Raw genomic sequence first — 72,089 nt, 5'->3', positions numbered from 1 at the left:
GCCCCTTTAAGCCTGAGATCCCCTTCTGTTTTATTTTTTAGGCTAGTGCTCTGGATTCACTTAGATAACATATCGTTTAAGCATATTCTCAATGTATATATGCTGTTCACTTATTCAACAAATACTTATAGAATGAACGCTAACTCAGTACCAGGCATGTGCTAGGTGCTGGGAATACAATGCTGAGCAAAACACATATGATTGTTGTCCCCATGGAGACTACATTCTACTGGGGGAAAGAAATATTAATAAAATAACAAAATACAAAGTACAGCGGCAAGCCTCCAGCGTGCTTGGGCCTGGGGTGGCCCTGTGCATTCCTACAGTGCTTGCTAGGACATTCTGGAACGGTTTGAGGCCTTGCCCTGCTGCATCTGGAGCAAGGTTATAGAAATTTCAGACAGTCGCAAAAAAAAAAAAAATAAGTACAGACTGAAAATTCTTGAAAAGTAAGTGTGCAGCTCATGTGAGAGGATCAGACATTGGGTGGGGTTTGCTAAACAAAGCCTCATTATGCTGACATTTTACCTTAAGGTTACATGTAATTTCTGTCATTACCCTGAATAATCAGCAAGGTAGATGATTTTCAATCACAACTGGAGTCTAAGCTTTTTTTTATGAATGTAGCACAAAATTTCTTATCATCACATTAATAAAATTCCAGTGTGTAGAAGGTATCCCACAAGCCTACCTGTTGTGGGATAGGATGGCCTTTGCTTCAAGTATCACTCCATTTAGTGGCACAGGTGAGTGGTGAAGGGATAGAGAAAAGGCAAGTTCTTTGTTATATAGTACTAAGTAAATTTAGATATCCAGTGCATTATTTTAAAGAGTTCAGTTATGCAAGTTGGTGCTGATAGTTGGAAAAAAGGGAATATTAGCACTAATATTTTTCAGGGAGCCTATATGCAAAAATTATGAAAGTTGAATACCTCAGAAGAGAATACCTGCCAAACACAATTGTCACTTGAAATGCCACTAATTTTGTTCTTGCTGCTTAGCCAAGGGAACAGAGGCATGAATGTGTACAGTATTCCTGGGGAATGGCACGCACAATAGTGAGTACAGGCAGAGGCAGAATGGAGTCTGAAAAATAGGTTGTGCCCAGATCATGACTTCAGGGGCATCTTGCTAAGAACTGGTAGGTACTGAGGGAGCCACTGAAATGGGTGTATGTGTGTCAGGGAGAAGAGCTGTTATTTGGTGAGGCTGCTCTGAGAAACCAGAGAAACAGGATTAGAAACAGGAGAGCTCTGGAGTGTGAGACTCAAGTGTTTTCGAAATATCATGTCTAATTAAAGCTCATCTTTTTATTGTTTTACTTTTGGAAAATGCTCAACAACGGGGGAGTTTTAATGAATCTGATAGGATTGAGAGATACCGGTTAAAAACACCACACCTTTTGAACAATTGACCTGTTTTTAATAATTTGGAATTCTTTAGGTGATTTTCCCATTTGGTTTTTGACTCCCTCAAACCATGCTGCCCCCAAATGTAAGGATATAATAATGTAAATTTGTAAGAAACCCTTATCTTTCCTGGGAAGTTCCAATGGAAACCATTGTAGAAGCCTCCTCAGCTAAAATGGAAACCCATTGTGTCAGTTTGTCTGAAGGAGCTAGAGTAATGCATATTTGAATGTTTGTTTGAATATAGCTTGTAGGCTATTGACAGAAATTTGAGACAGAGGCCAAGCTCAGCAGCATGGACCCGGAGAGAGACCAAAGCCAGGCATGAATATTTACTGACAGGCGATAAGCAAAGCAGCCACGCTGCTGTTTACCTTTTCACTGCCCTGGATATTTGCTTCTTATTAATCTTTTAGGATGTATTCTTCCTTTGCTGGATCCATTATTAAACAGGGAACAGAAATTGTGCTAGCATTGTTTGTTCTTGCTCAGGTTGATGGAGAAAAACCCACCTGTTAGATATAGTTAAAAGAAGTTGTGTTCTTTTTCTAATCATGTATATTTATAAATAGAACAGGATGAATAAGGTACCCTCTATTTCCAGTTGTTTTAGGTGAGAAAAAAAAAAGTCTATCTTAACAACAGATTGTAAAGAATAATCTCAGGTTTTCTAAAATCTGGCCCCTGCTCCCTGGTGAGTTTTAGTAGAATTATAAAAGTAGTTATGTTAGTGGTTTTTTGTGATGTAAAATCAAAACAAAACACTATTTCATAGGGGAGCCTAGAATTACTGTTTTAGGATAATTTTGCCATATTATGTAAAGTTTTAATTATTGCCTTATTAGAATTAAAAATAACATTATTTTGTTTAATTGATATTAAGTATCTATGTAACTGCAATTCTTCCTTTAAACAAGCTTTTAGAGATCAAGTGAATGAGGCCCAGAGCTTTTAAGTAACTTGCACAATATCAGCTACCTATAAATAAAGACATTGATATTCAAATTTGTCTGTCTTCAAATATCCTATTTTTTAAAAATATACCCTGTTACTTCTTTATAGAGATAAATGTCATGCCAAATTATTATTTTTCTCCTACTAAAAGGAGGAGGAGGCAGCAAGGAGGCATTGTCTTGACAACATGAAGCAATAAATCTCATTGTAATAAAAAATGGCAGCCAATCTTCTGGTTACCTGCTCATTAGTGTCTCCAAATAAAGACTTCAGTTCTGGTGATGGCAAATTCTTGGCTACTAACAACACACAAACACTTTGAAATGGGCTTCAACTGTTACTTCTATAGGAGAGATTTATTCTTTTGTAATTTTTCCCCCCAAAGTTGTTAGTTTCAGAAAAACCAAATGTCCACTTCCTTTTGACCTGGATGGGTTGGGTGAAATCTGTAACTCACTGCCCGCTAACGGATGTCATGGTGAGTGGCATGTACAAGGATGGAGTCGGTGACCCCAGACTTTCCCATGCTTGATTTGTATTTTAAGAATGTCTTTTCTGGCCAAAGGAAAGATACATTCAGTGGCAAGGAAGCAAATTTTGGCACTTTAAAAGTCCATGCCGTTAAATTGTGCAGTTGGAATTATATCAAGGATTAACAAACTATAGGAACTTGCACCAAATCTCCATCATCTTAGGTTTTTTTTTATGACCTCCAAGTTAAGAGTGGTCTTTATATTTTTAAAGAATTGCAAATAAAACAAACAAAAACAAGCAATGATGAATATGTGCGAGGCCATATGTGGTTCTGAAAGCCCAAAGTATCTACTATCTGCCCATTTACAGAAAAAGTTTGCCTGTCCCTGAACTAAACAATGGATGTTTAGACATCTAAACATATACCAATTCTATTCCATGCAGCTTGCCTTAAAGAATCAGTAGATTTGGGCTCGGATTCTATTTACTGCTGATGTGCACTTGGGCAGAACACAGAATGCCCTTGAGGTCCCTTTATTCACTCTTGACATATAATATTATCTATGGCACGTTTAGTTGGAATGATTCTGTATGTAAAGTTTTAAGTTCAAAGCAGATTGCAAATTAGCATGCAGTCTATAATCTCGCCTTTGTAAGACTGTGTTTATTTTATTTTAAAAAATTTACCCTTACCTGAGAATGTTTATTGATCTTAGAGAGAGAGAGGGAAGGAGAGAGGCAAGGAAAGAGGGGGAGAGAGAAACATCCATGTTAGAGAGAACCACCCATCCCATACACACCCTGAACGGATATTGAACCCACGACCTAGGTATGCCCCCTGGCCTGGAATTGAACCTGCAGTCTTTTGATGTGCGGGATGATGGTCCAACCAAGTGAGTCACCTGACCAGGCAAACTATGTTAATTTTTATGACGGTATACACATGAAAAATGCCTGGAAACATAACCACTGAATTGTTAATAGTGACACATCCTGAAGAGTGAGGATAAAATAAAGATGTTTACTCTTTATTTTATATATTTCTGTATTAAAAATTTAATTAGGCACAACTTGTTAATCACAGACTAGAAATAATTTAAAAGTTTTCGGTGAACACTAGGAATAGGCTGTGTTGGCCCTTCCTTGCTCCTCAGGCCAGTGAAAGATCCTCCCATGGCTGATTCTGTTTTGTGGTCTGGAGCAGCATTTTGGAAAAGTCTTAAATAGAAACCCGGGGTAGCAGAACTGACATTTTTTAGGAGAATAAATATGCAATTTTTTAAAAAGTAGTTTATGGTTTAACAACTTATAATGTCTTGACCCTTGAACAACATAGGTTTGGACTGCTTACACACGGATATTTTTCAATGCATGCCTGTACTGTTTTTGACCTGTGGTTGAGAGTCTACAGATGTAGAGGCTCAACTGTCTGTATTGATCTACACCGCTTTATATGTGGGCTTGAGCATCTTTGAATTTGGGTATCTGTGTGGAGTCCTGGAACTAATCCTGCACAGATACTGAGGAACAATTTAATTTGGGGGGGAGTCAAAAGTCATATAAAGATTTTCCACTGCATGGGAGTCAGCCTCCTTAATCCCCACCCTGTTCAAGGGTCAGCTGTACTTCATTTCAGGTTTTGGCCTCTAACTATGTGGCAGAGGGAGCATTCTCACAATAGGATGCCATTTCTCCAGGTCTCACTCGGAGGGATATTCCATCATGTCTGGGTCTTTCGGGACTGTCTTTGTCCCTGAAGTCAAATCCATGGATACCTCAGCCTAGCCTCACTAGCTCCAACACTTGTTATTGTAGAATGTTACTGTGACTGAAATTATTTCTGTGATTAATTAGACATAAGAGAAATAATTAGCCACCTGATCCTGCTATGGCTCCACTAGGCCTGAAAACTTTCAGGACTCCCTTAGGCTGCTCATCAGTGCTGTTTGTCATGGTGTAGCTGGTAAGCCTTCATCCAGGTATGTAACTTGAAAGAGCCCAATTTCACTTGACATTGAGAAACATGTCCATTAGTATTATTCCTAAATTCTGTGGCTTCTAACTAATACTGCTTTGAATGCTAAAGTTCCAAGACTTTAAACATGCCCTCATTAAATATCTCAGAATAACCCAAATGTCCTGTAGGCCCCGCAATCTGTGGAATTCAAGGTGAAGTTACTTCAGCAGCTCCTCACTGAAACTAATGGCTACCCTTACCCTCTGTAGCTGCCATGTTCTTTCATTCTCTGCACAGGGCACAGGCCCCACATATCATTGCCTATAACTCCCACTCCTCTAGGACTGGTTGCCTGCCTCAGATTGCTCTCACACCTAAGATTCTGACTTCACTATCTCCCTGAGGTAGGACTCATCTGTTTCATTAGCACCCTTGCCAGCACTCTCTCCTCTATCCCTAAGATCACCATGATCCTTTTAAGCTGTCGGGACAAGCCCTTCCCTTTTTCGTAGAGATACTTCTTTAACAGGATGTGATGCAGGTGATCTAATTTTATTACTCAGCTCTCTTGAATAGGATTATCTCAGTGGAGTGATCTTTCCTGCAAAAGCAGGCTGCAGTGGAGGAAGGAGGATTGGTTAGTTTAAGTTCAAGTGCAGGTTTACTTTGCGAAAACAGTGCTGAGGCTGCCGAATCTCATCCCTTACCTCTCAGTGCCTGTCCCTTAGAGTGTTGTGTTATTTCCCTAAATCTGACCAACCACCATTGCTATTCTTTCTCAGCCAAATCTTCGGTCATATCTTTCCCATAAGAAATTTGATTCTCAGGAAAACTTTGGGAGATATCTAGTTGTCTGATTAAGTTTCTCTCTGCATTCTGTAATTCTTTTTAAAAAAATAATTAAAAGCCTTTTATTTTAGAATAGTTGCAACAGATAGTATAATAAGTTCTCATATACTCCTTGCCCAATTGCCCCTTGTTAACATCTGACATTATGGTAGTACATTTGTCATAACCAAGGAACCAATGGTGTCTCACTATTAATAAAACTCAACAATTTATTTGGATTTTGTAAGTTCTGTGATTCTTAAGGAGATATTTTTGCCAAGACCACAACGCATGTATAGGAGAATGTTGCCTGTTGTATTTTAGACTCAGCTCTGCTTCTTTCAAAAGAACTGTGACAATTAGTTTACTTGGTTGGCAATTAATTACATGATTTTCTAGGTGAGTTAATTACTGGGGATACTGAATAAAGAAGAGTCTGTTCTTGACCTCAAGAAGCTTTTGGCCTGGGTGGTGGTGATCTTTGTTTTTTTCTTCCTCCAATTTATACTCTATTTTACCCAGCATGGCAGGAGTTATTCAGCTTTGACTATTGTCATAAGTTTGTCATTTTCTGTGAAGAGAGAAATATAAACACAAATTAAGTATCTCCTTCATGAACTAATACTAAGTTTTTGCTCTTTGTAGCACATTAGTCAGCCATTAGGCAAATAAAAACAATATAAGATATATCCTACCCCTTTTTTTAGCTTATTACCCAGGGCATTGTCTTAATAAAGAAAAACAATGATATAAGGTAGCCAAAGTTTGTTCCAAAAAATGCTGGGGACCTAAATTCTCAGGAGACTAAAAAAGGAGGCAATCACTCCTAGCTGAAGCTGGCAGGTGAGGTTTCATGGAGGAAAACTTCAAATTATGCCATAAATAAAGCTCTACATGCATACAGGGTTTTCAAGGGTTGAACTAGATCAGCTAGATTTACTAAATGCCTTTTCCCCATCCTTTCTTAGTGTTGCACATTTTCTCTTTCTCTCTCTTTTTTTTTTTTGGCCTTCTGTGTGCCAAGATGACTGACTCCATTATGGTGAGCCATTGTTCATCTGTCATTAGCTGAATTAGGAGAAATGGTTAAGATGGATTGAGATGGGCTGCAGCAGTCCATGCCACCCTGAGAGTAATTAAATGTAACAAACATGTATGGAAGTTATTCTGGTTGTTGCTTCACTTCTCAGAATTCAAATTCAGGCCTTGAAATCCCCCTATACCATTGATTGACTGGTTATCTGGATATTGTGCCACAATATACATCCTGGCCTGGAGTCTAGTTCATGGTAGAAATTAACACGCATCCTGTATACTTCCTTTGTATCCTTAAACGTTGTTTTACTCATAGAATATAAATGGAGAATTTCTGTCAAAGTTCTGTCATAATATTCCAAGTTTAGTTTTCTAATAACTGTTCTCACATGCATTTTCATTTTAAAAATATAAATAGCATGTGATTTATTATATTATAGTCCTATCTATCTATCTATCTATCTATCATCTATCTATCTAAATTTTCACCCCCTAAAGAGGTGAACACTTTAAAGAAAATGAAACAAAATTTTTATAGGGTATAGGACAAAGAAAATGCTCATCACAGACTCATCTGACAAGTCTCTTTCAAGAGCCTGTCCACAGATTGAAGATTCACTCTTTGCTCAGTTTTCATCCTTGGCCCAATAAATGTTTTATGACCTCCTTCTATGAGCACTCAAAGCCAGAAGGAGGTAATACAAAATTGATCTGTATATTAAAACTGCTGAGCCAAGCGGGCTTGCTCCTGGAATTACACTGATTATGTATATGTGTGATTCAACAGGCCCTATTGAAACGCTATATACTTGAAAAGACACCCATCAGCTGCATTTTTTATACACACAGTTTCTTATTTTCCTCCTCCTCTAACCCTGTGGACCAACTTCTGTATTCACATTTTAACTCCTCTTTGAGTTCATGAATAGTAATAAATGTTTTCAGAAAAGAAGATGCATCACCGTGTGTTCCGTGGTCTAATATTTCTAGAATACAAGGAAGAACATGGATGGACCTTGGACTCAAGCACACGGGCTTTGGAATCCCGGCTTCACCATTCATTTGCTATGTGAACTTGGGCAAATTATTATATCTATCTGGGCCTCATATGGTATTTTACGATGGAGCTAATAATATTCCCCTGCCCCAATTGTTGCCAGGCTTTGACTGTCTGTGAATATAAAATTAGGTCAATTTCCTTTAATATCCATGTTATGATGGTGAGTTAATACTGGAATGATGAATACCCTTAACACGTGCCTTCTTGTCCTAGCTGGTTTGGCTCACTGGATAGAGAGTCAGTCTGGGGACTGAAGGGTTTGGGTTTGATTCAGGTCAAGGGCACATGCTTGGGGCGAGGGCTTGATCCCCAGTGTGGTGTGTGCAGGAGGCAGCCGATCAGTGATTCTCTCATCATTGATGTTTCCATCTCTCTCTCCCTCTTCCTTCCTCTCTGAAATAAATAAAAATATTTTTAAAACCCCCCACAAAACATGCCTTCTTTACTTATGGAAATAACACCAGGTTTTCTTACACATGGGCTCAGAACAGATTCATTCACTTTATTCATTCTGTCCTTCTTTTGACAATCTCCCAAGATACTCATTTATATAACAACTATTTTTACTGAGTACCTATTTTGTGCTGGAAACTTTTCTAGCACATGGGCTGTGTGGTGATCAGGAGAGACAAGGTTTTTGTTTTCATGAAACTTACAGATGATGGCAGGTGGGATTTGAGGGAATCAGACAAAATAGATAAAAATATAGATAAGAATAAATACTTCAAAAGAAATAAAACAGATCTTGAGGAAGTTGACTGGCAAGCTGGTATAAGGGAGCAACATTAGAGATGGTAGTGAGGACAGTCTTCTCTGAGGAGTTGACATTTGAGCCAAGACCTTGATAGTGAGATGGAACCCACTAAGTGAAGATCAGGGGCAGGGGAAGAATGTTCCAGATTGAAGGAACAATAAATACAACATTCTGAGAAAGGACCACTGAGTTAGATCAACCAGTACAAGAGGAGTATGGTCCTGGTCATCAATTCCAACATGTGGGTTTCTTCCCCACACCACCAAGCAATTCTGTGACACCAGCTGAGCAGCCTACAGTTCAGTTCAACTCAATTCCGACCCTGTCTATTCAGAGACAGCACCAGATTCCATAGGCTAAGGGTTCAAACCCACAGGACTGCCCCCTGCCCTCCCCTCCCCTTGACACACACACACACACTTCAGATGCTAGATTGTTATCTGTGCTTCTGACCAACTGAATAATGAGAGGTTCCCTCCTTGGGTTTGATTAATTTGCTAAAATGGATTACAGAATTTAGGAAACCAGTTTACTCACTAGATTACCAGTTTATTACAAAGAATAACAAAAGATACAAATTAACAGCCAGATGAAGAGATGCATAGGGCATGGTATAAAGAGAGGGTGAGAAGAGATAAACCAAATAGCCTATATACTTTAATGCATAGCCCATGAACACAGGCAATAGGATAGTGAAGATCTGGGAGTGTGGGTAGGGACTAGGAGGAGGGGAGTAAAGGGAGTATCTGTAATATTATCAACACTAAAAATATATTTAAAAAATCATGTTATAGGAAAGGAAGCAGCTCTATAAAGAGAATAAAGTAAAAAAAAAAATAAAAATAAAAGGGTGAGGAGCTTCCTTCCGTGCCCTCTCCAAGCATGCTACCCTCCCAGCATCTCCACAGGTTCACAGTCTGGAAGCTCTCTGAATTGAGTCCTGTTCTTTCGTGTTTTTATGGAGGCTTCATTTCATTGGCATTCATTTATGGAAGCTTAAATCGTTGGCCATTGGCAATTGTTTTAAGCTCCACCCCTCTCCCCTACCCCAAAGGCCAGAGTTGCAGGAAGGCAGTTCCAACCCTCTGGTCAGAGGCTGGCTCCTCTGGTGACCAGCCCCCATCCTTAGGTGACTTAAGGGCTTGCCAGAGTTCACCTCATTAACATAACAAAGACCCTTTGTCATTATCATCACATGAAGTTCCAAGGTTATAGAGCTTTGTGCCAGAAACAGGGACTAAGACCAAATGTATAATTCTTATTATAAATCACAATATCACAGGGAATGCAGCTGAAACAATGAGAAAAGGATGAAGTGGTACAAGGTGAATTTGAGAGTTGTACAGGGACCTGATCATGTATGACTTTGCAGGTTATTGGAGGACAATTAGAATGATCAGTAGATATTGACAAATTTTAAGCAGGTAAACCATATAATTTAATTTGTTTTCCAAAAAAGATAATTATGTATGGCTAGTAGGTGAGTAAAATTATGGGCACAATGGTGAAAACAGGGAAAATATTTTGACTATTATTATAGTCCATGTGAGAGAAGATGTTGGCTGGCTTTGGAGGTAGAAGTGGGGAGAGAGAGAGAGAGAGAGAGAGAGAGAGAGAGAGAGAGAGAGAGGTGAAGGATTTGAGTTCAGCTTTGTTTGATGTAGCACCAGCATGACTTGTTGATGGATTAGGTGGAGTGACAAAGAGGATTCAGATTTGATTCAGGTTTAGTTATTATTTCTTGACATGGAGAAGGTATAAAATAATTGTTTGGTTGGTGCCTGTGTAGTGCAGTACAAAGCACAAATTCTATTTTTTTTATAAGCTATTCTTATGTGTACTATTGAAGATGTTAATCTGAAATTCAGGGTTGAGAGAATGGTGGAGATTTAAATTTGAGAGTTTTTAAAATACATATGTTATTTAAAGCAATGGGTCTGGAGGAGTTATTGGGGAATATGAACACTAGGTGAAAGAAGTAGTTACAGGATTAATCTTTAGGATACTCTAAAGTTTAGATGTTGGCTAGAGAAGAGGAGAAAGAAGATTGAAAGTCATTGAAGTTGGGGAAAATGAGATAAGCATAATGTTCTGAAATTTTTAAAAAAACTGTTTCAATAAGTCAAGAGTATTTGACATAGTGCTGAGAAGGAAGGCAAAACGAGACAGAGAAAGGACTATAAAATTTGGCAACATGGAAGTCATTGACAAGATCTTGACAAGAGCTATTTCACATGAGTATAGAGAATAAAAACCCAGTGAGTTGTTTTCCAAATGGCAGACCTAGAGCCTATATATTTGCCAATGTTAACAACCCTTACAGAAAAATAAATTGATGGTTCATTCCCAAAGTGAAATCTTTGACAGGGCTAGACATGATATCTATAGATCATAGGAGCTTTGCATGGCATTTGCTAGATAGTGACTGGTCTTCAGTTGAAGGAAAAGAGAAAGCAGAGGGTATAGATACCTTCAGGTGCAGGGGTGCAGAACGTCTGGCCTAAGGGCCATTTAAGACCCACGAAATCATTTGGTCTGACCCTGCCAAGGCATTAGGGGTGAGTTAGTTAAATGTTGGACCAAATGCAGCAGGCTGAGTTGATAATTTTGTAAGGCCTGTGAATGATGTTATAAATATTCAAATGGCCCTTGGTAGAAAAATGTTTCCTTATCCCTGATAGAGGAACATTGAAGACATTTCCATCTGATTACTTTCATCAGATCAGTGGAGTACAAGGTAAAGCTATAATTGAAGAGTGAGCAGGGAGGAAGAGGGTTTTGAAGGATTTAAGGAGAGAAGAGAAGATGTGAAATAGTTACTGAGGAGTGAGGGAATGCCCACTTATAAGGAAATGTTCTAGTCTTGCCAGGTAAGTTTGAGTACCCTATGAAAGGAAATGCATTTAAAGTGTGACCTCTTAGTAAGGTGGGCTGCTTGTGCCTCTGTTGAGGCCAAGCCTGAAAATGCGCTCTCCACACAGAGCTCCCCTGGTCACAGCTGCTGCTGCCCCTGCCCTGAGAGACACTATGATAGAACCATTCCCTTTGCTGCTTCTTTCCAAGCATAAAATGAGCACCCACAGAACAAGATCAGGCTACAACCTTTAACAAATTTTATTGAAATTTTAGACCTGGTAGAAGGAAGCGACGGTGATGTCATTGTGTTATTTGATATACTGGTACTACTCTTGGAACTCTCTAAAGCATTCCTAAGAAAGGCCTGATGAGTACAAAGTTTTGAAGTCTATAAATCAGTTGGCTGTCATGTAGGTAGCAAGGATCAGTTTACCTTCCCCAAAGAGAATGCCCTTGAGAGTTATTGCTCTGTGACTGAAAACCAAGTACTTCAAGGCTCAGTGAGGTGAAGATACTCCATTCTCATCCCAGCCTAAGATCTATCATCCAATGCCCCATTTCCTGTCCTCAGAAGCTTCCTTCTCCCAGCTTGGCTGACAGTAGTAATACCAATTCACTTTAGAGGAAAGTTGATCTTAAACAAAATAGATATAGTCTTGCTCAAGGGCCTGAATGAGATAATATGAATGCATTTGGATTATTCTCTCCAACTGACATCACCTATAGAACATCAATGGTGTATCACATACTTTTAGAGTCAGCTAAAAGTAGCTCAAGGGGAAAACCATATTTGTATGTTCTTTCTATAGTTTTCTCCATCGCAGCTCCTTACATTTTATTCAGCTGCTCAAAAACACACACAGTTCCAATGAGCAATAGTATTTTCTTACCTCACACACAGTCCAGAAATCGAGTTTGCAGGAACACAATTTTTATGCAGGGCAATTTACATTGCCAAATAGAATTCATGGCAGTGAATATTTTACATTTTTCCCTACAGAAATTATATGTGTCCTGGCTTTCCATTTGCACAATCATAGCTCATTTAAGAGTCCTCCCAGCCCTGCCCACCAAATGGTTTTCATTCTCTTCCAAAAGGTGAATTGAGATTTCCTATAATGATGGCTAACCACTGTAAGTTTTAAGTAGCAGTTTTCATAGGTCTCAAAGAAAGCTTAGGGCTGAGTTGCAGTCGGGTCTTTGCTAAGTAAAATTTAAAAATTACATATTTATTGTCCCTGGAATATACCTGCAATATAATAGGATCTCTATCTTATAGATTTTTTTTATGTTATATTATTTTAAAATATATATATTTATTGATTTTAGAGAGGGAGGGAAAGGGAGAGAGAGATAGAAACATCAATGATGACAGAGAATCATTGATTGACTGCCTCCTGCATGCCACCTACTGGGGATTGAGCCCACAACCTGGGCATGTGCCTTTTACTGGAATCTAACCCGGGACCCTTCAGTTTGTAGGCCGACGCTCTATCTACTGAGCCAAATCAGCTAGGGCCCACCTTACAGATTTTCCAAGGAGACATAGACTTATTATGTTAGTCATATAGTGTTATGATACCTAGATCATAGGTACATGCCTAGAGAACATGTAGGTTCATCTACCTATAATAATAATTACTATTTTCAAAATATAAAAGTGAATTATTATGATGCATATTACTATTTGTACAGAGGCCTAAATCTGCATTATATGCTGCATTTCTGCTATTTGATTGGCTCCTCTTCAGAAGCTTCTTACTCCACTTTATTAAAAATTGGCATTTGGTATAAGATGGATTCATCTTGAAATTTTCCCAAAGGATTTCTTTACCAATTTGGCATCTAGTGTATACTAAAATAATTAATTATAACAGTAAATTTTTATTATACTACTTTATTAAAAATATATTGTTTGCCACAATGAGAATCCAATTTAGTTAAATGTTTCCACTGGTGGGGTGATTACAGTAGGGCCAGGGAAAGAGAGAGTGAGAAAAAAAAAGAGATTACAATAAATGGCAGCAAGAAAATAAAACACTAGGGTGTGGCCATGTGGGTTAACAACTATAATCACAGAAAAAAGAAAAGAAAGATGTCTTAATGATTCAAAAAATGCACCAAAAACTCAAGAATGCTGCATAAAAAATGTTTATTGTGAAACAGAAAATGTGACATGTTATAAAACATGAGTCTTTCTTCATTCATTCATTCATTCATTCATCCATCCATCCATCAATCCTTTCATCCTGTTTAGATAAGAACATGAAGAAAAAATTGATGTTTAAATTCTGAAAAAAAGTGGTGAAATGAACATATAATATTTGGTTATCTTTTCTTTCTAAGTTATCTCCATACTTGAATAGTAGTCACAATTAATTCTACCACCATAAAAAAAGGTCAGGGCTGCAAAAATATAAAACTCCTAGAAGAGAACATAGATGAAAACCTAGATGACCTTGGATATGGCGATGCCTTTTCAGATATAACACCAAAGACATTATCCTTAAAAAAAAAATATTTGATAAGCTAGACTTCATTAAAATTACAAATGTCTGCTCTGTGAAAGAGAATTTGAACATAAGCCAAAGATTGGGATCAGATATTTGCAAAAGACACACCTGATAAAGGACTATTATATAAAATATACCAAAAACTCTTATAACTCAACAATTAGGAAACAAATAACCTAGTTTAAAAGTGGGCCAAAGACTTTAACACAATCTTGCCAAAGAAGATATGCAGTGATGGCAAATAAATATATGAAAAGGGGCTCAACATCATTATGTCATTAAGGAAATGCAAATTAAAATAACATTGAGATCCCACTACAAACCTATTAAATGGCCAAAATCCAGAACGCTGAAGCACCAAATGCTGATGAGGATGTGGAGCAATAGGAACTCTCGTCCATTGCTGGTAGGAACGCAAAATATTTGGAGGCAGTTTGTCAGGTTCTTACAAAACTTCTTATCATGTGATCCAACAATTGCACCCCTTAGTATTTACCCAAAGGAGTTGAAAACAATATTTGTGCAAAAACCTGCACACAGCTGTTTAAGGCAACTTTATTCATAATTGACACATCTTGGCAAAAACCCAACTGCCCTTTAGTAGGCGAATGCATAAATAAACTGTGGTACATTCAGACAATGAAATATTACTCAGTACTAAAAATAAATGAGCTATCAAGCCATGAAAAGACATAAGGTAAACTTCAATGCATATTATTAAGTGAAATTAGTCAATCTGAAAAGGTTACATACTGTATGATTCCAACTATATGACATTTTGGAAAAGGCAAAACTATGGAGACAATAAAGAGATTAGTGGTTGCCAGGAGTTTGGGGGTAGAGGGAGAAAGGTATGTAGAGCACAGAAGATTTTTAGGGCAGTGAAAATTATCTGTATGATCTATACTAATAAAAGAGAAAAATGGTAATTGGCGTACGACAATACCCTTTTCATTGGCTAATCAGGGCTATATGCAAATTAACTGCCAACTAAGATTGGCAGTTAACTGTCAACAAGATGGCGGTTAATTTGCATATGTAGGCCCAATGCAGGGAGGTGAAAGGGAAAGCAGGAAGAAGCCCCCTGCCACTGACAGTGATTGGAAACCCAGGGGGGAGCTAAGAGCTGGAGGGCAGGGCAAAGGCGGCCCCAGGGCCGCCTTTGCCCTGCCCCCCAGCCATGATCGGAGAATCAGGTGCCTTTTCTGCCCTGGCCAGTGATAGCAGGAAGTAGGGGTGGAGCCAGCGATGGGAGCTGGGCACGGTCGAAGCTGGCAGTCCCAGGAGCTAGGGGTCCCTTGCCTGGGCCTAAAGTGAAGCCCACGATCGCGGGGCCGCTGCCACTGCAGGTCCCCGCTGCCCGGGCAGGACGCCTAGGCCAGAGGCGTCAGGCCTGGGCAAGGGGCCGATCCTGCGATTGGAGGGTGATGGGGGTCAACGCCTGAGGGCTCCCAGTATGTGAGAGGGGGCAGGCTGGGCTGAGGGACACTCCCCCCGCCCCACACACACACATACCCAGTGCACGAATTTTGTGCACCGGGCCCCTAGTATTATAATAATGGACATGCCATTATACTGGTGTCCAAACCAACTGAGTGTACAACACCAAGAGTGAACCCTGAGGTAAACTATGGGGTTTGGGTGGTTATGAATGTGTCAATGTAGGTCTCTCCTTGGTAAAAGATATACAGTTCTGTTGAGTGATGTTGATAATAGAGAAGACTATTCATATGTAAGTCAGGATAATAAAAAAATCTCTATACCACCTTCTCAATTTTGCTGTAAACCTAAAATTCATATAAACAAAAAAATCAGGGTCTTGACAGCAAAATTTTTTTAAAAATATATTTTATTGATTCCCCACAGAGTGGAAGGGAGAGGGACAGAGAGTCAGAAACATCGATGAGAGAGAAACATAGACCAGCTGCCTCCTGCACACCTCCCACTGGGGTTGTGCCCGCAACCAAGGTACATGCCCTTGACCGGAATCAAACCCGGGACCCCCCAGTCCGCAGGCTGACGCTCTATCCACTGAGCCAAACCGGTTTGGCTTGACAGCAAAATTTTATACTATCTTTGTTCTACTTGATCTATGGCTAATATGGCTTCTGTGAAATTGATATGTGCTGATTGTAAGAGAAAATCAGACACTTGATTTTGAAATCCTAATAATAAAAAGGAATATAAAATATCTCATTAATAATATTTATGTTGATTATATATTGAAATAATATTATTTTGGATATATTGGGTTAAATAAAATACATTGTTAAAATTAATTTCATTGGTTTCTTTTGCTTTCTTTCATTGTGGCTATCAGAAATTAAAAATTATAAGTGCAGCTTAAATTATGTTCCCATTGGACAATGCTGCTCTAGACCATTTTGCCCCCAAATAATGATACTTCTTTGAAATTAAAACACACATGCATAGATATTTAAGAGAGGTTATATGACTTTTAAAGTGCAATCCACACTTCTCAGAATGGAAGTGTGGATTTATTCTGATTTTGACCTAGAATCTTATTCCTTACAGATTTTTTTTCATCCTGATTTTGTTGATTTTTTCCTAGTAAATTAATTGATCTTGTAGAATTTTTCTTTGATTTTCAGTGCACCTCTCTTTCTTTTCATTTTATTTTCTATTAGTGTCCCAGTGCACAAATTTGTGCACCTTGAAAGGAACTGTGGGCTGTGGTGGACACAGAGCCGGATCTCGGCCCATCCTCTGGTGCCCCCACCTGGAGCCCTCCCTCTACAGCCCCTGGTTCCCTGTCTGCCTGCAGCCCTGCTCCCACTGCTGCAGCTCCCACATGCTGACGGCACCAGCCCCGCTGGTACCTGCTGACAGTGAGGAGCAATTGGGGCCGGTGCCAGCAGTGGGTGCGAGTGGCGGCTACTGCCCCAATTGCTCCTCAGGAGCAGGGAGAGGTGGAGAAACCCTCAGGGGTGATCAGGCTGGCAGCCACTGCTCGCACCAGCTGATGGCGCCAAGCAATTGGGACCGATGCTGAGCGCTGGCAGAGGGTGCAAGTGGGGCCGATGCTGGCAGTGGTGCAAGCACCAGGCGGTGCACGGGAGCAAAGAATTTTCAGTAACCATCAGAGGCTCGCCCTGATGACAGCAGCTGGCGCCCCGCCTTGGTCTAGCACCCCTGTTTACCTGCTCCAACATCCCGCTGCAGCTGATGCCTGCCATGTTCCGTGTACGCCCCCTGTTGGTCAGCGCCTGTCATAGCAACCGGTTGTTCGGTTGTTCCACCGTTTGGTCTATTTGCATATTAGGGTTTTATATAGAGAGATTCTCTGACCTGTTTAAGGGTTTGAAAATGACCCCCTATGTGACACTCCACATGGTAAATTCTGAGGATCCATTGAGAATCTATGATTCTAGAGTTGGAGCTTGGCTTCCCACTGCTGAGTTGCTTATAGCGTCCCACTCAGCAATGTCCTGAGTACTGAAGTTCTGTTTCTTTCATCACTTGACTCCTCTCTCCTTCCCTTCACCCTCTGTACTGCATGTGCGTTTGTACTTTGGGGCTTGTGGATTTCCAGAATGTATGATGTTTATGTACAGACACTAATCTATGTTTTTTGTTTTTTTTAAAAAAGCTTTAAAAAGGCACAAGTTATCAGGCAAATAATGTAGAGAATTTTGTTGAATATAGTCCTGAACAATGTTATGTTTGCAATGAAGTAGTATCCAGCAGTATTGACATGAATGAAGCTGACACTTGGATACAGAAAATTCAATAAATATAAATTTAAATATTAAAAAATAATGAGGTTATAAGTACCTGAAAAATTGCTTTTGCTCATGCCCAGTAGGAACTGTCATGAGAGTGGAATTATGGCACTGTTTCTGTGTCTCTGAGACATTACAAAGTTTAATTGACAGTTGTATAATAGGCTGGAATTTTTTTGATGGTTCATTTACTTTTCCTATAGACTGAAGTCTTCACTTATTATTAAAAAACTAGAGGCCTGGGACACGAAATTCATGCACTCAAGGGGTCCCTCAACCTGGCTTGCACCCTCTCGCAGTTCGGGAGCCCTCAGGGGATGTCCGACTGACGGCTTAGGCCGGCTCCCTGTTGGACATCTGGCAGTCGCACATCCTTAGCACTGCTGCAGAGGTGGGAGAGGCTCCTGCCACCACCGCTGTGCTCACCAGCCATGAGCCCGGCTCAGGGCCTCTGGCTGAGCAGTGCTCCCCCTGTGGGAGCGCACTGACTACCAGGGGGCAACTCCTGTCTTAAGCGTCTGCCCCCTAGTGGTCAGTGCACATCATAACGACTGGTCATTCCACTGTTTGGTTGATTTGCATATTAGCCTTTTATTATATAGGATGTTTTCATATATTTGTATAAAATACATTCAAAATGAAAATATTACTAATCCCCCCAAATGTAAGAGGGTAGTCAAACTATAAATGTGGAAGGGTTTGTTAAATTTCCAGGAATGTTAAGGTTCTTACTTTCTACCAATTTATTTTAGACACAAATACAGTCACAATTTATGATTACTTGTATTTAGAATACCGTATACTATATGTATATAATGATCCATAAAATAAATGGCAACATGTTATATCACTATTGCCATACCTTCATTTCTACCTCTTTATAGTTACAAAATTAGAAGTTAATTTGGTGGTTTAATGAATAAACATTTACATGGAAATTAGTTTTATAGGATTCCATTTATATATATTCCTGTGTCAATGGAACAAGTCTTTGTGAGATATTTTTTTCTCTTTGTTCTTAGGATAATCACTCATTATACCTAGCAATAGATATATTTACATTTTATCTCTATTTTGTTCAATGGAATTTGGAAATATTAACTGAATGTCTGTTATATACAGGTGCTTCTTTCCATTTGCCTAATGGAGCCACTGTTCTTGATGGTTATGGTTTAGTTATGTATGAAAATAAAAATGTCCTTGTTTTAAGGAATTTATAAGTGATGGGACATCAGGTCAGCAACTCTCAATAGTTCAGGAAGAAGATAGCTTTTTGTACTATACTAATATTTTTTCTTTAAGTTTGAATGTCTTCTTGTTGTTGTTTTTTTTTGTTGTTGTTTTTAAGTAGAAGAAGAAAAAAACACTGTCAGTTGGTAGCCATTTGAGTTTGGAAAGTCACTTAAACATTTTGAATTCAAATTTCCCATGTGTAAAATGGAGACACTAATGTCTTTGAAAGTTGTTTTAAGGCTTAAGAGCATGAGTCAATTATAGACTTACGTTTTCCCATTTTATTCAATGATCTATAATTTTTCCTGTCATTATTTACTCTGACATTATTTGCCATAATTGTCCCATATTAGCTGATGAGAACCCTTCTAATAAAAAGCCCATTTACTTGGCATCCTTGCAACAACACCATTTCGTGAGTTAAAAAGCTTTCCATTGTATCCGTAGATCATGGCAAAGAGAAGTGTACATTGGATAAGGATATTTTCAGACCTCGCAAGACAGAGATCCTGACAGTGGTCTGCAATAGCACAAAACTGTTTTAAAATCCCTTAAGAACTCCCTCATTGCAGAGGATGCAGCCCTTGCATGAAGTGTCTTGGATAGCAAGCATGGGAGCAATAATCTAAAGTATTATTTGCTCTATTCAGAGGTGCCAGGCAGGGGTAACCCTCTGATTTGAAAAGAAAAAGTTTCCTTACTTGTTTCAAAAAATATTACTCCCAGGAAGAAGGACGTTCATAAATAGGAAAATAGAATTCTAATATTTTTGTTCAGATTTGCAGGAAGTGAAATTACCAGAAGGAAACATGGGCATGGGGTGGGTTTTAATTTGCTTCTTCATGAATGGGACTCATGCCCTTATAAAAGAGACCCCCAAAGAACTCCCTTGCCCCTTCCACCATGTGAGGACACAGCAAAAGGATGGGCATCTATGAACCAGGAATTGGACACTCGCCAGACACTGATCTGCCAGTGCCTTGATCTTGTACTTCCCAGCCTCCAAAAATGTAAGAAATAAATTTCTGTTGTTTATAAGCTACCCAGACTGTAGTATTTTTGTTATAGCAGCTTGAACGAAATGAGACATTGAGTTAAGAAAATTGCCCTTCCCAATGTGGATGGACCTTATCCAATTCGTTGAAGACCTGAATAGAATGACAGCTGAGTAAGAAAGAATTCCCCCCTGCCTGTCTTTAAACTGGGACATCAGTCTTCTCCTGCCTTCAGACTCAGACTATTGTGTGGGCTGCACTTTTCAGTTTTATAATTGTGTGAGTCAATTCCTTATAACTATCTATCTATCTATCATCTATCTATCTATCTATCTATCTATCTATCTATCTATCTATCTATCTATCTATCTATCATCTCCTGTTGGTTTTGTTTTTTTCCTGGGGAGGACCCTCCACAGCCAGAAGCAGAGCTTGGAGCCCAGGCGGTCTTCCTCCAGCATCCTTGCTCTTAACTAATACACGGAGCTGTCCCTGATTTGATAAGCACTGTGTAATCTTCACAACTCAGCACAATTGTTGGGGCTTTTTTTTTTCTTTTCCATTTTACAGACGAGGAACCCAAGACTTAGAGAGGTTAAGCCATTTATTTGTGACTAAACAGCCAAGCTAGTAAGTGGCAGATATGAATTCAAAATTCAGATAAACATGGGTCCAAAACCAGTAATATTTTATCATCTAAATTAATTACATGCAGTTGTTTGGGAGAACGTGACCTACAACAAGGGGCCTGCTCAGAAAGAATCAGAATCGTTAGTGTGGCCGGACAAGAATGGCCTTTGTCAAGTATATTCCATATGAGGGCCCCAAATTAGATTTATGAAAGACTGCCAAGGTGAGAGACTTTTAGCTCCCTTCTGAAAAAAAAAAAAAAAGAAAGAAAGAAAAGAAAAGGAAAAGATAATCGCTTCTCGGCCTTTTGGTTAAGATTGAGTATATATAAAAAATATAGTAATTGCTTCTTATCAAGGGCCCATTATGTGCTCAGCACGATTCCTAGGTGCCATAATGTATCATGTAATCCCCAACACAAACCTTTAAGGTAGTTTATTGTCTTAGGCTGGGTTTCCCAGAGCAGACCCTAATATAAGGACTGGAATGCAAATGATATTTTGGTATCACGCCCAGGAGAAACCAGCAAGGGAATGGGGAAAGCCGGATAGAGCAGGGGAAGAAGTGAAGCAAAGATGCAAATTTGGGCATGAAGGTGTTACAGTAGGTAGTTAGTTATTAACAAAGGAAGGGAGCACATGGAATCAGACATAAAACTGGATTAACGTTGAAGGGGCAGCTTCACAGACACATAAAGGGGCAGTTGCATCTTACGTCAAATGTACGTTCATCCTGGAGCAGGCAGTCACCCCCGGGAAACACAGGCCCATTTGCCCAGATTACAGTGGGAGGGATTAAAGCAGCAAACAGGAAAGTCTTCTGTTGGGGCATGCGCAGAAGCCAGGTGACCACGAAGCAGAACTTTGAGGCATGTTCAGTAGGAGCCAAAGTGGCTACCATAAAGGGGAGGAGTCAAGCCTGGGAAAGTCTGGGAAAAGGATCAGATAGGATGAGGGCATGAAACCCCAGAAGATCCAAGAAAGGGATTGGATAGAGGGAGGACCCAGCACATCCCCAGGAAAACCCAGGCAACAGATTGCATAGTTTGAAAGAAGGTCTGCTTGTTCCAAAAAAAACCACACAAAAAAACCAAGAAAATATATGGAGGATTTAGCAAGGGCCTCCGGGCAGCTGCCTCCAGAGCCCACCCAATCTCTAATCAGGGCATCTTATTTCTTTTGCCCCAATAAATCTTGCCGCTACCCTTAAACTTCTCCCACACATAAGTCCTTGAGATTCTTTTCTAGCAACTCCACAAGGACCCAATTCCTCTGGCAACAAACTCACCGAATGGGATTTCAGCTGATCTCACAGGGGCGCCTGCAGTGTAAGGCAGCCCTGGGGTTATCTCACCTGAAGAAGGAAGCTGAGCTCTCCTTGCCACCCATTCTCCACCCTTGGTAGGGCTGTCCCCAGGTTTGGGAAAGGGCACTTTATACGGCCCCTTATGTGCCTGAGGGCAGCCTGAGGAAGAAGAGTCTCATGTGTGGAGAGCGAGGCCATGATGGTATGAAAGGCAGACTTTGGATAGAGCTCCTCTGGTACCAACACGTGTACTTTCCCACTGCCCCATTTTGCCTCTTGTTTCCCTTGCACTAACCAGTCTCTCATTATTTATGGCTCCATTAGCAGCCATGGACCTAGGGGCTGAGTTACCCAGCAGCTGGGGAACCAATCACACCTAAGGCGGTGAGTGGATCAAGAAACCCAGTTCTATTTCCTGGAAGGTTTAGTAGCCTCCTAGGCTTAAAAACCAGAGCTAGGGGTTTAGGAAAGTGATTTCACATGCTATTATTTATAAAGTTTAAATATTTTTATTTTATTAAAAAAAGTAATCATTCAAAATAAACAGACTCTTTCAAGCTGGCCAGATCTCTGTCCCTCAGGGCAGCAATGCCCTTTATGTGCACTCAGAGGGACCTCCCTTTCCTGGAACTCACTGCAAAGCAGCTCCTACTTGGGTTATTTGTGCTCCTGGTGGGAACAGGTTCAGGGCAAGGAGAAGTCACCTACCTGCCATAGGGACCAGGTACCATGTGGATTTCTGACATATGAATATACAGCACACAACAGATGGAATCCTGAATTTTGGATTTCTTTCTGAAAGTCTCCTTTAATTTTCTCTGACAAATCAGATTTATACATCTGGAGACTTGAATTATATAAAACTTTGTGGTCTTGTTCAGGCTGCAACTTGACAAACAGAGAAAATAGCACTAAGTAAAGGTGTGAAGAACAACTTTACATTTTTACAGCCCTTTTCACAACCATTGTATGCTGAGGCCCTTTGCAGGAAGTAGCAACTTTTCCTATAGATCCTATTGGGGTGTGAATACTGAAACCTAATTCTGACCTGCTAAAGTTCATTTGATGGTATGGGAGACTAAAAATGGTCCTCTAGCTTTTTTTTCTTTTTTTATATTCCTTTGCATTTTTTTTCTTTAATGTTTTATACATCTCTCCTTTAAACAAACATTTTTTCAACATTTAGCAATGTATGAAGCAATAGGGGATAGCATGGCAAACAAAAGATAATTTTGAACTCCACATTTGACACTTTATAGCTTTGGGTCTAGGTTTCATAGTGAAACAGGAATTTTGGGGGGTGAAAAAGATAGATCTTAGGAACTTTTAGAAATTTTAGAAATTAAGGGGACCATAGAAGAAGCACAGGGCTGCAGAGCAGCAGAGGGTATATTTCCATAGAATGGGGGAGCTGAAAAGTTGCAACAGGTACATCTCCATAGAATGAGGGAGCTGGGAACAACAAAAAAATCTATGTTTACAAAATAAAGGGAAGGAAGCCCCACATCCAGAAGGAGAAGAAGAAAGCCCAAAGGGAATAGAAAAACAATAAGGAAGTAAGGGGCAGGGGAGAGAAGCTCAGGAGTTACTATAGTAACCAGTCTAAGGGAATAGTGACCAATCAGAGGCACCAAGATCTGTAGCCTTTATAAACCTTAGGGCTTAGGAACTCAGTGGGACCCTTCCCCACCCCCCCACTGTGTTGGGACTCCTTCCCCTCCCCACATGGGTGCCTGTACTTTTATTCAGCATCTACCAAATACCAAGTCTTGTTCTAAGTGACATACATGCATTAAATCATTTGCTTAATACTCATACCAACCCTACAAGATAAGAAATGTTATTATACCAATGTTGCCAATGGGGAATGGAGAAACAGGGAAAAGTTAAAATTACTTGCTTAATTCCATATCTCGTCAATGAAAGAGTAGGAATTTGAATCTAGGTAATTTGGCCCCAGTTTCCAGGCATTAGAGAAAAAGAAAAAGAGAGAACAGGATTCAGTTCTAATGTAATTTAACATTTTGAGGTCAAATCAGAGAAGCTGGAGTCTGCAGGGGAAGAGAGAAGGGGAAGTCATTGAAGAGGGAGGGAGTCTAATTGAGGATGAGTTGTGGATGCCTAGATAAGTAAGTTAAATAAGAGCTCAATGCATCACATGTTACAAGAGCGCCTACTTTGGCACTACTATATATATATATATTAAAATTGGACCAATCAAAAAGAAATGAGCCCTTATCTCTGAGCAAAGATGTTATACAAGGTTGTGAAGTATATTTGGGGGACCCATATCTTACACTCTTCAGAAATATAAAATTTATGTGGGTTAAAGATGTAAGTCTGAAATCCAAACTTTAAATCTTTTTAAATATATAAGAGAATATATTATGACCTGAGAGTAAAAAACAATTTCTTAAATAAAATTAGCCAATTCTTATTAGGTACTTAAAATGTTACATGCAGTTTAAATGAGTTAAATATATTAACACAATTAATAGTCATAATAATCTTATGAAATTATCCCTACTTTTCTGATTGGGCAACAGGAGCATGTAAGGCTAAGTACCCGAAGTTGTACAGCTGGTAGGATGTGGAGTCAGGACCCACCCTAAGCAGACCAGGTCTAGAAACTACGCTCTTCACCATAATGCTATTACTTAGTCTATGACACGATGCAAATGCATTTCCATAAACTAAAATTTTAATAAACTTGAGTACAATTAATTAAACTTTTTTTCATTAATAGTTACAATAGAGAAAAGAAAAAGATCAACCACAAACTGGGAGGATGCATCTATAGCACATGTAACCAACAAATGATTCATATCCAGAATATATGGAATTCTTTAAAAGATCAATAAGAAAAAGAAAGAATTTCACAGAAAAAAGGAGCCAAAGACCCGAATAGGCATATTTGACAGAGAGACAGCATGTCTTCTCTAAACTTACTAAAACTTAATGTCCTTAACCATTATAGAAATACCAATTAAACCATAATACGTAATCATTTGATATTCAGGAAATAGCCAAACATAAAAAAATCTGGCAATAATAAGCTTTGGTGAGAACATAACAATTTAAATTGTTCATGGAGTGTAAACCTATACAATTAATTAGGAAAACAATTTGGTGCTATCTAGTAAGATTGATGATGTGCACGATCTAGGCCCCAGTAATATCACTATTAAGTATTTGTTCCAGAAAAACTCTTATGCATGTTTACCAGAAGACGTGTTTTAAATGTTTATAGTAGCAGATTTAACAAACAAAAGAATAATCAGACAAAGAAACAAAATCTGGGAATAACCAAAATAGTCATTGATATAGGAAAGATGAAATGAATTGTAATATATATACAATGGAAGGTTTCTCACTATCACTGTTGGCACTATTGTTGCATTGTTCATGTGTGCAAGTTGGACTTAGGTGCACACAGATGGGAAACAGGTGGGTGAATGCCCCTACAAGTTGTGAATCAGATGGTATGTGTGGGGGTGAGGTATGTAGATCTAAATTGGAATGCTCTAGTAGCGAAGGAATATTATGCCTCTGGGAAGGGATAGTAGTAGCTGGTACAAAATTCTTGACTAACAGAGAGGGAGTGGTATCTAGTGCTCAAATAAAGAGGTTATGCAGAAATAGTTTATATGAAAACAGGAAGCGAGAAGGAACAGGTGCAGGTACAGGTCTGGATATGTTTGTGGATGTGGTGGTGAGTGCTGGTTGTTCTTTGTGATTGCCTCCTTTCTCTCAATGAAATAGAAAGGAAGTTCCACAGCTGAGAGTGAGAAGGGGATGCAGGTTTGGAAATTGTGATAATTGGGTGCAGGTATTTAGTTGAGAAGAAACAATTTCAAAGGAAAAAATATACCAGCACATAATATCTCCTATGAAATAAATTTCTGTACAACTCAAAAGTCTGTTTTTTGTGTCTTTGTGCCAACCTCCTCAACAATGAAATATTTTATCAAAATCTTATAGTAATTAAAATAATTCTACTTTATCCCATGTAGAGAGTAGGGAACAAGCATTGAAAAGTTTAATGGAGGCATTGGAAACACACACACACACACACACACACACACACACACACACACACACACACACACACACACCTGGCCAACCCACAGAGATCACTCTTCTGGATAGTTTACTTTCAGACAGAAATGACTTTGTACTCTGAAAATGGACTATGGGACTTGATAAATGTTCAGCTGTTTTTTTTGTGTGTTTTTTTTTTAAAGAAAAGGGAGCTCAAGCATTTTGTCTTGTACTTTCCATTTTTCTCTGAAGTAGGGACATGGTCTCACGTTTATCTATGTGCAAACACTACTCTTGTAATCCTAGAGGGTTATGGAGACCTTGGTTTATCCGTCATACACCTTTCATTTACCCATGGGTGGCTTTACCTTATGTGTACTCAACATTTCTAAGGATCCCTGCTACTTCCAGATGGATAATAACCTATTTTTATTGATCTTCAACCTTGACCCACGTAGTACCTGTCTTTCTGACAAAAGGCTGTGCCAGTATACAATAAAGTATTCATGTTGAAGCACATTATTCTGGGTTTTGACATTTTAAAACACTCAAACTTTAACTTCCATGGTGCTCGGGGATGGGGAGAATATATGGGTGCTGAGTCATAACTAGGTAGAAACAAGTAGGTGTGGATAAATCGAGGTGGAGAAATCAAGCCACCCACCGGGATTGCCCAAAATAGATTGGGGAGGTTTTGTCTTCCCATCCACTTCTGCCTTTCTCCCAGCTTTGTCTACAGGATTAAGCTTTGAAATTTGAGCAGGAAGAGCTATTGGCTATGGTTTCACTGTGAGTTTTGCTCACTCAGGAGAATCTTCTAATCCAAAATAAACTTTCTCGCTTTATTAATTTTTAGCTGCATCATTCTTAAAGTCAAGCATGCCATCTTATTGTTGAGAGACAAAGCTAATTTGAAAAGTACTTCTCCATAAGTAGATTTTGTTGCAATGATGTGTTCATTGATTTTTTTAAAAACCCTTTTTTTTCAGGTGTGTGTGTGTGTGTGTGTGTGTGTGTGTGTGTGTTTGTACGTTTGCACACGTGTGTATGTGTATGATTAGTATTTGTAGGGTTAATTTTGGTTTATCTTGGGGAACTGAGATGTTTATTGCATATGTTACTGTTTATGTTTTGTGGCACATTTATGTATAGAACGAGACATATAAATACCACCCAGGAAATCAGTGGCAAAGCAACTCAGAATTCTCTGTTGTCATTGATGTTTAATTTTATTTTGCATCTATATGGTTTATAAATCTTTATAAATCTTGCCAAAACATATTTTAGCAGAATTGGAAAAGGTATCACAAGAAAAAAATTGCTTGGTGTGGATCAACAGGCTTTGTGTCCTATTTTATAAGGCTGTTTTGTTGTTTACATTATAAATTATGTATATAGAAAAAAAGAAAGCAGAGTGATATATTAAATGTTTATGAGAAACTCTAGTATGCCCTGTGCAAGGAACAATTAGTTCGGGGATTTGTCATTCAGGGTATTGATCACAATGGGAGTCCAAGTGGAGGGAAAGCGTGAATTTCTCCTTAAGTCAACAGTCAATAAAGACATGAAATAACCCTAACTTTGAATTCCCTTTTCTTCTCCAAAGTTTATTATCACGCAGCTTGCAGCACTGAGACCTTTAGCCTTTGCCTGAAGGAGATAAAAATTACTGAAGTGGGCTGTATTTATCCTCTTTTATCAGTTTCCTTAAGGAAGGAAGACATATTTTGGTCTCTTTTCTTACTTAAGAAAAGGCAGGCATAGCATTATAGATCTTGTTTGCTGAGAAAGGAGAATAACTATATCAATTTGATTGAAGGCGTCAGAAATGTTTTGGGAAACAGCAGAAGCAGAGTTTGTGGTGGGAAAAGTTTGACGTATAGCAACAGCTGTGCCTGCTTTGTTTGTGTTTTGATTTAATGCACCCAGCGGGTTTTTGAGCATATTTTGCTAGGAGAGCACATTGCTATTTGCAAATCTGATGAAAGTGTGTTTTGTGGACATTTGCCCATGTTTACCTCCACATTCAAAGACATAATGTAATTCTTAAATTTTTGTGAAGGGTCTGGCAGACTTTCCCCCATGGTTGAAAATTGTATGTGCTTCTCAATTGGATGAAAAGGAAGGGAAGGGGTGTTTTAGGTAACAGATTGTTTTAATGAAAGGTGCCCCTTGCCCACAGAGATGCTCTGTGAGATACATGACTGCTACTGGAAGTATCTGGGTTGTAATAGAGACCAAAGAAAGTGAATCCCTCCCATAATGATCCTTGTATTCCTAATTTTTGTTATTTGTTTACTTTTGTGCACTTGATGAGGCACTTCACTTCCCAGTGCCTTCGTTTTCATCGTCACATAGTGGGGTCCATAGTGTGCTCTTCTAACCCTGCTGAGAGGATCAATGTGGTCCCTGTACATGAAGGGGCTTAATAAATAGCGTGTGATTTGAGCTTTCTGGATGAAAAGTTGCTACGTGAGTACAAAATAGAGCAGCCTCCCACAGGTAATGCCTTTGCCTGGATAACTCTGATTACAGGCTTTCTTTCTCTCTTCAAAGCAGAGATTTTCCTCCTTGATTCCTCCCTGTGTCTGAGTTGCAGAAGCTGAGATGCCTATTAACTCGGTACCACTTCCTTTTGAGCACACAGGCACCAATCAGGGAACACACTTGCAGAAACATTTGTTTACTTGGTGCACACATGGTCAATCACAGAAATGCAAATAGGAAAGAGGAACAGTATGAAAGGAGTGTTCTCGGCACATCAAGCCCCCAGAGGGCTCTCAGAACCTCTGCCATCTCCTGGGAACCAGATTTTAGAATATGTATTTTCTTTCTTTCTTTCTTTTTTTTTTTATTAGTTAAGGTATTACAAATGTGTCCTCATCCCCCCCCATTAACCCCCAACCTCCCCCCCACACACAAACTCATGCTCCCATCCCCCTGTTGTCCATGTCCATTGGTTTGGCTTATATACATGTATACAAGTCCTTCGGTTGATCTCTTCCCCTTACTCCCGCCCTCCCCTACTTTCCTTCTGGGGATTGATAGCCTGATCGCTGTTTCTCAGTCTTTGGGTCTGTCCCTTTTCATCAGTCTATGTTGTTCTCTATAATCCACAAATGAGTGAGATCATGTGGTATTTATCTTTCTCTGACTGGCTTATTTCACTTAGCATAATGCTCTCCAGTTCCATCCATGCTGTTGCAAAAGGCAAGAGTTCCTTTTTTTTTTTTTACCGCAGCATAGTATTCCATTGTGTATATGTACCACAGTTTTCTAATCCACTCATCTGCTGATGGGCACTTAGGCTGTTGTGAATATGTATTTTCAAGTGAAGCGATTGTATCCGAGAATATTGACTAAACTTTTCAAGTTTAGCCACTACAGTAGTTGTTAGGATTTATTTAAATCTGACTTCATTATTTTCCAATTTCCTATGCAACTCTAGGTAAACGTAATAACAAGAAATAACTTTATACAATATTTTTAAGTGTTTACAAAACATTTTTACAAATATTACTTAATTTGTTCCATACAGCAACCAAATGAGACAGGAAGGACCTGTGGGTTCAGAAAGGTTATGCAATGTAACTTGTCAAAAAATACCCTGCTCTTAAGTGGCAAAATGTAATTTAGGACAAACATCTTCAGTGCTTTCCACGTTTTCAGGGATGGATGGTGAGTTCCACCACACATCTCACCTCTGATTAATAAGCAGTGGCTGTCAATAGTGCTGTGCTCAGGACCATTCGGCTAACACCCAGTATCTGCGGGCAAGAGCGCCGTGACTGATTAGCAATTCCCGTTCTGGGTCATGAGTGATGCATGTCTGTCAGCCCAGAAATGCACTATCATGTGGGAGTCGGGCACTGAAAGTTTGGGTGTGTTCTCTACCCCCAAATTCATGTATTGAAATCCAACTCTTAAGGTGAAGGTATTTGCAGGTGGGGACTTTGGAATTAGGATTAGTGCCCTTAGAAGAAGAAACCAGTGAACTAGCTCACTGTTCCCACCAGGTGAGGACAGAGCAAGGTGGTCTTCTGTAAAAGGGAGGAAGTTATTCACCAGAACCTGACCACCCTGGCACCTGGACTTCCAGCCTCCAGAACTCTGAGAAATACATTTCTGTTGTCTATAAGCCACCCAGTCTGGTACTTTGCTACAGCAGTCTGAATTGACAAGGATGGTGTGTTTTTTTGTTCGTTTTTATTTTTATTTTATTTTATTTATTTATTTATTTATTTTTGCATTGTTTTTTTTTGTTTGTTTGTTTGTGGTTTTTTTTTTTTTTTTTTTTTAGTTTTCTCTTGTGTTGTTGGATTTGATTTACTAATGTTTCATTTAGAATATCCATGTCTCATTTCATGAATGAAAGTAGCCAGTAATTTTCCTTTTCTGTACTTCCCTTTTCTGGTTTTGGTTCTCAAGGTCACATTCATCTGATTAAATATTATTCTATGGAATGGTACATCTAGAAACTGTATCAGCTCTTGATTCACCCAAATAATAGAATAGGAAATTAAGTTATACTACATAGCTCCAAGCATGCATTCCATCCACTTCCATTAATATACTTAAAAACTGTTCAGGGTGCCATTTATCTATAGAAGAGGAATATATAAATTTGTAGATAAAACTGTTATTCCTCTGTAAATGGACATTTCTGAATTATGTCATAAATAAACCAGTTAAAGAGGCAGATATATTGAAAGTAAATGCTTTGACGTACACTATCATTCTTCATTGTTGGGGTCCAACCCCAGCAGGTCCAGGGGTCCCCAAAGGTGTGGACGGAGTCGGCGAAGAAGGAATGACACGGAGACAGCGTTCAGTTGATCAGCAGCCTAGCCAGGATCTCTAGCCAAGTTCTGGTCAGGATCTCCAGCCAAGTTCTGGGCTCTCCAGCCAGGTTCTGTAGCCAGGTTCTGTCCAGGATCTCCAGCCAGGTTCTGTCCAGGTTCTCTTGCCATGTTCTCTCACTAGGTTCTGCAGCCAGCCAGGTTCTCCAGGTTCTCCAGCCAGGTTCGGTCGCCAGGTTCTATCTGTTCGTTTGTTTTTAATAAGTGGTTTTCTGACTAATGATTTTGTCTCTGTAGCACGCAAGTAAAATAGGTATCTCTGAACCCTTTGTAAGGGATAAGGACTGAAGTTGTGTACAGACATATCTGCTTGATCTAAAATAATTTAATCCAAGTACTCCTTTACGTAAATTTCTCATTTTGAAATGTGGCAGATGATTATGATATAGATTTCCTTGGTGTTTCTCTCAGAATTTATTTTTTTATTTAAACTCAAGCAGTGCTTGAGTTAGGTGATATCTGTTTGGAAAAGCTGACACATGAAAATGAGAATGTAAAGACAGTGAAGTGAGTAACAAACTTCTTTCTAAATATCTACTGGTAAAATGAAGGTGAAAGAAGGGGAGGTAATCTGAAATAGAAGTAATATGGCAGGGAGATGTCTCAGTTTCTTGACATCACATCAGGTAGGTGACAGTTTGTCCTTAGTATTGGTGAGGATATCATTGATTGCTGAGGTAAGTTATTTTGGGAGGGCATTAACGTTATGGTAAATAATTCAGTCCTATTAACCACAGGAAGTATCCTATCTTAAAAGACACATCAGAAGACATGTCTTTTGGCTTTCAAGAAAATGATATAAGACTCATACAGTTAAAATTATTTTTGAAGCTGACTATCCCTGGGTGCATAACTGTTCTGATATTTTCCCATCAGTTTGCAGACAATTGGCCCACTTTGGGGATGAGTCATTCAGTTCTACTTTCAATCTTGGCATTGAAAAATACATAGATATCTCTAGCGTGAAAAAAGACATTTCCATATTCTTGCCTTAAAATTAGATTTAGAACTATTTGACCTGTTATTTCACCAGAAGGTTTTTTGCAATAATTTTTTTATAAAAATTGCTCTAGTACATTTTTATAGTTGGAAAGGACCATTTTAAAATATGAATTGAAATTTTTCACTGTGTGATCGGCTTCCACATTTGTATCTTCTGCTCAGTATCTCTTTTGAGTTTCAGATCATATATACTAGTTCAAAAGATCTGAAACTAATGTAATATTGTATGTCAACTGTAATTGAAAAATAAAAAATGATTAAAAGTAAATAATTAAATAAAAAAGATTTGGAGTGAAACAAGAAATATGGATGTAATCTCTGATACCAGCTTCTCTGTGACACTCCTATAATAACCCATCACTATATTCCATGATTTTATTCCCTAATTATCTTAAAATCAGACCATATCACTCTGGCTCTGTAGTTAGCAACCTTAGGCTTAACCTTAGGCCAAGCTCCCAATCTCTCCCTGTGCTTTTAATGATGACATAACTGATTTTCATATAGTTATCCTTTCCCCTGCCCTATTCATTCTCCAGAATGAGCTCTTCAATGGAGGTAGTATAGATTCTTTTTCACACCCCTGAAGTGTGAGAGCACTTTTATTTCTATAACCAAATTGAATCTGGATCCAGCTACCTTGGGTGTTGGGAAACCCAGTCTTAAACAGTACAATGGATTTAGGTCAGAAAGGACAGAATCAGACTATCTGATCTCAAATACTAAATTTATAAGTCATGTGATTTTGATCAAATTATCTCTTAAAGCCTCATCCTCTTTTCTCATGTGTAAAATAGGGATAGCAATAGTCTTTCACTTAAAGTAGTTGTCAGCATCAAATGAGACAACCCCAGTAAAGCTTTCAGCACAGAAAGCTTTTAGGACATGGGGTAGTGAAGGTCAGCCTTCAAGCCGCATGGGCAGCCCTCACTGCCTACTCTGCCCTCATAGCCTCAGTGCTTGGGCACAGACACAGGAACTCTCACCAATGTCCTCCTGGTCAACATATAAGGCATCCTACACTGAAAACTCAAGACATGGGACTCTTCTACAATACAAATCCCTCACCTCCACACCTAACCTCATAGCTTCTTTCACTCTAACACCGCATAATTGACCTGATGGTGGCTGGGGAAAGTTGGGGAAGGGCAAGGAGATGAAGATAAAATGACTACTGAGCCATTGGATAAATAATCCTGTTCTCTCTTTTCTTATGTCAGAATGGGAAAGGAGAAGCTACATTTTATTTTTTGTCCTTAATAACCTCTCTTGTTATCCCAAGCTCACTTCTTTTTTAAAAAATATATTTTATTGATTTTTTACAGAGAGGAAGGGAGAGGGATAGTTACAAACATCGACCAGCTGCCTCCTGCACACCCCCTACTAGGGATGTGCCCTCCCCGTAACCAAGATACATGCCCTTGACCAGGATTGAACCTGGGACCTTTCAGTCTGTAGGCCAACACTCTATCCACTGAGCCAAACCAGTTAGGGCTCAAACTGAATTCTTATTATGCCCATATATTGACTGAGGATTCTTGAAGGCCAAGTTCCCTTCAGGCACAGGACCTTTGCCTATATTGTTCCTCTCTTTCTTTGCCTGATTAATTACTACTGGTTCTTCATATCTCAGATCAAACTTACTCGGAGAAGCCTTCTCTCATCTGCCAGGTGAAGACAACCTGTTACATATTTTGCAATTCTGTCTGTTCCTCCATCCAGTATCCATCACAATCTTCTTAATGTATATATGGTATTTTCACCCACCAGACTGAAATCTCTAAATGGGTAGGGACCATGTGTATAAAGGCAGAATGTTGTGGAATCAACAGAGTACTTGGCATGTAGTAACGATAAATATTTGTTGGCTGACCGAATAGGTAATTTTTTCACAGGTACTGAGAATTCATGTTGTTTGAAGTACTCTATTGCTTTTTAACATTTATTTTTACATTTAAAGATTTTAAATTTGCAAAGGACAGCAAATATGCAGTAATCTATTCTTAATTATGTTATAACTGAACAATTTTCATGTTTGGATTTTCCTGTTGCCTTCATCGACCAAACGTAGAAATTAGTCACTATTGCTTTCTGCTGTCTACATTGTTTATTGCAAACTACTGGTATTTAGAATTAATCTGTTGATAAAACATTATAAGGTTGCATATGGATTTACAAACACACACACAAAGATACAATAAGAACATCTTTTATTTTTTTGGATATTAAATATGGATTCTCTAAATCTTCCTTCTGTACTTTTCCTTCTCTTCTCTATTGTTCAATAGAAAACCTGGGGCCCAAAAATGGCATGGCTCCTGCTAAAAGCCCCTGCTACCAACCTAGATTTAATACTTGATCTAATTACAGTTTCAACCTCTCCCAGAAATACAATTTTAACTAACCAGTCTGGGATGATTTGGTCAAGCAAAAGTAAGGTAATCTGTTACATGGGCTCTCTTCATCCCCCAACTAGAAAGAAGAGGCAATCTGCATGATTAAAAAAACAACAACTTGCTATTCCCTTACCCCCAAAATAAGAAGTCCTGGCCTAAAAATAATCTGCTATTTTCTTTTGTTGATAGCTCCTTTGCACCACTCTTCTTCCTATAAAAACCTTGCATTTTTATACAACCTTTTGAAGCAAGACTTCTGGTTGCTAGATGGTATGTGATTCAAAAGTATTAATAAAGCCAATTAGATTTTTAAATTTTCTCAGTTGCAGTTTGTTTTTAACACTCTCCTCCTTCCTCCCCCTCTCTCTTTTTCCCTGACCCCTCCCCTTTCCCTTCTCTTCCTGTCTTTATGTCTTTGTCTATGTCTCTCTGTCTCTTTCTTTTGCAACTACCTGCAGGTTCATATGCACAACACGCATACCCTGATCTGAACATACAACTGTAAGAAACAATGGAAGAATCCATCCATAAGCACTTGAACTTGATACATGCAATATTGAAACATTCTCTTTCGACTTAGAGCTCTTAATTGTGATTCAAAAATTCTCATTATCATTTTAACGTATTAATTTTATTTGGCAGTCCTTACAGGAGTCTACTTTAAAATCTCTTTGGGAATTAACAAGTGCATTTAGTTTCCAAATCTGCTCAGCTCTGTATCTTCAGGTCCAAAGTGCTTGGAGCATGTTTTTCTCTCTCTCTCCTTTCCACCCCAGTTAACTCTGAAGAAAAATAAGTCCTCAGAAGACTATAAAAAGGCTGCTTAGAGATCTCTCCTTTGCTCTTTTGAGGAGAGAATTTCATTTGACAAATTTGGCATGACTGTTATCAGTCAATTAATAATTAATAAAATGTGAACCAGAATAAAATTAATCTTCAGAGTACTGGCAAATCAGTTGCACTTCTGCTAATAAGGATTCAGGGTGCATGAGAATCTTATTGGAGACTGAATACATCTGTTCATTGTGTAGCTAACCTGATTGTTTCCAACTCATTCTGCTCACTGACATTAGTATAATCCACAGAGCTAAATCTGAGTAATATGAAAGTCTTATCTTCCTTCCATAGATGCTAAGAAGGAAATCACAAAAACTATGGCTGAAGTGATGTGCAAGAAAATTACCATTCTTAGCCTCTCAAATGTTCAAAAGATTCCTTAGTCCGCTTATAGGTGTGAAACTTTAATGTCAGGACCGTGATGTACAGGTGCTAATTTTTAGTATCAATTTTAATGCCTTAAATGTAGAAGTACCAGAGATATTAAGTAATGGCAAAAAAGGAAGAAAATTGAAATTATATTATACTACTGCTCTAACACATCTGGTATCATTTTGATGTGGACTCTTCTAAATTATCTTTTACATATATTTTATTTTTATTTAATTTTTGTTAAAAATTTTTTACTTTTTATTATTTTTTAAAATCTTTATTGTTGAAAGTATTACATAGGTTCTTCTTTTCTTAAATACTTGTATTCATAATTGTGTACAATGCTTTTTTCTTGATACCATTTCAGAAACACTACCACATTACAATTTAGAGTTTTCAAAGTATTAATAGTATCTAGCTCATAAGTATGGCATAATTTCCTTAAACATGTCCTATTGGGTTTTTGGGCTGCTTGCAACTCCTCAGCATTTTAAATAACAATGAACTGAATACTTTGTGCATAGATATTTTGATTTATTTACTTAAAAGAGACTCACAAAATGGTATTATCACCTCTTGACTTTTGAAGGGTTGAGGCTAATAACATCAGTCTTCTTGAATTGCCATGGGGTCTCAGAAGGAGAGAACTAGTTTACATGATAATTGTATTAAGAGCTTTATTCAATTAGGTAGTTCCAAATACCCTTTCACCCTTTCAATTGTCTTTTGTATTTATTTTTAATCCTCATAGGAGGATATTTTTCCATTGATTTTTAGAGAGAGTGGAAGAGAGAGGGAAAGACAGAGAGAAATATCAATGTGAGAGAAACACATCGATTGGTTGCCTCCTGCATGTGCCCTGACCAGGGCCAGGGCCGGGCAGGAGTCTGCTACTGAGGTACATGCCCTTGACCGGAATCCAACCTGGGACTCTTTGGTCTGCAGGCTGACGCTCTGTCCACTGAGCCAAACCAGCTAGGAACTAGGTGAATCAACTTCATCTGTAGAAATAGCAACAGCAGCAGCAACTCTGTACTGAGTATTTCTGCAAATAGGCTAAGCCTTCATTTACATTATGCTAGTTGTTCTCTACTTTGCAGACGAAGAAAGGAAAGTTTAGGATGGTTTAGGTACTCTGCCTGAGTCACACCAGGTAAATCCCAGAACTGGGATTTCAGTCCTACTCTGGTGATGTACTTCATAGCATGATTATATGGACACTGAAATTATGGACACATTTTTTTCACCATGTTCCTAAGAAGAACCAAGGCTTCATGTTCTGCACATTTTAAATATCACTTCCACTGTTTGTTGAAGCTAATAACTGCTATTTCATCAGGTGAGTAAGAACTCTGCAGAAACAGTAATCACTTAAGAAGGAACATTGAATGCAATTAAGTAATGGATCATATATTTCTGGGTATTTAAATGGCTAGATGGAAAACTTCATGACCATAAAACTATGTCATTGTGCTCACTGCTACATATCTAATCTCAAATATAGAGTTCAGACAGAATGAGCACTCACTGTGTGTTGCATTAATGAATACTCAACTCCAAAAGCTTCTCACAGCAAAAGAAACCATGGACAAAATGAAGAAGGTACCCACTATATGGGAGAAAATATTTGGCAATGATATATCTGATAAGGTGTTAATTTCCAAAATATATAAAGAGCTTATACCATTTAATACCAGAAACAAACAAACAATTTAATTAAAATGTGGGCAAGGGGTCTGAATAGACACTTCTCTAAAGAGGACAAACAGAAGGCCAAGAGACATATGAAAAAATGCTCAAGGTCACTACTAATCATCAGAGAGATGCAAATTAAAACAATAATGAATTATTACCTCACACCTGCCAGAATGGCTACCATAAATAAATCAATAAACAATAAGTGCTGGCGAAGATGTGGTGAAAAGGGAATCCTTGTACACTGTTGGTGGGAATGCAGAATAGTGCAGCCATTATGGAAAACAGTATGGAATTTCCTCAGAAAACTAAAAATGGAACTGCCATTTGACTTAGTAATCCCACTTTGGGGAATATACCCTAAGAATCCTGACACACCAATCAGAAAGAATATATGCACCCCTATGTTCTTAGCAACATCTATAATAATAAAAGCGTAATATGCTAATTAGACTGGACAGCCGAATGACCTTCTGGCCATCATTACGGATGTCCTTCTGGACGAAGCCGCAGCAGCGGGGGCTGAGGCTAAGGTGGTTAGGGGCAATCAGGCAGGCAGGCAGGCGAATGGTTAGGGGTTATCAGGCAGGCATGCAGAGTAGTTAGGGGTGATCAGGCAGGCAGGCAGGCGAGCAATTAGGAGGCAGTGGTCCTGGATTGTGAGAGAGATGTCTGACTGCTGGTTTAGGCCTGATCCCTGTACATCCCCTGAGGGGTCCTGGATTACGAGAGGGTGCAAGCTAGGCTGAGGGACCCCTTCCCCCTGCACAAATTTTGTGCACTGGGCGTCTAGTTATTTATAATAGCCAATACCTGAAAACAGCTCAAGTGCCCATAAGCAGATGAGTGGATAAAAAAACTGTGGGACATTTACACAATGGAATGCTATATGGCTGTATAAAAGGAAGAACTCTCACCCTTTGCAATAGCATGGATGGACCTAGAGATTATTATCCTAAGAGACATAAGCTAGTGCATGAAAGACAAATACCATATGATCTCACTAATATATGGAGTCTAACAAACAAAGTAAACTACCAAACAAAATAGAACCAGAGGCATGGATATATGGAATAGACTGACAAATGTCAGGGGGGCGGGGCGTGGGGAACTAGATAAAGAAGGTGAAGGGATTAGCTAAAGAATATATACGTATAGCCCAGGCACACAGGCAACAGTGTGCTGAAGGCCAGGCGAGGGGGCCTGGGGCTGGGGAAATGGGGGACACCTGTAATAGTGTCAACAATTTTAAAAAGTGCAAAAAAGGCCCTGGTCTTTTTGCTCAGGGGTTAGAGCAGTGGTCGGCAAACTCATTAGCCAACAGAGCCAAATATCAACAGTACAACGATTGAAATTTCTTTTGAGAGCCAAATTTTTTAAGCTTAAACTATATAGGTAGGTACATTGTTATTAACTTAATTAGGGTACTCCTAAGCTGGACTTTGCTAAAAGCGTCCTCAATCTGAGGTATGTTCGCTGAGGTCGACTCCTTTTAACTCTCCCATCCACACTCGTCTTGCATACTTGTTTGGTCTACCTCCTTTCGTTCATCCTCTCTATATGTCCACCCCCCACTTCTAACTCCACTTTTTCAAAATAGACGCGCCCAGGCCGAAAACCGACCTGCGCATGGGCCACAAAGTTTCAATCGCACTGTACGTGCACGCCGGCACGTGGTATTTTGTGGAAGAGCCACACTCAAGGGGCCAAAGAGCCGCATGTGGCTCGCGAGCCGCGGTTTGCCGACCACTGGGTTAGAGCATCGGCCTGCAGTCTGAAATGTTGTGGGTATGATTCCCGGTCAAGGGCACGTATCTCTGCTGCAGGTTGGATCCCCCCAATTTAGGGCATGTGGGAGGCAACCAATTGATATGTCTCTCTCATATTGAAGTTTCTCTCTCTTCCCCCTCCCCCTCCTTTCCACTCTAAAAATCAATGGAAAAAATATCCTGGGGTGAGGATTTTAAGAAAAAACAGTGCAAAACAAACAAACAAACAAACAAAAACTCCCAAACTCACCTTCGAATGCTAACTAATTCTTCCTAAGCAATTAACAAATTCTACAGCATCTGAGTGGTTTACTGTGTCTAGGCCAAGAGTACCTGTAAGTTGCTTAGCTTAGTCCTTTTTTATCCATTGAATCCTTCTACTTGTGTAAAATTAAAGCAACTTTTTGGGGAATTGCAAAAACTTGCTACTTAGAAAAAAAAACAAAACAGACAAACTAACAAAAAACAAAGTCACCAGAGCCTACACAAAGTACTTGCAATTAGGAAAAACATCCAGTTGAAAATAGTTTTATAAACTATAGAATAAAAATTAATAACAAAAAATAATGAATATTTAGATAGAAATATAAAATGTAACAGTGTTATGTAGTCAAATGCAATTACACACAACTTTTTTTTCATTTTCTTCCACTCAAATTTTAAAGTTGTAAATTTTATTTATGGTGATATATGGATGTGTTTTATTATATTTAACATGATATGGGGTGGAGCTTCTAATATTAAGAGTTTCCAAAGCTGCTAATGTCATAACACTCTATGCCACCGCTACTTGTTTGAATAAAAGAGAACTCAGGAGTCCCACATTTATTCTTCTGACTGTGGATGGCCAGATTCCAGAACAGCAGGTGAAGTTTTCTTGCTGCTAGTGCAGTGGTTCTCAACCTTGGCTGCACATTAGAATCACCTGGGAATCTTTTTAAAATCCTGATTTCTGGGCTTCATCCTCCGAAAATTCTGTTTCTTTGTTATGGGGTGAGGCCACAACATTAGTAACAAAGAAACAGAATTTTCGGAGGATGAGGCCCAGAAATCAGGATTTTAAAAAGATTCCCAGGTGATTCTAATGTGCATCCACGGTTGAGAACCACTGTGCTAGTGCTTGGGGATCAGTCGTTGGTGAGCCTAATGGAATAATATGGGCCTTCTCTCTTCTAGTTTAATCTTGCTGTAGCTGGTATATAGTCTTTCTTTTTTCTCTTATTTGGTCAAATACGTGTGCACACATTTACAGTTCCTGGAATTGTTTTCTGCCTAGGGATTATTTTATAGATATTGTATAAGTTACTTCATATACTTCCTTGAGACTCTTGATCTTATTACATGCTGATTCCTACCTTTACCTCTCGAAAAAATTTTCCCAGGTGGTGGAAACATTAGACTTTTGGATCCAGAGCTCATGGATTCAGCCTTGAGTCAGCTCTGCTTCTGGGTTTGCTGGGCTTTGCTACTTATCTTTGGTTGATGTGGTTGGGTTTCCACCATGAGGGGCTAAATCCCCAGTTGCTGTCTGATTGTCTAGCTTCTGCTTACTGCCTGCCATCAGAGTTGCCTGACGGTAAACTCTGTTCACCTACAGGGCTAGCCAACTGTTGTTTACTTCTAGACCTCTTGAAAGCTTAACACCTGTGCGCCTGAACTTCCTTCCCTGTCTAGCCACTCTTCCTTTTAGTTTGCTGCTAGGCTTTTCCTAACAGCCTTTCCATTTGTCCCGTTTGGCCCTGGTGGGACAGCCTACTTCTTTGTCCGGTCTCTTCCAGATTGGCCATTTGTGTTGCTGACAAATCCCTGGTCATGAAGCAAAAGATAACGGTACACAGTGGAAATGTGTGAGAAGCCAAAAGCAGTGGCAATGAGCACATACTAGTATTTAAGTAAAACCAAAGATTTTTTTCTATCTTATGTTATTTTAAACCACAGTAAAATGATTTGTGTGTGTTGTTTTTTATGACAATCCCTATCCCAACATTTTCATTTATGTTCTGTATATAAATATTTGATTCCAGGCAAATGGAGTCAGAATAAAAATGCATTCTTTTTTGGGGGGAGGAAGAAAGATAGGGGAAGGTGTGGTACTTATTTACCAAAATATGTAACTTATGATTGGAGGAGAATTGTACAGATTTAAACATGGAAATTTTTTTTCCAAAATATTTTGTATCTTAGCTTGAACTTTTAAGAAATCTCCTTCAATGACTTCCCCCCTCTATATTGCTACTCTAGACGTAGCCTTGCTTTCTCTTTCTTATAAAAGAAGTTGCTTCTTCCATTGCTCAACATCTGGTTAGCCAGTGCATATGTTGGTTATGGAAGTTTGCTTTCTTTTCTGAAATTGGAGACCTCTGTCTGGACTCAGGCCAGTCATCCTATGAATACTATCTGTAGTGTCACCTGGCTGGAGAGTGGGACTGGATTTCATGGACTACACATGTGGTCCTGATGGAAGGTCAGTGACATCACCTTGAATAAAGAAAAGCTTTAATTTTTCTCAAGGAAACCACTTTCCTGGCTTTTTTTTCTCCTTTATTTTTTTGTTCCTCTGGCAGATTTATCAATTGGATGATATTTTGTGGGAGTGGAATTTTCTTTGCTACTATTCTTACTTGGTGTTTGGCTTCCTGGGAAATAATGATTTTCCTCCTCCATTCATATGTGCATCTTCCTCATTCCCAGTGTTCATATGAAGAATAAAAGCACAACCATGGCCATCTACAATATATAGTGAGCTACTGGCTACCTGTGGAGCCTTTCCTGCCATTAATAACCGTCAGGCCCCAACCAGCTACCCCTCCCCTTTCTTTGAACACAAGGATGGGAATGAGGCCAAATAAACTGAAGCACAAATATTATGCCTTTTTAGAATTGCCTAAAACTATGGTTGCCCAAATGCTTAGCTGGTGTTCTGTTATCCAAACAACAATTACTCAGCCCAAAGTGACTTTAGATTTAAAACAGAAGTTGTACCCTTCTGTAATTATGGCTATTTGATCACTGATCCTGACACTTCTACATTTTCAGTATTGTGAGAGAGAAAATCCTGTTTCAAGATTTGCCCTTTAAGAAATTAGGAAATTAAAAATTAATTTTATTGAATATTTAACATTTGCAAAAAGAAAATTCCAGATGTCATTCTAGCTATTAAAAGACAGGTATTCCCTTTCCAAGTCCTGAAATACCCAGCGAATACCAAATTATAATATACTAGAGGCCCGGTGCACAAAAATTTGTGCAGGGGGGGGAGGGGGGTTCCCTCAGCCCAGCCTGTGCCCTCTCGCAGTCTGGGACCCCTCGGGAGATAATGACCTGCTGGCTTAGGCCTGCTCCCAGGTGGCAGAGGGCAGGCCCAATCCCTAGGTACAGCCCCTGGTTGGGCTCAGAGCAGGGCTGATTGGGGAGTTGGGGCGCCGTCTCCTGTCATGCACACAGCAGGGTGGATCGGGAGGTTGCGATGCCACCCTCAGTCACGCTCAGGGTAGGGCTGATTGGGGGGTTGGGGCACCGCCCCCTGTCACACTCAAGGCAGGGTTGATGGGGAGGTTGTGGTGCCACCCCCTGTCACGCACAGAGCAGGGCCAATCAGGGGGTTGGGGTACTGCCCCCTGTCATGCACAGAGCAGGGCCAATCAGGGGGGTTGGGGAGCTCCCCCATGTCATGCACAGAGCAGGGCAGATCAAGGGGTTCAGGCACCACCCTCTATCACCCACAGAGCAGGGCCGATCAGGGGGTTGGGGCGCCACCACTGTCACATTCAGGGCAGGGCTGATGGGGAGGTTATGGCTCTACCCCATCACACACAGAGCAGGGCCCGTGGGGGGGGGGTTTGGGGCGCCGCACCCTCTCACACACAGAGCCACAGGGCGATCAGGGGGTTTGGGCGCTGCCCCCTGTCACGTTGATCCCGGTGCTGGGAGGCCTCTCAGCTCCGCTGATCCCGGTGCTGGGAGGCATATTACCCTTTTACTATATAGGATAGAGGCCTGGTGCACGGGTGGGGGCCAGCTGGTTTGCCCTGAGGGTGTCCTGGATCAGGGTGGGTGACCCACTGGGGTGCCTGGCCAGCCTGGGTGAGGGGCTGAGGGCTGTTTTCAGGCTGGTGGGTGACTGAAGCTCCCAACTGCTCCTTTTTTTCTTTTTTTTTTTTTATTCTGGGCCAGCTTTAGCTCTGGCTCCAGCTCTGAGGCCTCTGCTGCTGAAAGCAGGTATCTGGTTTGTTTGGGTTCTATTATCGAAACACTGTATCAACTCCAGCTCTGAGATCCCGGCGGGCTGAAAGCAGGTTTCTGTGGTTTTGTTTAGCTTCTATATTTGTAACAATGTTTCAAACTGCAAGTTCACAGGCTGGCAAGGCAGGCAGGGAACGTTGGAGTCCTCCGTCACTGAAGCAAGCAAGCCTCATGTTAGTTTCAAGCTGCCTGGCTGCCGGCCGCCATCTTGGCTGACAGTTAATTTGCATATCTCGCTGATTAGCCAATGGGAAGGGTAGTGTATGTACGCTAATTACCATGTTTCTCTTTTATTAGATAGGATTGATAACATCTTGGGATGAAAAGTTAAAAATTTTGTCAAATATTTTCAAATAATCTCACACAGCTAATGGGCTTGCAAAACAGGGCAAACTCTGACCAACGGGTATTGCCAATTAAAAATATGTCTCTGAAGTACTCTATGCTTCATGAAACTTTCATTGGCATGTTATATATTAGGCAGTGAATCTTAACTTTCTAATCTAGGATTTGAATTATAATTTTTACATATGGAATGTTATGTGATTTATAAAGAGTCTATTTGATAAATGGTGCCTAAGCTCAGATTTAGAACAAAATAAACTATCTTCTAGTTAAATGGGACTCATTTGAGAATTCCCATGATCTCATTTTCTTTTTCATTATTTTGGTTCTCATCCCACACTCTAAAGATGTGACAGTGGCTCCTCTCCATTGAGAAGTGAAACATGAAATGTTAGAGAACAGACTTTGAAATTATAAGGCTATGGAGTTGAATTTTATTTTGGCAATTTAACATTCTTTCATAGTAACATTTTTCTAATAATATTTCTATAACTTAATGAAAGATAATATATGCTAGTTCAGCCGTGGGCAAACTACGGCCTGCGGGCTGGATCCGGCCAGTTTGAAATGAATAAAACTATTGAAAAAAAAAGACCGTGCCCTTTTATGTAATGATGTTTTCTTTGAATTTATATTAGTTCACACAAACACTCCATCCATGCTTTTGTTCCGGCCCTCCGGTCCAGTTTAAGAACCCACTGTGGCCCTCGAGTCAAAAAGTTTGCCCACCCCTGCAGCTAGTTCCTTGAAGGCAAGTTATAAACATTATCTGGTTTAATTATCACACCACCACCGTAAGATAGATATTGCCATCTACATATTATATATAAAGAAATAGAGTCTTAGAGAGGCTAAGTAATTCTTCCAGTCATACAGTAAGTGCCAGGAGTCAATATTCAAAGTCAGACTGCTAGTTCCCTTTGTGAGAAATGGTATTAGATTTTCTTGCAAGGTTGTTGTGAGAATTTAATGAAATAGTGTATAGATTTCCAGCACTGTAGAAATGCTCTGTAAATTTTGGAATTATATTTACTCTTCCTCTTCTTAACTCTCTATTCTATTTCTAGAAATCTCTTTTAGCCTATTATTTTCTCTTATTTTTCTCACTGTTACCATCCCGATTCGGGACATTATTACTTTTACTTTGAATTGTTTTCCCTGGCCTTGTTTCTTAGCATTTCATCTCCTTTCTCTTTCCCTAATAGCTTAAGATATTGTTTTAGTCATATGACTATCTTCACACCCTTCTTCTCAAAAGTTATTCATAAATATAGACTAATTCCTCATGACTTATAAAGCGACGTTTTAATTGCTTTGCGACGTTTCAATAACTTTTGAAATCTTCCTCAAAGTAGCCATGTACTACCATTCCAAGCTTAGTTATACTTTACGGTAGCAAGCTTAAGTAGTCTCCCTCTCCCGGAACAAGACATGCATGTGCCTAGTTTTTGCCTCTCTAGGATTGCTCATGCTAGGATTTCCTCTGAGATGTCTCCTTACTTCCATTGTTACCTGTCATTTCCACCCACAAATCTTTTTGGCTAGTTGAAAACTTCTTCTATTATAAAACCTTTCCCACCTTTAGCCAGAATCTTCCTTCTGTCTTTCATTCCTAGAACCTCAAACATCTGTCACATTGCTTAAGTTTTCCTTGTACTAAAATTAGTTGTGTCCACATCTTCTTCCAGTATTAACTTTGTTCCCACTAAAGACCATTCCTTATTCATCTTTTTCTGTTGTAAGCAGCATCACAGACAAATTTCTACATCTGGTAGAAACCTGAGAGATTGAATTTAATTAAGTAAAGCTCAAAAGAGAGACACTCTGGGGTAGGGCAAAGAGCAAAAGCTTTGAAAATAGGTAAAACCAATTTAAGCAAGACATCTGCCAATTAAGAGCCTAGTTGGTCTTCAGCTACATATCTGTAAAGTGGGCTGATACTGTCTATTTCAGATGGATGTTGGGAAAACTGAGGCAGAATTAACCAATAGCTAACACTGCAGTATGTGATATGTGTCAGGCCCTGCTCTAAGCACTTTAAATATACTGATTCACTTAATCCTTATACCTGCCCTACGAAGTAAGTGCTATTATGACCTTGTTTTTATTTATTTAGTAATTAATTTATTATTTATTTATTTTAATATGGAGCGCTTCATGAATTTGCATGTCATCCTTGCACAGGGACCATGCTAATCTTCTCTGTATTGTTCCAATTTGTAGTATTTGTGCTGCCGAAGCAATCACTGATCTTTTTTTTTAGAGTGAGCAAACTGGGGCACAGAGGTAGTAAGGTGTCTTGCCCAAGGTTACGCAGCTAGTACGTGAAAGAGCTGGGATTGAGATCCAGGCAGGCTAGAGCAAGCATATGTGCAAGCATTGTGCCTTATTAGAGTTCCCTTCTCTATAACGTGAGCATGTCTCCCTAAATTGAAGGTGGGGGATATTATATTTACTGATTCAGCAAGTGCTGGTCCTAGTGTCAGTGTGCCAGGCAGGATGTGGTCTGCCCTTAAGGAGTCTCAGCATCACGGGGGAGGCAGGTGAGCAGTGGGACAAGTCCTGTGGCAGCAGTAGGCACAGCATGCTGGGGAGAGCGGACACATTTCCTGTTCGCTCAGGCTTTCCTTATCAGTTCCTTCTTACTCTTAAAGGGGAAATTCCTTCTTTCTCTGCTTGATGCCATAACAATAAAGTGATTTAGAGCAGTCCTGACATGAGGTTTAGAGCTCTAGGACCTAAGTAGCCCATTATATCCAAAGCCTCACATTTATATCCTTTTCTGTTGCTTAGATCTTTGATGTTTTAAAATCAGATGGGCTGCTACGTGGACCATGGTCTGTAGGTCATATGAAACATTAGGGAAGATAGTTTGATACTCTCCTATCAGAGCATACTGAGGAAGTTTCTCTGTGCCTGAATCAAAATGTGGGTGAACGAATCTTACTCCTTGGTCTTGCATACTAAATTGAATAATGTCAACCAAGATGAGAGAAACAGCCATATAGCTATGAGATGTTGTGCAACAGAAGTTAATGTCTTTAATGGTTTATATTAAAATATTTTCAACATTCTATCCTACCAACTATCCCAAAATAAACAGAAACAAATATACACACAAATATATTCCAATAACACATATTCAGTATACTTTAAGGTGAAATCATGTATATCTATATAGATATAAATATAAAGATAGAGAGAGATACTATGGATATAGATATATAGATATAGATATAAATATAGAGATAGAGATACTATAGATATAGATATAGATGTAGACATAGATGTAATATTATCTGGCAACCATGCAGCTGCCAAATACCTGTTTGGCAGGATAGCTCATTTCTTTTCATAATGTGATACATACAAAAATAAACTTTTGAAGGAGGAGGTGAGAGATGGAAAAGAGACTAACTAAACAAACAGGGCCTTGTTTAGTACAGGTATATCCCTCAATGCTTATCATATGGACTTTCCATATCACCAGTTTGCATACTTATCATGGCTCTAGGCATATGATTTGCAATTTTTACACTCAGCCTTTTACATTTTTTTAGTCTATAGGTATTCTTGTCAGAGCGAGGGGAATTCTACTCATTGTTGAATAGGTTTCTGAGATTTGGCAACAGACTGAGCCCTTGGTGACATCCCAGGAGCAGAAGTGTAGACTACTCAGAATTACCGAGAGTCAGACTTAGTCCAGAAGCTGCCATAGGAGGGATGGAAATCCTTCCCAATCAGATAGTCCTTATATTTAAATATGTGCTCTTCATATCTTAGACATCTAAAAGAATATCAACGAAAATGAAAAAAAGTGACTCTTTCCCCCCTGTCTCTGTCAATGTTTGAATGACATTTGAGTTCTGGCCTGACTATACTAGTATGGTTGTAGAGATGGGGAATGGGCCAAGCACTGTGCACTCAGAGCAGACAGAGAAGAGGCTAAGGGATGCCCATATTTGTCTAAAATTGGATGAGGGAGGGAGGTGATGGGGAAGAAGGATGGAACTCCCTTTTACTTAGTAGTAACTATGTGACAAGTATTTTACTGCCTTATATAACACTACTATTAGTAAAAATAACAGTCATAGCTAACACTTTTAGGATGCTTTTTACGTGCCAGGCACTGTTCTTAAATATATATATATTAGAGGCACAGTGCACAAAATTCATGCATGGGAGGGGGGGTCCCTCAGCCTGGCCTGCACCCTCTCCAATCTGGGACTCCTTGGGGAATGTCTGACTGCCAGTTTAGGCTAACTGCCTCTGCCTGCCGGCCTGATTGCCCTTACCTTGCTCCCCTGCTGGCCTGATCACCCCTAACTGCTTCTGCCTCGGCCCTCAGCCTAAGTAACAGTCTGGCCTCCCTCTGCGGGAGGTGACCTGGTGGATCAGGGGAAGGTGCTGCCCCCATTACCCCGCTGCTGCTGCCACTGCCAGCCTGAGCCTGGGCCCTTTGCAGCCACGCCTTGGCCCTCGCAACCGCTGCGGCTTTGTCTGGAAGGACGTCCGGAAGGTTGTCAGGAAAACGTCTGCCCTAATTAGCATATTACCCTTTTATTAGTATAGGTATCATTTAGTCCTTTAAAAATCCTTACAAAGTGAGACTATTATGGTTCTCATTTACAGATGAAGCAACTGAGGCCCAGATAGGTTAGCCAACTTGTCCCCACATCACAGAACTGGATAGTGGACAGGTTTAGATTCTGCCCAGAAATGCATTTTCCCGAGTCCCTGGTTTCAACTGTTTTCTCTCCTAACTGCACAGGGTGAAGGCTCTAGAATTTGTGTATAAATTAATGAAAGAAAGACTGAACTGCTTCCTGAAGAATGCATGGAGCTCTGGACATTGAAGATCACATGACTCATTAGTGTGCCTCTCAGCTAAGTTCCTTTGTCAAAACAGAGCAAAGGCCTGGGCAAACACAACATTAGTCATGGATAGAACTGCAAGAACATGATTTAATTGTGAGGTCAGTGTTTTAAATGTATTAGTGGTCTGACTTACTTTTCTGTAGCCCTCATTCTTAGTCTTTCTGCAAATCTCCTTTTAGGCATTTGGATTTCTTGTTCAATTTTTCCCTCCCATATTGCTATTTTTCTACTGATCACCCCAAGCAAAAGTATAAAAATGTCAAGCAAACAAACAAACAGCACCTTGTGTGACATTCAGTCAAAACAATGCAACAAAAGAGATCCATCTTTCTTTATTCCTTTATGGCACATACTTATTTTAAATATTTCCAATTTGGTCATCTACTCATGTCATTGTGGGCTTGCTGTGGTCATCAGAATAAGAATCCTGTTTTATGTACATTTTCCAACCATCAGCTGGCTAGATAGCCTATGCCCTTTAGTGTTATCAACAATCAGCAAACCAAACCAATAAACGCAACCTCTGCTATCACCATCACCAACTGGCCAATGTGCACATTTTGGTGGAAATCCCATCCTTCACCCCCACCCTTAAGAACTGCCAAATGGCTTCTTCTCTTAGTTGCCTTTGCTTTGATTTCTTATTTTCCTCTGAATTTTAAAATCTCTCCAGTGTATCCCATTTTTTGCAACTTTTCTGTTTATTTCTATTAAGTCTATTCTTGCCAAAGCAACATTAGCAAATGCATATCTGTACTTGAAGATTTTATTGAGGGTTTGGGGGCATCAGAAGTTGGTTATGTTGCCTGCTGCCCTGCAAATGAGCTACATTTGCATTTTAGACACCCCTATTTTTAAAGTCCCCAGGCATTACCACTGCAGGTATTTCTCAATGATCATCTTTTTCTCAGGGGCTTCAACCTTCTGCTCTCTGGGTAGGCAGCTGCTGTTCTTCTGAGATTGTGCCAGAGCTACCCACAATCTCATTTTCTCCTATTTTTGTGAAAAGCAGGCTGTGAGGGTTTATGAGATGACAAACCTCCCTTTATCTACAGACGGACTTGCTCTACTATCATTAATGCTCCTAGAACAGGGAAGGTTCCCTTTCCAAAGGCTAAGATTACAGAAGTTTCAGCTGAGGAGACAGTGAAAGCATGAAGTGTCCTGGAGAATGATTCCCTCTTCCTCTAGGTCAGGGGTCCTCAAACTTTTTAAACAGGGGGCCAGTTCACTGTCCCTCAGACCGTTGGAGGGCCGGACTATAGTTTTAAAAAAACCTATGAACAAATACCTATGCACACTGCACATATCTTATTTTGAAGTAAAAAAACAAAACGGGAACAAATACAATATTTGTATTTGCATGTGGCCCGCGGGCCGTAGTTTGAGAACCCCTGCTCTAGGTTATAAGAAGAGATGTAGCCTTGCTATTTTTAATGATTTCTTTTAGAGATTAAAGAAAGTGTGTCTCTCTCTCTCAGTGGCCCACGTAAGAACTTTTATCCTGGTTATAAAACCAAGTATTGAGCCACCTCACCACCAGGGAAGGTTATGTTCATGGACCTTGACTGTGGAGTGACCTCTCTCTGCTTATCTTAATTCAGAAGGGAGAGGTCACCACGATTAGAACTTTTGTAACCGAAAGGAAGAAACCTTGCCAGCATAGTATTGTGACAGCTATATAGGTAATATCTGATTATTCTTTAATACCCTTTTGAGTAGAAAATTAAAGAGACTTTATTGAAAAACCTTTTTGACTGAGTTCTGTGTCCTCTAAGTTTCTTACTGTTTTGTAAAAGGAACCAATTAATTATATAGAGCATTGGCAAGGAGAATCCAACCTTGATATTTGGCTAAGAACTCCTAAAACTTAAAAAATTAAATCCCTAAATTTCCCCAAGGCCTCAAAATCCAAGTCTAGCTTATTTTTATCTGCAAAGTAACTCAAATTTCCCTCATTTCCCTCCCTCTTTCTTACCATCCAGTCCTTTCCCAGGGCTAATCATTTCACATCAAACTTACCCATCAAGAAGTTTTGTAAAACCAACATAAATTATCACCTTTGGATGAATGGTGAGGCTGCTTTCTATAAATAACAGCTTTGCCCCTCAGTGCTCATGATCATGCCACCCAGCCCTGAAATCTTACACTGGAAATCGCAGTCCCCTGTGGCCCACTTTTTGTTACATTAGATGTAAATCTCCTCTTCCTTCCCCTCCGCATTCTTCCTAGATCATCCAATTTTTATCACTTTTCTACCCTGTTTAAGTATTCTCATGTGAAATATATGAAATCCTCATTAAGGTATTTTAAGAAATATTTGCTGAAATAAACCAGAAAAGTGTGAGCACAGAAAATGTAGCTTCATTTAAGCCAGTAGTTCTCAACCTTCCTAATGCCGCGACCCTTTAATACAGTCCCTCATGTTGTGGTGGCCCCCAACCATAAAATTATTTTCGTTGCTACTTCATAACTATAATTTTGCTACTGTTATGAATCATAATGTAAATATCTGATATGCAGGATATATTTTCATTGTTACAAAGTGAACATAATTAAAGCATAGTGATTAATCACAAAATAATATGTAATTATATATGTGTTTTCCGATGGTCTTAGGCGACCCCTGTGAAAGGGTCGTTCGACCCCCAAAGGGGTCGCGACCCACAGGTTGAGAACCGCTGATTTAAGCTAATGCTTAGGCTTCCCAGGTGGAGTTGAGGAAGACAGGCAAGGCTGCCTGCTGCATGCTTGGTGTTGCTCCACCAACATACCTTATTTTGTGAAATGCACTATTGTTGAGGCAGCATGAACAATGATGAGTTTTAAACAATGAAAAATGAGTATTATAAATTTTGTTGTGGTGCATGAGGCTCATGGTTGGGAAAATATTTTAATCATATTAGATGAAAAGCATACTCTTAAAATAACCACTCCTCTGATCATTTCTCTGAGTATTTGGTTAATAAGAAGTATTCCTTCAAATAAAAGGACAGGTTTTACCATTTTATTTCTTTATTTTACCATTAAAAAGACAAACAGAATGCTATGAAGCATTTGTTATCACCATTATTCTCTGGCTCACTGATGTCCTAAATAGTCTTAAGCTTGTTTATAGTTATCAGAAGCATAACTGCAATACATTTTTCTCCACACAGCCTTGTTGATTTCACATAGTACATGCCAAAAGTCCATAGTCAAAGCATCCCAGCTGATGCTAAACTTGGCATTGGCCTGGTAAATCTCTCTCTCTCTCCAGCCCCCCAAGTTAAGGGTTAAAATTTTTGCCACTCATCTTTTCCCCACCAGCTGGTTCTAAGTGGAAAAAATACTAAGCAGAAGTGTGTTAAATAGAAAAGAGTGGGGGAAGATTCTATTAGGCTAATACACCAATCTTAATCTTAAATCCAATCTGTCCTCAAGAAATGCTAAATATTTTATGTAATCCCCAAAATAAAATGACAATAGAAGAAGAGGTAAGTTTAAAATAACAGAAAGATTTTTAAAAGACCACAAAAACCTGGGGGACAGAAAGTAAGCTGTGTTTAGTGAGAAGAAATAATAGCTCTATCAAGTAGCTAGTATTTTTACAAAACAAAAACACACACTGGCCAGATTATTATGACCACCTGACTTTTGTAGGCAAATTAGCTATAATTTCCCGCTGAAGTTGCTAGAGGGCCAGACTACTATTAAAGGGGAAGCAGGTTGTTTACCACGACAGAAGTGATATTTTTCTGAAGATATGGGTAAACAACGCGATTTAACAGCCTTTGAACGTAGGATATATACTCAAAGGAGTATTAAAGTACTCCATTCTGAGACTTCTCTAAAGTACTCTGGAAGATAGAGGCTTTCCAAAGTATCATTCAATGAGTTATAATTTCCATCCTTTTAATATTTGCTTAATAGTATCAACAAAATAATGATTGCCATGATGGTGTTAATGATAAGAATTAGTATTGGAACTCATTTAGTAAATCCTATATCCAAATTGATGCCAGTTCAAGGCCCAGATATAACAACAATAAAAATGTTTAAATGGTTAACAGAAAACTCTTCAAAGGAATTTGTCTTGTGCAAATAAAAAAAGGTTAAAATTCTCTGTGTTTTCAAAAGTCAATTATTGCCAATTTCACGGGATCCTCAAACGTGGGATTTTCATTTAGCAAAGCCAACTTTACCTGCCAAAAGCCCAATATAATGGCCCATTTCCATCTGGTAAATGTTCCACAATGAAATTAGAACCGTTGGAAAATAATGGAAATCTATGGACATGTGTATACTGTGACTGAATGTGAAAATCTGTCAGTGGTATGTGGTGAAAATTACTTACCATATTTAAGGACCAGATTAAGTCTTTTAAACCAGCAAAGTTTGAGTTTTTATACTGCAGCCAATGCAATTCCAACCTCTAGGTAGAAGTAATTCAAACCCTTATAGAGAAATAAAAGTCCCTATACTCCAAACTGTGGTTCTTACATATTTTTGGTAAGTGTCATGACACTTTGGAAGATCAAATGAAAACTGTACACACTCAACCCAGATTCTATACAAAAAATTAGAAGCTACTCAAGTGATTAAAACAAAACAAAAAGCTATTGCAAATATTTTTTTGAAAGAGGGGTTCTTATTGCATTTGGCATTTCTCAGAAGGAAGCTCTTTCTTAAGTCTAATGTATAAATTTAAATAATTTCCCATAGGTTTATTTACCCAAACTCTATTTATATTATTGTTTTTTCTCCTTTGAAGTTATAAATGAATTCCTCAGCTAATTTTCTACCGCGTTGTGAATGGGCTACAACAGAGATGACAGCTCAGTTAGTGAAAAATGGTTTGCTTTTTCCAATGCACTGAAAAGAGGAGAAAGATACATGTATAATTAAATGTTGGTATGTACCCATGTGCACATCTAGGTGTCACTCAGAGAAGGTGAACTGGTGTATGCATAAGTATGTAAATAAAGTAAGAACTTGAAGAGAATGTATGAATTGCTAATCATGAAATGTAATATGCATGGGTATGCTAGCTCCCTGCTCCCTACTTTCTCTGAAAAAACAAAACAAAAACAACTCATCTTTTCAATTATGGAATTTTTAATTACTTTCAATTTAAAGAACTTACTTCATTTTTATTACAGATGCCCTGTTTCTCCTCCTTTGCCCACCTCCACCCAGCCCCCGCCCCCGCCCCCACCCCCTTTTGAACTTTTCAATTACAGCTTACTTTCAATATTATTTTGTTTTGGTTTCAGATGGACTATCAAATATTCTTAATTGAAGTAAAATTCTGAAGTATGGGAGAAGGGGACAACAGGATGGCCCTTTGCAAATTTAAGTTGCACAGAAATAATTAGTTACTCTTCCTAAAATAGAAAATAGGCTTTCAGAAGGTGCTTCTAGAAATTTTAATCTGGTTTACATTTAGTTGCTCAATTTGTATCTATGCTCCATGAATAATTTATTAAATGATTCTGTTATATTTTATTTTCTAACCATATAGAGGGCACTGTCAACCAAAGGGTTTCTCCTCCTCTTAGAGGCACTGGTTTTACATAATGAAGACAGGGAGAGGGCCTTTCAGACTCAGAGAAACCATAGATCATCTGCATTGACAGTAGCTCTGGTGACGGGACTTAGCAGAAGGCCACCAACATCATGTCTCCTGATTCAAAGTACGGGGAATTCCAGCTCACTTTGAAGCCTGTTCAAAACATTCTTGTTCATGTATTTTACCCCAAGCCAACTCATTTCAGACCTGCCCCTGGTTAGCTTTGATTGACAGAAAGGACTTAGAAGCCACTGAAACCTTATTTTAGAAAGGATTGGAGTATTATGTCTCTGAGTTCATCAATGTCTGTTTGGAGACCAAAGGCTCTATGTCAAAAGACTTGTAGATACCTGTGACTTGCAGCTGGGACTTCTGTGGCAGATTTACAACCCTTGGGCTATTTGAAATTTCTAAGTTAAGAGCTGATGGAAAGAGGGCCATAGAGAGGGGGCTGTAATATGGACAAAACACATGTACATTTCCCCTGAAAATCAGAATATCACCTAGATTGTCATAGTTAATACAAAAATAGAGTAATACAAATGAAGACAAATTGATGAGGCACATGCGTAAATTGATAAAGGAAGTTTGATGCATCATAACATTGAAATTTATCTAAATTCAATATGGTTAAACATTTTTAAAGATCAGATGAATTATACATGAAGTATATGGATTATTTGTCCCTGGCAAACAATGGTGACATTTCTGTCTGTCACTTAGTATGACAAGGTTAGCATGTTTTATTCAAAACTTTTAAACAGTAAAATGATTTGTATGCATTACTCTTTCTTTGGACTGTCAAGGAAAGCAGAAAGCAACCCAGTTATTCTATGACATTGAGTCAGCATGTGCATAAAAAAATGACAGAACAGGATTGCTTCCGACATCTATAAAGCTCATCTTTTGGTTTTCTAAGCATCTGGTAGAAAAACAATAAAAGCATAAAGATAGATATTTTCCTCCCACCCCAAAAGAAACATGCCAATGTATATTGAAATATAAATGATATTTTGATTTAATAAATATAGAATATTCATGAATGAGAATAGATCCCTGGAAATAGTATGCTTTGGGTTTTAAAGAAATTTAATGACAGATATTTGTTTTTGCATTAAGTAGAATAAGAGTCAGACTATATTGTTCCTTTCCTTGTTCAAATACTTTGCAGTGGTGTGCTCACTGGATTGTGTGCTCTGTGTATACAGGATGGACATAGAAAAAGAAAAGAACAGTAGAGTAGAAGGTGCTGTTTAACACCTGGGGAGAAACAGAGGACTTTAGTGACTTGTCAACAGTTTTTATCATAGTTGTCTGATGCTGGAAATCATCAAAGTTAAGTCCTGATAGAGTGAATTATGAGAAGAGGCAACTCCTGGGGCGGCTCTAAGATTGTCTCTCCACTTCCCCATCTTCCTTCTCTATTCAGGACACCAGAGGAACACCCATTTCATTGTTGCTCTATTCTTCTTCCTCTTCTCAGGAGGTTCTACAGCAGAAATGAAATTGGGAGACTTTATGCTAGGGTGGATAAGGTAGGAGCTAGGGATCTTGGTGCAATGTTAACATCTAGTTACAGAGAATACTGGAGACTTTTTATTCAGCCCTTTCCATTCACAGGTGGCTTAGGGACTCCAGTGTGTAGTGGCCATTTCACAAACAATATTCCACTGGCACTTTCTGAGAATATACCATGAGCAGTGATTCTGTTAGCAATAAGATGAGGTCTAGGACAGGCTCTTGTCATTGAAGTATTTACAACTGAGGAAGAAAGACTCATTAGCAAGCAAGCAGTGGTATAGGCACTGTTGTAGATTATTGCACATGGTCCGTGGGTAGGAAAGAAGAGGGGTGCACACAGGGAAGGGGCCAGAAAACCACATCTTACTATTTCCTGCTGCTCCACTCCATAGCTTGGGATGTTAACTACAAAGGAAGATATTTTCTTTCATGGCATTCAGCAATATGTTTACTACAGCTTCAAATATAGTAAAATTCCATGTATAAGCATGCATTTTGTGTTCTCCTGGTACCTCCCCATGACCTGGAAAAAAATGAGCTATTCAGAATATCTATTAATTTTTCCTGATTACTACAATAGCTAGAGACAACAACTGATTATAACCTGTTTAAGGCAAAAGATTGAAGTATATACATTTTTTCTGGAATTATTTAATGGAGACTGCTTAATGAAAAAAATAGTAATTTTACTGTATATTCCATTTTGGGGGTTATACACTTACCTCACATTGAGCTGGAAACCCATTGGTGGTAATATGTACCATATCAGCTACATGGTAATAAATGATATTTATTGCTGTAATTATTGCTATTTTACTTTAGTTATACACAAAACCTATATAATCTATTTCAATCCTTTATCTCAACCCTCCTGTAGCCCCCAAGATATCTATCATTAATCCCAGTAGTTAGAAAGAATAAAAGAACTGCGGTTTTCAAAGATATCAATCATGAGTCAGTAAGCAAATTATAAAAGTAGTTTGGATGCAAATTATAGGAACCTATTGCTGAAAAGGGATTCACAGGTGCCACCAGACCTTGGGGATGCTATGAAGCCTTACAGGGCTGTCATTTTAAGAAACGTTGTCTTCCTAAAGGAAAATGTTTCCAGAAATACTCTGGACTTTCCTTTTTTTTTTTTTTAGTGTGAAATGAGGTGATTCTAAGAGAAGCCTTCTTCCAAGGAAATGTGGTGAGCCTTTAGTTTGAAATATTCATCATGTCTTTGTTGTGAATAGCCTAACGGCTGCTGAAATGCAGTTTGCTGGTCTATTCAGCTTATTCATTTCATGCAAACCTTAATGTGCATGAAATGAACAAAAGACTTCCTTTCTATTTGTATGCATTGTTAGCTTCCTATTCCATTTATTCCATTTTTATCCCCAAATTTGTTTTTCGCTCTTTCAGTATTAGTACTTTATTCATTCTTTCACAAATATTTGTAGCATCCCTTGGCAAGACGAGGCACCAAAAGGAATGCTACCATCCCAGGATTGTAGTCAGCATGACCCACAGGTTTCATTTATTTCTGCCTTTTTAGATGTACCATCAAAAGATGCTTGGATATTTCTTAAGGCCATCCCTGTGATGAGAGGTAAGAATGGGATGCTCAATTATGGGTGTCTGCTGTGAGCATGGCTAGGGGGCTCATTGCCTTACTGACTCTGGGAGTGGGAAGCTTGTGCACCTGGAGAGTCAAACAGTTATGGATTCTGATTTTTGCTCTGCTCCTTGCAAGCTCTAACCTGAAATAAGTTACTCCTCAGCCAGAGTTTCATTGTATGCCTTATAGTGTTAAATGAATTAACAGAGTGTCAACACCTAAGAATGTTCCTTCAATAAGTGATCTTTTTAAGTGCCTTTCCTAGACTCTACCATCCAGGCTTATGTAAACGAGTAAGAACTTTAATAATGGAAGTTAGACTAGAATAAGTTCTATTAATGCAGGCACACCAAAGTGTTCTGGGATTGCTTGGTGGACTTGGTGAATTGTAAACTGTCCGCTTTTCTTCTCTTTTCAGTATTTATCTTTATCTTTATCCTATCATGGGAGTTTTTAATATTGATAAATTTAACTACTCAGTGGGAAGGGGGGAGAGAGAGAAAGAATAATTATGAGTTTAAGGAGTTTAAATAGCATAGCTATTTACATATACCTTTCTACTCAAAAACAATTTTTGTCCTGACTTATCTTGGAAGCATCTCCCTATACTGAATTTGCTACTATTGCTTTATCTATTTTATTTTTATTGTTGACACTATTACAGATGTCCCCATTCCCCCCTCCTCACCATACCCACCTTCATCTGGCCCCCACCCCACTTTGTCTTATTGTTTTAAAGACATATGCTTTTTATACTGCATGGCCCCAAATTCAAGCTCATTCAAATAAACATCAATTTGTTTCAATGTTGGAGAGAATAGCTGACTTTGTTAGCCATATGGAGAAGTGGCATGTTTCTCTCCAGTACGGCACCTTCCTACAGTGTTTTCAAGGGCTGTTTGATCAGGCATGATTAGCTTATTGTAGTATAACATTTAGCCTCACTCTGCTGCTTGGCTTTTATTTTTTCTAGTTCATCTTTTACTTATCTTCACTATCTATATTTTCTATTTTCTCCCCCATAATCTCAGGGTAAGTTTCTCTGCTTCTTGCCTGGGTGACTTAATTTTGTTATTCTATTTTTACAAAAAAAAAGTTACAGGACTGTGTCTAAAACTCCTATCACTGTGTGCAATGTCTCTAATGGGCCTTAGTGCTTAGGTATTGTTTCCTTAGGAATACCTGATATAGTGTTTGTGTTCCTAGAGTTGTACCATATATAACAGTTTTTCAGGTTAGAGTAAGCTTAGCAGGGCTTTTAATCTTATAAACTTACTCTTTGCTGCCTGTATCTTGCTTTTTTTTTTTTATATACTGCCAACAGGAAGGATCTATAGACTCTTAGCACAGTGATCCAAGGCTGGGATCCATAGCAAAATGCAAAGAACACAGAGCAGGTAAGATACTTTTATCAGTTATTTTCATCTCAGTGTGATTTAAGTGTGATAAGAAATAGAGGAAAAGACCTAAGGTTAGTAAATATATTTTTCCAGTTAAACTGATTTATGTATGTTTCCAATGAAATAAAGCAAAATGTTTTCTATAAATAAATTTAAGCACCTGTAGAAATATTTTAAAAATAATTCACAGTTGCAGGAGCCAAAGGCGGTCTGTAAGTAGGCCTCTTTAAAATGGTATAAGGCAGTGGTTCTCAACCTCCCTAATGCTGCGACCCTTTAATACAGTTCATGTTGTGGTGACCCCCAATTTCATTGTTACAAATTGAACATAATTAAAGCATAGTGATTAATCACAAAAACAATATGTAATTATATATGTGTTTTCTGATGGTCTTACGCGACCCCTGTGAAAGGGTCATTCAACCCCCAAAGGGGTCGCGACCCACAGGTTGAGAACCACTGGTATAAGGGGTATTAAGACAGTTTTCCTAAAAACACCTTCGCTAGTTGATACCATAAGTCATTCTCACTCCATCCTTGCCACTGTTTTTATGGCTGTCCTTCTTCTTTCTTTTTTTCTGTCATACATAATTTTAGTTCTGAGTTGCCTTTCTTTCAGGGTTAGGCTCCATATGCCCATATACATTAATATGGAATAGATTTTATTAATGATAATGACACCAATGATAAGGATAGAAACTCTACACATCTCTAATTTTCACAATAATTCTCTAAGGAAAGTATTTTCATATTGAAAATGAGAAAGAAAAAAAAAAGGAAAGGAAAGAAACACAGAGAGAGTTTAGCCAATGGTGGAGCCAGAGGAGAGTAGAGGGCTACATTGCCTGTGCCCTTGCCACTCTCAACTGCTGCCTTTGTTTGTACACTATATCTATACTAATAAAAGAGTTATATGCTAATTAGACCGGGAGACCTTCCGGACATCCTTCCAGACAAAGCCATGGTGGTGGGGCCGAGGCAGAGGCAGTTAGGGGCAACCATGCCGGCAGGGGCTGGGGCAGTTGGGGGTGAGCAGGCCGGCAGGAAGGGCAGTTGGGGGCAAGTGATCAGGCTGGCAGGCAGAGTGGTTAGGGGTGATCAGGCAGTCAGGCAAGTGAGCAGTTAGGAGCTGGACATCCCCCAAGGGGTCCCAGATTGGAGATGGTGCAGGCTGGGCTGAGGGACAAAACCTGCCTCCCCCTACCCCCCCCCCCCCGCATGAATTTCGTGCACCGGGCCACTAGTAGGTTTATAAGTGTGTGTGTGTGTGTGTGTGTGTGTGTGTGTGTGTGTGTGTGTGAGAGAGAGAGAGAGAGAGAGAGAGAGAGAGAGAGAGAGAGGAGAGAGATATTATCAATCTTTCCATATATACAGTTTTTTCAAACCATGCTGACTTCCAGAGTTTCTGCAAACAAATGTTGCCAGGTTTTTCACTCCAAATATGCCCCCACCCTTCACCCCGACTTGAAATTTTACAGGTTGCAATTTACACAATTGATGCATTCTTCTCTGATATAGTTTTCTCAATTGAAATAGAATTTTATACCATTTTATTTTTCAAATAAATAATTTCCAGGGCTGGCCATTGCTTTACTTTTTACTGGCTAGTGTTTGGCAGCCCTAACAGTATTTTCTTTAACATTATCAGCTCCTGTCTATAAGGAGCAACACCCCCTTTCTATTGTGTTCATTGCAGCAGTTTCTCTTTCTTAAATTTTAATGCTTTGCATGATGAAACAAAGAGAGAAAAGATCCTGTGGTAATTTAGGACAATGATCTGGATTGAAATATCTTACAACTTAGAGCATCACCGTATTTCATAGTGTATTTGCGGAAATGCCTCATGGCACAAACTCCTATTTCTTGTCCTTGAAGGCCAATGGGTAACAGAGTTTCTGTTTCGGTGCCTATCTGATCAATAAGCCTATGACTTTTCAGATTTGCCATCTGTCTTGTGATATATTTTTATTGTGTTGGTGTACATGACTAACACCTACATGTGTATTTTTTTTGTCTCCTGCAACTGAAAATTATTTTAAAAATATTTCTACAGGTGTTTAAACTTATTTATAGAAAACATTTTGCTTAATTTCACTGGAAACATACATAAATCAGTTTCACTGGAAAATGTATTTGGATTTTAGTGTAACTTCCCTTGGGTTTGCCTTTAATTCAATCTACAATAATAGGGCACCTGATCTGTGGCAGGCTATGCTAGGCACTGGGTAGAAAGGGGAATAATATATGGACCCTGCCTTCCCAGAGTTTACAGTCTTCAGGTTTGAAATGGTGGTTAAGAGCATAGATTTTTGTCACCAATCTATCTTAGTTTGCATCTTTTCCTTACTACTTATTAATGCCAATACTTTCTACGTCTCAATGTTCTCATTTGTAAAATGAGGGTAATGATGAATCTTACCTCAACATTTATGTGAGGATCAAATGAGTTAATACATTAAATGAGTTAGAGTGGTACTAGACACATATATCTCAAAATATTCTTGGTATTATTATTGTTGATATTACCATTAATATATGAGCTAAAAATACTAGTAAATATTGTAATCCTCTACAATAAGTATAATATAGAAATGTGTTCAAGAGAAGGGAGTACACAGCTTCATGCACTGCCAAAGAAGCTTTCCTAGGAAAGGTGAGACTTAATGGTCTTGAGGAAGGTATAATATTTCACTAGACTTACAAGAAAAGTCATGACATCCTAGGCAGCAGAAATAGCATTAGAAAACGCAGGATGGCTTGAGAAAGTATGTCCCATTCAGCAAGCTGTAGGTGGGCCATGTGGGAAATTGGGTTATATACTAAGAATTTAAGACTTAAAGATGTTGGCATTGAAAGCCATGAAGGATTTTTTTTTTAAAAGAAAACTAATGTGATCTGATTTATATTTTAGAAAATTACACTAGCACCATTGTAGAGGAAAGGTTAGCATGCTAGCTGGAGAAAGGCGAAGGCTTGAAGCCAGAAGGCTTTTGAAATTGGGAATAGGATAGCTGACCAGGTCTTTAAGTCTGTGGCTATGGAAATGGAAAAGAGGAAACACATCTGAGATAGAGTATATTTAAGAGACTGAATTGACAGCACTGAAGGATCTTTTGGCTGGAAAGGGAAAACAGAGGAAGAGAGGGGTCTGAAATGATGCTCAAGTTGATGTTTTGGAAAATTAGGTAGATGGCAGTGCTATCATAGAGATAAGGAACCAGCAGAAATAAAGGTCAGATCAGAGGCAGTATGATGAGTGAAGATGAAACTCTGTGCAATCATCATCTTCTCATGGCCTGATGGAGAAAGAACAACCAGGAAAGATGAGATATAAGAAACATACCAGAAATAGAGTAACTAAGTTACAAAACCAAAGAAGAAACAAATGTCAAGAAAGAGATTTGCTGGGGATTATGTTCTCCCATTCAGTAGGCTGTCTTTTTGTTTTGTAGATAGTTTCTGGTGCTGTGCAAAATCTTTTAGTTAGATGAAGTTCCATTTGTATATATTTTTCTTTTGTTTCCCGTGCCTGTGGAGATATGTCAGAAAAAAATATTGCTAAGGGAAATGTCCGAGATTTTACTATGTTTTCATTTAGGAGTTTTATGGTTTCAGGTTTATATTTATTTATTTATTTTAATTTCTTTATTGATTAAGGTATTACATATGTGTCCTCGTATTTAATCCATTGTAATTTATCCTTTTATATGGTTTAAGAAGGTGGTCTAGTTTAATCTTTTGTATGTCTCTGTTCAATTTTCTGAGAATCATTTATGAAGAAACTGTCTCTACCACATTGTACATTCTTGCTTTCTTTGTCATAGATTAATTGACAATATATGTGTGGGTTTATTTCAGGGCTCTATATATGGTTCCATTGATCTATGTGTCTGTTTTATGCCACTACCATGCTGTTTTGATTACTATATAGCCTTGCAATATAATTTGATATAAGATAGTGTGACTCCTTCCACTTTGTTCTTCCTTTTCAAGATTAATTTCACTATTTGAGGTAATATCCAAAATTTATAAAGAACTCAGACAACTTAGCACCAGAAAAACAAACAACCCAATTAAAAATGGGCAGAAGTCTTGAATAGAAATTTCTCCAAAGAGGAATTATATTCTCAACATCAGTAATCATCAGATAAATGCAAATACCATAATGAGATACTACCCCACATTTGGCTATCATATAAAAGCAATGATGTTAGTGAAGACGTAGAGAAAATGGAACCCTAGTGGACTGTTGGTGGGAATGCAGATTGGTGAAACCATTGTGGAAAGTACTATGGAGATTCCTCAAAATATTAAAAGTGAAATTGCCTTATGACCTAGTAATTCCATTTCTAGGTATATACCTGAAGAAACCCAAAACACTAATTCGAAAGAATATATTTACTCCCATGTTCATTGCAGCAGTATTTACAATAGCCAATATATGGAAGCAACCAAAGTGCCTATCAATAGAGGAGTGGATAGTATGTACAATGGAATACTACTCAGCGATAAGAATGAATTCTTACCATATGTGACAGCATGAATGGACCAGAGGGTATTATACTAAGTGAAATAAATAAGACAGAAAAAGATTAATACCATATGACTTCACTTATATGTGTAATCTAAAGAACAAAATAAATAAACATATTAAATAGAAACAGACTCATAGATACAAAGAATAGACTGATGGTTGCCAGAGGGGTGGGAGTTAGTGGGGCTCAGTGAAAAGGTTGAAGGTATTAAGGAGTGCAAATTGGTAGTTACAGAATAGCCACAGTGATGTAAATTGTAGCATAGGGAATATAGTCAATAATATTGTAATAACTATGTATGGTGACAGGTGGGTACTTGAAATATCAGGAAGACCATTTTGTAAAGTATATGATTTTCTAGCTACTATGCTGTACACATGAAACTGAATCAAATTAATATTGAATGTAAACTATAATTGAAAAATAAAGTAAAGTGAGAAATGAAAAAAGAAAGATTTGTTAATAATATTAGGAAGCTATTGGTGATCTTAGTGAGTATATTTTAAAGGTATGAAGAATGAAATTAAGGGAAGACAAGTAAAGATTATTATCAAATAACTTGGCTATGGAAGGACATATAATTAATGTATTCCCTTCCTCTCCCCTTGGAAAAATAGACTTGAGAACTTTTGCTAAGGGGAAAGAAAGAGTTACTAGAAGGAGAAGAAAGAGATAAAAGAAATAATGACATAATTAAAGAATTCCTTTGAGATGAATATGGGTCTAGAACCAGAACATAAAAGGATTAATTTTCAACAAGAGGAAGGAAATGCTCATAAAGTGGAAATAGTATTTGAACACAGAGGTTTTCTCTTTTAGCAAAATCAAGAACCTAAAACTTGAACAAGGCATTTATCCTCTGAGTCTCCATTTTATTCATTTGTAAATGAGAATAGCACCTTAGTCAGCAATAAGTTTTTTTTCTTTGTAAAGTTTTATTGTTATATAGTTTACTTACCATGAAATTCACCCATTTAAAGTGCACAATTCAATGATTTTTAGTTTGTTTAATGTATTATGCAAGAATCACCATAATCAGGTTTTAGAGCATTTTCATTACCCTAAAGAAACAGTGTAGCCATTAGCAGTCAGTACTCAACCCCATCTTCTCTTGCCCTACTCCCAGTCCTAGATAAACACAAATTTTTCTTTTTAATGTAGATTTGTCTACTGTATTTTATATAAATGAAATAATTTATAGTCTTTTGTTATTGGTTTCTTTTACTTAGCCTAATAATTTCAAAGTTCATCTATGTTATGGCATGCATCAATACTTCATTTGTTTTTATAGCCAAATAATATTTCATTCTATGGATACAGTACCTTTTGTTTATTCATTCATTAGTTGATGGATATTTGGATTGTTTCTACTTTTTGACTATTATGAATAATAATGCCGTCAACATTTGTGCACAAGTTTTTATGTGGACATTTGTTTTCATTTCTCTTGAGCAGAATCTTAGGAGTGGAATTGTTTTGTATGGAAATTTTGCATTCATATGGTAATTCTGCTTAACATTTTGAGAAACTGCCAAAATGTTTTTCAAAAGTATTACTTGAAATTCCCACCAACAAGGTCCTGGTGAGGACTAAATGATTGAGTCAGAGGAATAGTCTGAGAAATAAGTAAATGCTAAAGTAGAGCAATGGCTACTGTAATTATGCTGTTATGTCTAACTCCTCCTAAGAAGCAAGCAGTAAAAAATATTTTGTATGCATTAATACAACCCCTTACTCCAGGTCATTCGGTAGGTTGCTTAGGTATTTCCTAGACTTAATGTTTATGGATTATGAGTACATGTATTGCTAGTAGGTCTCTAATGAGACCAAGAACAGATGTGATTTGGTATATTTGAGTTAACTCTCTAGTTGGGATTTGTTATTCCCCATGATTATTGCATTTTATTTAAAGGTTTTAGATGAGTAGCAGAACTCACAAAAGTTATCTGAATCATTAAAGACCACAAAGTTGGAGAACTTTCTACAAAGAAGTGACTATCAAAATAGCTTTAAGGAAGATGACAACTTAGTCTCTTACATGGTTGAAGAGCACAAAAGAAAACTTTAGAGCTGAAGGGCAAAAGTTATATTTATAAATACAATTAAACAGAAAGAATATATTAAAACAAAGAAACAAATGAGGAAAAATATGTTATATCTGGTTAAACCTTGTTATAAATAAGTATCATTTCTATGGGGCCTTATATTTTTAAAAATCCTTTTAATATGTTTATTCTAAATTTATTTCAGACATTTGCATTTCCATCTGAAGAAATGAAAAAAAAAGTATTGGGTGTCTCATTCCCTCTCCCACCCTCACTGGCCAAATAAGTACTTGCTGTGAGGGCACTGCTGTGAGGGCATTTCTGTTGCCTCTGAAATCCTGAAATAAAAACATATATGCATAACCCAGGGACACAGACAATAGGGTAGTGAAGGCCTGTGGGGGTGGGGTGGGGGGAGAATGGGCGGTTGGGGGCAGGCTGGGAGAGGTCAATAGGGGATAAAGGGGATATAGGTAATACTTTCAACAAAAAAGATCTAAAAAGAACAAAACTGATGCCATGTCTTTCTATATTTATGTTGATCAATGGGATGGTGTGGGCCCCAGAAACCCATCGCCGTGTCTGGGCTGTCTGGAGGTGTGAGGAGAATATGAGGGCTTGTTGCTGTGGTAGATGGAGAGTTAGAAGGTCAGGATGTGGGTGCTGTGTGGAGTCCCGCCCATCTTAGCCTTGAGGGTGCAGGGAGGGGCTGCCTACAATCGGGAAGTTTTCCAGGGCTGGGATGTTGTCTTTCAGGCCTTTGCCCTCACGCATCAACAGAACCAGACTGGATAGTGGGGGGCTGGTTGTACCTAAGGGGCCTTCCAGCTCTACCTGTGGTGGCATATGCACTGGGGGAGGCCTGGTTGCCCGTATGGGACCTCAGGTCGGTGGTGAAGCCAAAGAGCTCATTGATGGACTGGTTGGCCTTCAAGACAAAGAGGGGGTGCCAGCCACTCAGGACTACTTTAAGACGTGGCCTCACTAACTTCCGGATACCGTAGATGTTCCCTTCCACTCATTCAGGACACTGCTTTCCACAGGTGGGTGAGCTCAAGGAGGTGGGTTGCGCTAGGGGCAGCGCCCGGTGGGTGTCACCTGGATAGTTTCTGTGCACAGCTTCACACCGCGGACATCCTTCACAGGCCCTGCCCTTGATCTCGCTGAGGTACTGGACGCCTTTGGTGAAGGTGAGGACGACGGGGCTGGTGCAGTCAGGCCCAACGCCGCCTCCCACTAGTACTCGGCCAGGTAGCGGGCACACTTGTCAGGCCCACTGCCCGCTGCCTGACCTAACACAGGTCAGGTGGCTGTGTTAGGACTGTGCCTCCATGAACAGCTGACTGTGATTGTTGGGGAACTTGGACAGGCAGAGCATGCCCCACTCCTCGCTGACAGTCTCAGGGTTGGAGATGCCCGAGTCATTTCCTGATGGGAATATGGGCTTGGTACTCCTCTAGGTCCTTGAGTGCAGTCCCTGCGGTGCTGTGCTTCCCCAGCTCTTCAGGGATGCTCTGCACGATGGTGTCCAACCTGGCCAGCAGCTTCACCCTCTGCCAGCTTGGACAGGCATCCCTGGTTCCTGGCCCGCACTGCAACCCTGATGATAGGGCTCATGCAGAAATTTACCACCTGCATGTGTGGGTGTGCTGTAAGGTGGTGACGGTTCCTGTCTTCACCAGAAACTGGTCAACACACACCAGGATCCGGATGTTCCTGCAAGGCATGTCTTCCATAATGGCTTGCCCCACATAATGGCTTGCCAATCATAAGGATTGTTCTCTGGATTGGCTACAGGTACATGTCCTCCTTCCCTCATGTTTGGTTGGGTGGGGGTGGGGGTTGGTGGCAATCCTTTTGCAATATATCTACACTAATAAAAGAGAAAAATGGTAATTGGCGTACGACGATACCCTTTTCATTGGCTAATCAGGGCTATATGCAAATTAACTGCCAACTAAGATTGGCAGTTAACTGCCAACTAAGATTGGCAGTTAACTGCCAACTAAGATTGGCAGTTAACTGCCAACAAGATGGCAGTTAATTTGCATATGTAGGCACAATGCAGGGAGGTGAAAGGGAAAGCAGGAAGAAGCCCCCTGCCACTGACAGTGATCGGAAACCCAGGGGGGAGCTAAGAGCTGGGGGGCAGCCCTGCCCCCCAGCCATGATCGGAGAATCAGGCGCCTTTGCCGCCCTGGCCAGTGATAGCAGGAAGTAGGGGTGGAGCCAGCGATGGGAGCTGGACACGGTTGAAGCTGGCAGTCCCGGGAGCTAGGGGTCCCTTGCCTGGGCCTAAAGCGTAGCCCACGATCGCGGGGCCGCTGCAGCTGCGGGTCCCTGCTGCCCGAGCCGGACGCCTCAGCCAGAGGCGTCCTGCAGGGGCAGGGGCGGAGCCCGCGCGATCGCGGCGCCCCCCGCTGCCACTGCAGGGCCCCGCTGCCCGGGCCGGACGCCTAGGCCAGAGGTGTTAGGCCTGGGCAGGGGTGGAGCCTGCAACCGCGGGGAGCTGGGGGTCCCCTGCCCAGGCCTGACACCTCTGCCAGAGGCCTCAGGCCTGGTCAAGGGGCCTATCCGGTGATTGGTGATCGGAGGGTGATGAGGGTCAACTCCTCTGGCCAGAGGCATCAGGCCTGGGTGGGGGGCGGAGCCAGGGATTGGGGGGATATGATGGTCTCCTTGCCCAGGCCTGAAGCCTGGGTCAGAGGCGTCAGGCTTGGGTGGGGGGTGGAGCAAGCAATCAGAGGGAGATGGGGGTCCCCTGCCCAGGGATGATTCCTGGGCCAGAGGCCTCAGGCCTGGGCGGGGGCCAGAGCCAGTGATCAGGGGGAGATGGGGGTCCCCTGCCCAAGCCTGACACCTCTGGCAGAGGCGTCAGGCCTGGGCAAGGGGCCGATCAGGTGATTGGAGGGTGATGGGGGTCTACGCCTCTGGCCGAGGCATCAGGCCTGGGCAAGGGCAGAGCCAGCAATCGGAAGGGTCTGGGGGTCCCCTGCCCAGGCCTGATGCCTGGGCCAGAGGCATCAGGCCTGGGCTGGGGGCAGAACCAGTGATGGGGGGAAATGAGGGTCCCCTGCCCAGGCCTGACACCTCTGTCAGAGGCGTCAGGCCTGGGCAAGGGGCCGATCCTGCGATTGGAGGGTGATGGGGGTCAACACCTGAGGGCTCCCAGTATGTGAGAGGGGGCAGGCTGGGCTGAGGGACACTCCCCCCCCCACCACACACACACACACACACACACACACACACACATACACACACACACCCAGTGCACGAATTTCGTGCACCGGGCCCCTAGTACAAATATAAAATAATTATGTTGTACACCTGAATTCTTGTTCTAACCTTGGACAGCTGTCTCTCTGGGACATACCCATGATTTAATAGATGTGTGGTTCAGGCAGCAGTGTGGTCAGTCTGCCCCCTAAAATGACTGGGAAAAATAAGTTATGGTTGTCCCAGAGATGGAGGGTGATGAGTACTAATTAAAAGCCAAAATTTAGGACATCGAAGGAGTTCATGAGAACACGATTCAGAGAAAGTACTAATCTTTCATTGTCTTCCATTTCACATGAGACTGCATTCTTTGAGGACAAGAATCAAATCATAGCCATTTCTGTTTCTGCAATGGTGCCATAGTATATGTTACTTAATATATGGTTATAGTATTAAATAATCAAACAGGAAATTCTACATCTGCCAAAACTTATATTTCACCCTGTTTAGCATATGCTTTTAGAAGGCAGGGAATTACTATTTAATAAGACTTTATGTTTTCTCTAAGTATTTTTCATTTAGTATTCAAACTACAAGAAAATTTTTTAATCTCTTTTATTTTTACAGAAAATAAACTGAGATTCAAATCATTTGCACATTCATTTTCTAGTACAGATAGGCACTCATTAATTTTTGAACTATTAAAGAATGAAGCAAGAATATAGTCACTTCAGGAATAAAAATGGTTCCACTTTATACGTTATCCAGTAGGGAATTATTCTCAATGACAAATTTTGTTAATTATCCAAGATAGAAATGTTTATTTAGAATCATATGACTGGACAGAATTTGAGTTTTTCTTGGGTTATTAGGGTAAAGAGTTTTTGAGATTAGATATGGAAAAAAAGTTTTCTGTATATGGTTACTTAAGATACTTACAAATTCTGGTTCTTAATTTAGGGTGTATAGCAGAGGCACCTGGTATTGTTTAAAGAATCGAACAGCTAAGCAAAGATTGGGTAGCACCTAGTACATGAACCACTAATACAGTAGGGATTCATATAAAAAAAAGTCACTGAAAGGTCAGTATAAATTTACAGTGTGGCGTGGTTGTCACCTTGTCTATGATAGGAATATAGTGGCCTAAACAAATGAAGAGTTCCATTGAGCTTTATTTATTTATTTCTGTTTGTTTTGATTCTATTGCTGTACTCATTTAGCAATACTCAGAGCACCTCCTTGTTAGAGATGTGTGTCCTAGTCCCGTAAGTTCCATCTTTTTTGAGGCATCAGTGCCATCAAAGCTACATCTTTTTCTCAGAGGTCTGGGCCCTATGTTGTAGTATCTCTCCTACAGATTTCCTAGTCTGATAAGTCTATCCTCTTCCTCTGTTTCCCCAGTGTTAGGGCAGTGGTTGTAGTTACCACCTCTGTGATGCCTTAGTGTTCCCTTCTGCCTTTCCTGCCCACAGATAGATTACTTGAGCCAAATGGATACTTTTATAATTTTGAACCAAGAGTGTCAGTTCAAAGCTGGACCTAAAGAAGCATGTGATGCAGTTGAATCAATTAATAGCAGAGCATTAGTGGCTCTGAATTCCTGCCATTGAGTTTTTCAGAAACATTTGACCTATGAGTCACTCTCTTCTGCCTTCAGCAAAAGCATTTCCATAATTAAGACTGGGTTTACTTGGTGAGATGGATATATCCCTATCATTTGAATGTTCAAGCAGAGAATAGGTGCCTGTCAAGTTTGTTTTAGAGATTTCTTCAGTGAAAGCTTTTCATGTTAGAATATAAGATGTGCATATATTCTGGGCTCTTCTCCAGACCCTCTGAATAGGAATATCGTAAGAATGGAGTCAACTCATATACATTAAAAAATAGCAGCAGTAACAAGAACAACTCCTTTCTCCACATTATGCTGAAGTAGCTGGTCTGTAGAACTCATACAGTGGGGCCTTGACTTACGAGTGTCCCGACTAACGAGTTTTTTGAGATACCAGCTGTCTCTCCCCCGATTTTTTGCATTGAGTTGACAGAGTATTTTGAGTTAAGGAGCTCCTTAACAAGCTCAGTCTCGGAACGAATTAAACTTGTAAGTCAAGGCCCCCCCTGTATATGGGAAGAAAAGGACTATATTGTTTTGGGATAGTTGGCAAACTACCCCAACACTCATTGTGTCCCCATTTTTGTGATATCTCATAAGTTTGTGAGTCAGCAATGCAAGCAGTATCTGCTGGGTAATTGTGCACCATCTGGTATTGATTAGAGCCACTTGGTGCTATTTAACTGGGAACTAGGTTCATCTGGAGTGTACAAGATGGCTTCGCTCATATGCCTTCTATCTTGGTGGGGACAGCTGTACCCTTCTTTTTCTCCATATAGTTTCATGACTTCTCCGTGCAATCTTTTCAGCAAGGCAGTTGAACATTTTATGTAGCAGTTTGACATCATATAGTAGCTTGGGGATTCCACGTGCAAGGCAGAAACTGGCAGTCATCTTACATGGCAGGCCTGGATCTGGCATATGCTACTTCCACTGTTCCCTGTTGGTTGAAGCAGTCACAAGCCAGTTCGGATTCACAGGGAGGGAAAATAAACCCCATCTCTCAATGAAAGAAGAGTTAAATAATTTTTGGCCACGTTTAATCCATAACAAAGGCCTCTTCAATTATGGTGTAATTATCTCTTTATGGATGGCATCTGAGAAAGACAATTCCAGTGTCTGGGAGCTGCAGGAAAAGGCAGGCCAGGCAAGGAATAGCTAAGCAAAGGGATGTCTGGCTTGTCCTCTACTAGAGAAGTATATAATGATGAAGAGCCCACAAAAACAGGGAAACACATCAGATATAATTTCACTGTAAGCAGAGTTTTATTTAAGACAATAAATAGAGTAGCATATCGGAATAGGACGGTAAATAATTTGAGTCTATAGTTTACTCTAGGATTGGAAGTAGATAATATTTGCTGAATTCTCACCAAAAGTATGCCAGCAAATGATACCAATCACCAGTAAGAGTGACAGTAACTATTGTATTAATTCAATTCATCAGTCTTTCAAGTTAATATAAATATATGTATTCTTTCCATTGAAATGACTGATCTATTTGTCTTTAACTGAGAAATAGGAGGAATGTTTAACTAGGATTTCTTTAGATTTTTAAAAGGTATCATAAAACATAATAAATAGGGTCACTCATAATTTTTCTTGGAAAGCTCAATTGATTTCATTTCTCTTGTTGTAACGAGTTTTCTGAATTGCCTTCCTTAAAGTTATAGCAACTTACTCTTTTAAATATAGAGCATGCTATGACAAACTTGTTTTCCTTCTTTATTGTTGTGAAATGTTTCACAAATTGCATTTGTGAGCTGTGAATATGCTGTTGCTGTTATTTACACTTGAGAGCCGATTAAACATGTTTTTGTTTATATTAATTATGAAGCTGAGGCATTTGGGATTATTATTTGGTTTTGTTTTTCATTTTATTTACTTAATTTTTCCTCATGGTAGGGGTTGGTTATTACTTTGCTCCAAACTGCTGAGTAACTCAGAAATGAAATTGACATAGACTATACAATATTAAATATGTTGATTAAAATTAACAGCTCAGAAGGGAGTTTCAATGAAAATACAATGTCATTTGATAAGTTAACATGTGAGACAAACTCACAATAAAGGTTAGTTTAACAAAGTTGCTTAAAGTCTTGTTTTGTTGAGTTAAAGACTAGGGAACTAAATTCTTTCTATTGATACTTTCCCAGTACAGTAATATTGAAACACCTCTGTTCGCCAACTTCCTGAGGTTCAGAACTCTCCAAACACTACTGTGTTCCTGGCATCTATTCTTTTGGTGAGTTGACAGACTGGAAAAGTAATTACCTCTTATGGGAAAGTAGTCTATTTCCTCTATGAAGATGATTAATATGGATGCCTTCTGTGCAACATTTAAAATCTTTGGCTGTACTTTCTATTCCAGTGACTGCTACAGCAATCAGTTCTTTGAAAGTTTCCAGCATCTTCATACAGGTGAAT

At 39.4% G+C, this 72,089-nt stretch overlaps 2 non-coding genes across 2 annotated transcripts; one reads left to right on the top strand and one right to left on the bottom strand.

The window, feature by feature from the left end:
- The first annotated feature begins 274 nt into the window (after positions 1–274).
- Positions 275–406, top strand: LOC132212899 (small nucleolar RNA SNORA9). Its single transcript, XR_009447838.1, has one exon. It is a non-coding gene; the product is annotated as a small nucleolar RNA SNORA9 (small nucleolar RNA).
- Positions 407–45,443: 45,037 nt separating this feature from the next.
- LOC132212851 (U6 spliceosomal RNA) lies at positions 45,444–45,551 on the bottom strand. The gene has a single exon (XR_009447797.1). It is a non-coding gene; the product is annotated as a U6 spliceosomal RNA (small nuclear RNA).
- Positions 45,552–72,089: the final 26,538 nt, after the last annotated feature.

This window comes from Myotis daubentonii, chromosome 11, assembly GCF_963259705.1.
Source record: "Myotis daubentonii chromosome 11, mMyoDau2.1, whole genome shotgun sequence".
Classification (NCBI taxonomy): Eukaryota; Metazoa; Chordata; class Mammalia; order Chiroptera; family Vespertilionidae; genus Myotis; species Myotis daubentonii.
This window is presented reverse-complemented; position numbering and strand designations above follow the sequence as displayed.